At 44.9% G+C, this 72,089-nt stretch overlaps 1 protein-coding gene across 1 annotated transcript; it reads right to left on the bottom strand.

Moving 5' to 3' along the window:
- Positions 1 to 16,942: 16,942 nt before the first annotated feature.
- Positions 16,943 to 55,444, bottom strand: LOC310800852 (protein O-GlcNAcase-like; the record flags this gene model as incomplete). Its single annotated transcript, XM_083664749.1, has 22 exons — positions 16,943 to 17,079; positions 17,857 to 18,016; positions 18,124 to 18,316; positions 20,219 to 20,310; positions 20,584 to 20,758; positions 30,123 to 30,301; positions 32,043 to 32,246; positions 32,780 to 33,025; positions 41,156 to 41,346; positions 41,548 to 41,715; positions 42,019 to 42,303; positions 43,338 to 43,420; positions 45,192 to 45,337; positions 48,216 to 48,368; positions 48,892 to 48,969; positions 50,204 to 50,305; positions 50,966 to 51,268; positions 51,807 to 52,052; positions 52,845 to 52,943; positions 53,056 to 53,118; positions 54,651 to 54,764; positions 55,160 to 55,444. 22 exons carry the CDS (start codon positions 55,442 to 55,444, stop codon positions 16,943 to 16,945), a joined length of 3,702 nt encoding a protein of 1,233 aa, XP_083520875.1.
- Between the last annotated feature and the right edge of the window lie 16,645 nt (positions 55,445 to 72,089).

Below are 72,089 nucleotides of genomic sequence, written 5' to 3'. Positions count from 1 at the left end.
TGTCATAAAACAAAAATCTACCCTAACCCCTAAACTAAAATTAAAATGGGGGAAACAGAATTTGGGGGAAAATAGTGGAATATGGAAAAAAATAAACTGATTTCATATGGCCCTAGTTGCTTACTTTTGATGTCTGCACTTTACTTGTTGCACAAATGTAAAAAAAAAAAAAAAAAAAAAAAGGCACTTGTTAACAAGTTTGTATTTTTTTTTATTTCAAAATAAGCAATAAATCTGACGTTCTCTGACTTTCTGTGTTTCCTCTACAAATCTATCCAGAAACAGCACACATTGTCATCAAGTCTGGCCAGCAGGGATCTCTGTCCTTCTGCTGGTCAAATGATCCTGCTAAAAATGTCATTTCTTGTGTTCTTTGTACAATATATTATATATTTGTCTGTTTGTTAGCAGGATTACAGAAAACCTATGAGGGGAGGGAGAGGGCGGGGCTAAGCAAAAGGGCCCTTAACTAGCGATGAGAAGGTTGTAGAGAGTTGGGATTCGCGGTGTGGGTGGTGAGGGAAGGAGGCAGGGTTAAGGAAAAGGGGCCATAGCTAGGGATAGGAGGGATGTAGCGTCGGGGTTTGAGGGCTGGGTAGGGGGAATGCCTAGGTGTATTTAAAGGTGGGAGTGGGTGTGGTCAGGAAAGGGGGCGGAGCTATGGATCAATTATGCTACCGTCTCATATATAGCTTCATTTGGACATTTAAGAGAAATAAATGAGACAAGGAGGAGACATTGGACATACAATGATGAGATCTCCTATAGGGATCATACTTCTCAGGTTTGTCTCATGAAAGTCTCAGACTCATCTCACATTCTTTCTCAAATATTGCTCAATTGAACACCATTTGTCTCAAATCAGTCTACTAGTAGTACATCTCATTTTACTCTCGATTATTGCTCCTAAGGGACCCTTAGGAGCAAGAAATAAGACACAAATGAGCACAGAATGATTCTTAAATGAGAAGGCTCTAGTTAGTCTCAAGAGATCAGAATAAGCAACAGGTGAGCAACAGATTTTTTGCTATGGGCGCAGGAAATAGGCCACGTCCATCACTGGGGAAAGCTCTCCATTCACCTCCATACACACCAGCGTCATTTTCCTTGAATTAAACATGGCTAAAAGCAGTTGTGTGGTGGGCTGCGCAGACAACAAATGTAAAAAATCACCAATTAAAGTTTTTTTTTTACACTCCTGAGCAAAACAGGAAAGCCATTGAGAAGAAACATGTGGATCTAGGCTGCAAGGAGAGAGGACTGAGCCAGTTCCTCTATAAAACAGATGAGTTGTGTTCATGTGTGATGAGTTTCAGGATATTTTGCTCTGTATTGACTGCCAGTAGGCTACAAGGTGCAAAAGTCACGTGAAATCTCACTGAATTGTTATCTAACATATCAGAGTTAATTTAGCATCAATCCATACAATCAGTCAGTCACACTAGTCTGAAAAGCATATTGCATTTCAGATGTTTAAATATGAAGTCAAATTAATATCAGGATATTATCTTGCTGGTGAAAATGTCAAAGTATTTCACGTCAGGCCACTGTGTGGGATCATTTATATCCAGCTTTATTGGAGTAACAATAATGAAATTGGACAGTTTGTTTTGTCAATGTACCTTCTCCTCTCTGTGGGAGGCAGTGTGCTGAAATCATTCTTTGACACATTTGTCTGCTTGAAAACAGGATAAACCTCGTCAGACTACTGTCCATATCTGTTCATATTTCCACGGCAGCTTTTACCTTTGACAAGCCATCCAGGTTTCCCCAATGGTGGGCGTGGCTTTCAAACTGACGTGCTCTGCAGTGTCTCTATATACAGTAGTGTGTGTGTGTGTGTGTGTGTGTGTGTGTGTGTGTGTGTGTGTGTGTGTGTGTGTGTGTGTGTGTGTGTGTGTGTGTGTGTGTGTGTGTCATATACCATAACATGGTATGTGTGGAGAACAGCTGCCAGATCCTCCTTACAGTGTTTTTGATTGCTTTGTTTTGAATTGTTCTTCCTAACAGTCTAGGGGTGCGGATCCTGTACATAGGGGGAAAGCTACAGCAGCTGGTCACAGCAAAGCTGTCCTTGGAGAGCTGACCAACTGCCCACGCAGAGCAGTTAAGGCAAAGGTAAAGCTATGAAGCAACATGCTTTGTGTTGAACTAGCTGACAATAGACCCTTCTCACGGGGGCCATTTTGTGTCGAGAAGCCAGGGTAAACACAGGTGCAAGCAAAACACTAATGAGGGTTTCCAACTTCCATGATTGTGAGAAGGGTCTATATGCCTGACTTGCTGGTCGCTGCACGAGCAGCACCTCCTCTGGTCGATCGGGGGCGCCTGTTCAGGGCGGAGGGGAACTGGTGGGAATAGCGTGATCCTCCCACGTGCCATGTCCTGCCAGTGAAGCTCCCCGCTGTCAGGTGAAAAGAAGCGGCTGCTAACTGCTTCCCCTCGTCTCGGAGGAAGCATGTGTGTGTCTATGGCTCTCCCCAGATCGGCAGAGGGTGTGGGGCAGCAACCGGGGCAGCAGGGGGAATTGGCCAAGTACAATTGGGGAGAAAATAGGGGAGAAATCAGAAATAATAATATATAAAAAAACAAACAGTATGCCTGACTCTGAGTGAACTTTGTTCCTTCAGAAGACTGGACCAGTCAAAGAAGACCCGCTCCCCGCTGTGACAGATGTGTCCATGACAGAGGAGGAGGAAATGATGTGCCAGGCTTTCTCAGAGACGCGCCCCATTGAGGACATTGACGAGTGCGATGCCGACTTTCCAGAGCTCTGCTCGGAGTATGTCAAAGACATCTATGCCTATTTGCACCTCATTGAGGTAATACTCTGCTTTTGATTGATTGATTGCTTGATTAATATAATAATTAACTAAAATTATTTAAAAAAAAATATATATAATCTAATACCACCCTGATTAGTCTATTTTGAGCTGCCATGCTCGAGTGTGTATTTTCTATGACAAGTGGTTCTGTCTCACTCTCCACAGGCTCAGCAGGCTGTGCGAGCAGAGTACATGAAGGGCTACAAAATCACTCCACACATGCGAGCTCGTACAGTTGATTGGATGGTCCGTGTCCACTCCCGCTCCCCACTCGTTCAGGAGACGTTGTATCTCTCAATCGCCATTTTTGATCGTTTTCTACAGGTACAAACTTGTTTTAAAATGTTTTCTTTTTTTCATCTTCTGTGAACTAGCAGTAGCAGCTAGCTAACGCTCTTCTTATTATGTGCTGCAGGTCCAGGAGGTGCCTCGTAGCGAGCTGCAGCTTGTCGGGGTGACGGCCTTGTGGCTCGCCTCAAAGTACGAGGAGAACTGGAGTCCGGAGCTTGCAGAATTTGCCAGCAGCACGGGCAATAGATTCACAACGGCCCAGATTCTCAAGATGGAGCAGGGGATTTTGAGGAAACTCAATTTTGACCTGGGACGCCCTCTGCCACTGGACTTTCTTAGGCGGGCTTCAAAGGTTGCAAGCGTGAGTACATATATATATATGCCAACCACCATAAATATATATTTCGTCTCCTGTCTTCATGTAGTTGATGTCATCAAGGCAATTAAAGTGACTGTCTTCTGTATGTCTAGTCCTTTTTAGAGACAGAGAGGGTGGCAGAGTACCTCATGGAGTTAACTCTGATGGACTACAACATGGTGCAGTACCATCCCTCTGAGGTCGCTGCAGCTTCCCTCTGCCTCTCCCAGCTGCTCCTTGATGGCCTTTCATGGGTGAGAAGTCTATATAGGCCTACAGATGGATTCAAAGGTTGAGTTATGAGTTCAGAAGGTAAATGACAGGACTGATCTCTCCTCTCTTGTTGTGTTGCAGACTCCTCTACAGCAGCACTTCTCCAACTATGACGAGGCCCACCTCAAGCCAGTCATGCAGCTCATTGCAAAAAATGTGGTGACTGTGAACGAGGGAAAAACAAAGTTCCTGGTGAGTTGGTTTCCAACAGTGCAACAGTCTCAATAAGATGACGTGTTGTTTTTAGCATGAGCTAATAATGTCTCAATACTATTATTATTATGAATTTCCCCAAGGGGATAAATAAAGGATAACTTAACTTAACTTAACTTATAAGATGACGTGTTGTTTTTAGCATGAGCTAATAACACCTTGTGTTTCCCTCCAGTCTGTCAAGAACAAATATGCCAGCAGCAAGCTGATGAACATCAGCCTCCATCCTGAGCTCAACAGTAAAGTCATCAAGAAGATGGCTGCTCCTCTGATGGACAATCCCTTGAGTTCAGCTCAGGACAGAGCCAATCAGATGACGGCAGACGCGGAGAGATTCACAGCGGCTGAGTGGATTCCGAGAGAGGAGACACGACCTCTGAGGGTGACGCTGAAGAAAGGAGAGACACAACCTGTGAGGGTGACGCTGAAGAAAGGAGAGACACAACCTCTGAGGGTGACGCTGAAGAAAGGAGAGACACAACCTCTGAGGGTGACGCTGAAGAAAGAGGAGACCCAACCTGTGAGGGTGACGCTGAAGAAAGAGGAGACCCAACCTGTGAGGGTGACGCTGAAGGAGTCTGCAGAGAACCAGGAGACGGCTCGGCCATTTCACTTTGCCAATGACGGAGAGCGCGAGGCTTTCTTCCAGAGAATCAGAGCCAGAAAAGCCAAACGCAGCAGTTTTTCAAGATCCTCACATCCTCACAAAATCCTCACATTTCCTCGCAGAGCTGGTAGGCAGACCCAGCTGGATGTGTGCATGTCATGTGAGCTGGTAGGCAGACCCAGCTGGATGTGTGCATGTCATGTGAAGCACGAAGGTGTACACTTCATATGTATATTACACTAAAATGTAGACATATATATATATACATGTATGTATATATATATATACACATGTATGTATATATATATAGACAAACCTTTTTGTTAAACTTTTTTTTTATTGAAGGAAATGTATACTACACCCATATATGTACTGTGAAGTAGGAAGCAAAAAGGAAGAAGATATGCTCTTGCCATGTTGTTAGAGTGACTTCACCTGTGTACTTTAATGTGCTGCTAAAAACTGCTGTATAACAGTAAGAGTTACAGGTTAGAGTGACTTCACCTGTGTACTTTAATGTCCCATTTAAAACTGCTGTATAACAGTAAGAGTTACAGGTTAGAGTGACTTCACCTGTGTACTTTAATGTCCCATTTAAAACTGCTGTATAACAGTAAGAGTTACAGGTTAGAGTGACTTCACCTGTGTACTTTAATGTGCTGATAAAAACCGCTGTATAATAGTAAGAGTTACAGGTTAGAGTGACTTCACCTGTGTACTTTAATGTGCTGATAAAAACCGCTGTATAATAGTAAGAGTTACAGGTTAGAGTGACTTCACCTGTGTACTTTAATGTCCCATTTAAAACTGCTGTATAACAGTAAGAGTTACAGGTTAGAGTGACTTCACCTGTGTACTTTAATGTGCTGATAAAAACTGCTGTATAACAGTAAGAGTTACAGGTTAGAGTGACTTCACCTGTGTACTTTAATGTGCTGATAAAAACTGATGTATAACAGTAAGAGGTACAGCTTAGAGTGACTTCACCTGTGTACTTTAATGTGCTGATAAAAACTGCTGTATAACAGTAAGAGTTACAGGTTAGAGTGACTTCACCTGTGTACTTTAATGTGATGATAAAAACTGCTGTATAACAGTAAGAGGTACAGCTTAGAGTGACTTCACCTGTGTACTTTAATGTGCTGATAAAAACTGCTGTATAACAGTAAGAGGAACAGGTTAGAGTGACTTCACCTGTGTACTTTAATGTCCCATTTAAAACTGCTGTATAACAGTAAGAGTTACAGGTTAGAGTGACTTCACCTGTGTACTTTAATGTGCTGATAAAAACTGCTGTATAACAGTAAGAGTTACAGGTTAGAGTGACTTCACCTGTGTACTTTAATGTGCTGATAAAAACTGCAGTATAACAGTAAGAGGTACAGGTTAGAGTGACTTCACCTGTGTACTTTAATGTGATGATAAAAACTGCTGTATAACAGTAAGAGGTACAGGTTAGAGTGACTTCACCTGTGTACTTTAATGTGCTGATAAAAACTGCTGTATAACAGTAAGAGTTACAGGTTAGAGTGACTTCACCTGTGTACTTTAATGTGATGATAAAAACTGCAGTATAACAGTAAGAGGTACAGGTTAGAGTGACTTCACCTGTGTACTTTAATGTGCTGATAAAAACCGCTGTATAATAGTAAGAGTTACAGCTTAGAGTGACTTCCCCTGTGTACTTTAATGTGCTGATAAAAACTGCTGTATAACAGTAAGAGGTACAGGTTAGAGTGACTTCACCTGTGTACTTTAATGTGCTGATAAAAACTGCTGTATAACAGTAAGAGGTACAGGTTAGAGTGACTTCACCTGTGTACTTGAATGTGATGATAAAAACTGCAGTATAACAGTAAGAGGTACAGGTTAGAGTGACTTCACCTGTGTACTTTAATGTGATGATAAAAACTGCTGTATAACAGTAAGAGTTACAGGTTAGAGTGACTTCACCTGTGTACTTTAATGTGATGATAAAAACTGCTGTATAACAGTAAGAGGTACAGGTTAGAGTGACTTCACCTGTGTACTTTAATGTGCTGATAAAAACTGCTGTATAACAGTAAGAGTTACAGGTTAGAGTGACTTCACCTGTGTACTTTAATGTGCTGATAAAAACTGCTGTATAACAGTAAGAGGTACAGGTTAGAGATACTTCACCTGTGTACTTTAATGTCCCATTTAAAACTGCTGTATAACAGTAAGAGGTACAGGTTAGAGTGACTTCACCTGTGTACTTGAATGTGATGATAAAAACTGCTGTATAACAGTAAGAGTTACAGGTTAGAGTGACTTCACCTGTGTACTTTAATGTGCTGATAAAAACTGCTGTATAACAGTAAGAGTTACAGGTTAGAGTGACTTCACCTGTGTACTTTAATGTCCCATTTAAAAACTGCTGTATAACAGTAAGAGTTACAGGTTAGAGTGACTTCACCTGTGTACTTTAATGTGCTGATAAAAACTGCTGTATAACAGTAAGAGTTACAGCTTAGAGTGACTTCACCTGTGTACTTTAATGTGCTGATAAAAACTGCTGTATAACAGTAAGAGTTACAGGTTAGAGTGACTTCACCTGTGTACTTGAATGTGCTGATAAAAACTGCTGTATAACAGTAAGAGGTACAGGTTAGAGTGACTTCACCTGTGTACTTTAATGTCCCATTTAAAACTGCTGTATAACAGTAAGAGGTACAGGTTAGAGTGACTTCACCTGTGTACTTTCATGTGCTGATAAAAACTGCTGTATAACAGTAAGAGTTACAGGTTAGAGAGACTTCACCTGTGTACTTTAATGTGCTGATAAAAACCGCTGTATAATAGTAAGAGTTACAGGTTAGAGTGACTTCACCTGTGTACTTTAATGTCCCATTTAAAACTGCTGTATAACAGTAAGAGTTACAGGTTAGAGATACTTCACCTGTGTACTTTAATGTCCCATTTAAAACTGCTGTATAACAGTAAGAGTTACAGGTTAGAGATACTTCACCTGTGTACTTTAATGTGCTGATAAAAACTGCTGTATAACAGTAAGAGGTACAGGTTAGAGTGACTTCACCTGTGTACTTTAATGTGCTGATAAAAACTGCAGTATAACAGTAAGAGTTACAGGTTAGAGTGACTTCACCTGTGTACTTTAATGTGCTGATAAAAACTGCAGTATAACAGTAAGAGGTACAGGTTAGAGTGACTTCACCTGTGTACTTTAATGTGATGATAAAAACTGCAGTATAACAGTAAGAGTTACAGGTTAGAGTGACTTCACCTGTGTACTTTAATGTGCTGATAAAAACTGCTGTATAACAGTAAGAGTTACAGGTTAGAGTGACTTCACCTGTGTACTTTAATGTCCCATTTAAAAACTGCTGTATAACAGTAAGAGTTACAGGTTAGAGTGACTTCACCTGTGTACTTTAATGTGCTGATAAAAACTGCTGTATAACAGTAAGAGTTACAGCTTAGAGTGACTTCACCTGTGTACTTTAATGTGCTGATAAAAACTGCTGTATAACAGTAAGAGTTACAGGTTAGAGTGACTTCACCTGTGTACTTGAATGTGCTGATAAAAACTGCTGTATAACAGTAAGAGGTACAGGTTAGAGTGACTTCACCTGTGTACTTTAATGTCCCATTTAAAACTGCTGTATAACAGTAAGAGGTACAGGTTAGAGTGACTTCACCTGTGTACTTTCATGTGCTGATAAAAACTGCTGTATAACAGTAAGAGTTACAGGTTAGAGAGACTTCACCTGTGTACTTTAATGTGCTGATAAAAACCGCTGTATAATAGTAAGAGTTACAGGTTAGAGTGACTTCACCTGTGTACTTTAATGTCCCATTTAAAACTGCTGTATAACAGTAAGAGTTACAGGTTAGAGATACTTCACCTGTGTACTTTAATGTCCCATTTAAAACTGCTGTATAACAGTAAGAGTTACAGGTTAGAGATACTTCACCTGTGTACTTTAATGTGCTGATAAAAACTGCTGTATAACAGTAAGAGGTACAGGTTAGAGTGACTTCACCTGTGTACTTTAATGTGCTGATAAAAACTGCAGTATAACAGTAAGAGTTACAGGTTAGAGTGACTTCACCTGTGTACTTTAATGTGCTGATAAAAACTGCAGTATAACAGTAAGAGGTACAGGTTAGAGTGACTTCACCTGTGTACTTTAATGTGATGATAAAAACTGCAGTATAACAGTAAGAGTTACAGGTTAGAGTGACTTCACCTGTGTACTTTAATGTGCTGATAAAAACTGCAGTATAACAGTAAGAGGTACAGGTTAGAGTGACTTCACCTGTGTACTTTAATGTGATGATAAAAACTGCAGTATAACAGTAAGAGTTACAGGTTAGAGTGACTTCACCTGTGTACTTTAATGTGCTGATAAAAACTGCAGTATAACAGTAAGAGTTACAGGTTAGAGTGACTTCACCTGTGTACTTTAATGTCCCATTTAAAACTGCTGTATAACAGTAAGAGTTACAGGTTAGAGATACTTCACCTGTGTACTTTAATGTGATGATAAAAACTGCTGTATAACAGTAAGAGTTACAGGTTAGAGTGACTTCACCTGTGTACTTTAATGTCCCATTTAAAACTGCTGTATAACAGTAAGAGTTACAGGTTAGAGTGACTTCACCTGTGTACTTTAATGTCCCATTTAAAACTGCTGTATAACAGTAAGAGTTACAGGTTAGAGTGACTTCACCTGTGTACTTTAATGTCCCATTTAAAACTGCTGTATAACAGTAAGAGTTACAGGTTAGAGTGACTTCACCTGTGTACTTTAATGTCCCATTTAAAACTGCTGTATAACAGTAAGAGTTACAGGTTAGAGTGACTTCACCTGTGTACTTTAATGTCCCATTTAAAACTGCTGTATAACAGTAAGAGTTACAGGTTAGAGTGACTTCACCTGTGTACTTTAATGTGATGATAAAAACTGCTGTATAACAGTAAGAGGTACAGGTTAGAGTGACTTCACCTGTGTACTTGAATGTGCTGATAAAAACTGCTGTATAACAGTAAGAGGTACAGGTTAGAGTGACTTCACCTGTGTACTTGAATGTGCTGATAAAAACCGCTGTATAACAGTAAGAGGTACAGGTTAGAGATACTTCACCTGTGTACTTTAATGTGCTGATAAAAACTGCTGTATAACAGTAAGAGTTACAGGTTAGAGAGACTTCACCTGTGTACTTGAATGTGCTGATAAAAACTGCTGTATAACAGAGGTACAGGTTAGAGTGACTTCACCTGTGTACTTTAATGTGCTGATAAAAACTGCTGTATAACAGTAAGAGTTACAGGTTAGAGTGACTTCACCTGTGTACTTTAATGTCCCATTTAAAACTGCTGTATAACAGTAAGAGTTACAGCTTAGAGTGACTTCACCTGTGTACTTTAATGTGCTGATAAAAACTGCTGTATAATAGTAAGAGTTACAGGTTAGAGATACGTCACCTGTGTACTTTAATGTGCTGATAAAAACTGATGTATAATAGTAAGAGGTACAGGTTAGAGTGACTTCACCTGTGTACTTTAATGTGCTGATAAAAACTGCTGTATAATAGTAAGAGTTACAGGTTAGAGATACGTCACCTGTGTACTTTAATGTGCTGATAAAAACTGATGTATAACAGTAAGAGGTACAGGTTAGAGTGACTTCACCTGTGTACTTTAATGTGCTGATAAAAACTGCTGTATAACAGTAAGAGTTACAGGTTAGAGTGACTTCACCTGTGTACTTTAATGTCCCATTTAAAACTGCTGTATAATAGTAAGAGTTACAGGTTAGAGATACTTCACCTGTGTACTTTAATGTGCTGATAAAAACTGCTGTATAACAGTAAGAGGTACAGGTTAGAGTGACTTCACCTGTGTACTTTAATGTGCTGATAAAAACTGCTGTATAACAGTAAGAGCTACAGGTGTTAGAAAAGAACAGACTTGAATCATATGCAGCTCTAGTGAGGCAGCACCTTATAGAATATATTTTAGTTCATAGATTTGATTTCTTCAAAACAATAAACTTTGACTTTATCAATTCTAACTGCGATCCAGTGTGAGATTTTTGACATTTCCCCCAGTATCTTCTATCATTTTTCAATAAAAAGAAAAATACAGTCTTTGGTTCCATTCTGTTCTTGTGAGTCATCAAGAACTTGTGATAACGTAAAAATACAGTTTATGTAACATTGCCCCCCCACCCTCCACAGGCCCAGCTTCTGTTGGAGTGCTGTGTTGGTCGGCCTCAGGTGGTGGAGACGAAGCAGAAATTGGGCTTAATACAGCAGCATACAGCCTTTCTCTTTCTTGTGTGTAACAGTTACATTCCATGAGTACGTGTTTCACAGTTTGTTGATTTTTGCATGTCGCACGCAATCCATCTTCATGTTTTCCCATCTTTGCCAAGTCCCATGCCAGTCCACAGTGCCCCAGTCTCAATCTAGTCATCACAACTGTGTGTCTTCTCTCACTCCCTAAATAACAATGCTCTTTTCTTACACTATTTTGTATATCAAAGTAGTGCCGCCCCTTCTTTTCATTTTCCCACTCTTTCTGCCACACAGCTGTTATTCTTCTTTTGATAATGGAGCTACACTCATACGTCCCAATGGGCACTCTCAGATCGACAGCTTTCTTCAGGGACTTTTTAGCTGCCATGTCAGCTACCTCATTCCCTTCCACTCCCACATGGGCTGGCACCCACAGAAACCCCACTGAACCTCCAGCATGCTCAATCCTATACAACAGAACCAACAGCTCCACTACAAGATCTGAGCGGGCTCCCAGGCTTCCTCCCCTCAAAGTCATCAGAACTGAGGCCGAATCCTGGCTCGGCCTCACCTCCTCCACCCACTGCAATGCCCATATTATAGCAATTAGTTCTGTTGTATACACTGAAACCCCCTCAGACAGTCGTCTAGATCAGAGGTTCTCAAATGTTTTTCAGCCAAGGACCCCTTACAAGATAGAAAATATACCGGGGACCCCCTCATTCTGATTTGTGATTTTGGGCTAAGCTTAATTGTTTCCACGGTAACGTGCTTGACTTTTAATTTGATAGGTTTGTTATTAGAATGTAATCCATGAACCATTTTAGATTTAAAGCATAAGCTATTTTCGTTGAACTATGAAGATTTTGCACACACACATTCTTTTTTATTTTTTTTATTACATTACGTCATTTAGCAGACGCTTTTGTTTTGTCCAAAGCGACTTACAATATCACAATTTGTCAACAGTACAGAAAACCACTATGCAACAAAATCAATTACAGCCAAGATATTTTGATAGACTAGCACCATGTAGGAAGTAGTTTGAGAAGGAATAAGTAAAAAAAAAAAAAAAAGGGGGGGGGGGGGGGGGGGGGGTTTACCTGAAAACTTTTCGCGGACCCCCTGGCAAAGTGCCACGGACCCCCATTTGAGAACCACTGGTCTAGATTTCACAATTTCCAAATCTGGAATGTAAAATGCAAATCCAGATTTTCCAGTTTTGGGATCTTGGGCCCCATCTGTATAAATTTGGAGATAATGTTCCCAGTTGTTTTTTAGCCTTCCCCCCACTACTTTACTATAATCTGTATTCTCATGTTTTCTTATCGTTTCTAAAACAGTGAAATCTATTTCTGGTGTAGGCAAAAGCCACGGTGGTACCAGTGAATTATAGGGGCCACCCCTACCTGTCCCGACTCCAGCTCTTCCATCTCTTTATTAACTTTGAAGTTCTCCCCTTGGTGTCCCCTTAGTTTACTTATATATTGCATTGCTAGTTTTGTTCGTCGTATTCCCAATGGAGTTTCCCCCATTTCTACAAGTAGAGCTGGAATTGGAGAGGTACGGAAGGCCCCACAGCAAACTCTCAGTGCCTTTGCCTGCCCTGCACGACCTCCACTTTCTTTTTCTTTTTTTCAAGATTTGTTTTATTTTTTGTACAGTTGCTCATTCGTTGACAATATTACATAAACATCTCTGCTTGAGCACACGCACATTGCGTAAAATAAAACAAGACAAACCAAACAAAATAAACAAATAAATCCCAACCCCATCCCTCCCCCCACCCATCTCCCTTGTATGGATCTCTACATACATACATACATACATACATACATATATACATATATACATACACACATACATACATACATACATACATACAAACATTTTCTAGCATTCATTAAAATTAGGTTTGGTCCAGGTAGAGATGCTAATTAGCTATGGTCACCTGTTCTTAGAGACGGTAGCATATCGATAAAGGGCCCCCAAATTTTCTGGAAGGTTGCAGGTTTCTTTCTTACATTATACAATATCTTCTCTGGAGTACAGTAAGACACGAGCTCGTTAATCCAGTGTCTCTGTGATGGAGATACTTGTGATTTCCAGTTGATCAGTATGCATTTTTTAACTGCAGTACTACCAAGTAGGATAAAGTATTTATTGTACTGGTTCACTTCAGCAGAGCTCATGTCCCCCAATATCCATAATTTTGGGTCCTGTCCAATTTGAGAGCCTACTATCTCTGAAGTTAATGTAATAACGTACTTCCAAAACTCTTCAATCACGGGGCAGCTCCAAAGCATGTGTAGGAGGTCCTACCTCCAATTTCTTGAGAGATGATTTGGCTGCTGTTCCATAACATAAACACCCATAGTCTATTCTTGATCTTATCATTGCTCTGTAAATCATTAATTGTGCGTCCTGACCTGCACCCCATGTACTTCCTGAGAGGGACCGCATTACATTGACTACCTTTTCACACTTTGTGACTATGCTGTCTATATGCTTTTTCCATGTTAACCTTTCATCAAGGTGCACTCCCAAACATTTGAATTCTTTTACCCTCTCAATTGTCTGCCCATACATAAACAAACCCTGACACTCAGTTTTCTTATTACCAAATACAACATACTTTGTTTTTTCCACTGATATCTTAAATCCCCACCTGCTTCCCCAATCAACTATTTGATTCAGTGCTTCCTGCATTCTCTGTTGTGTGTTTAATATTTCTGCCTCTTTTCCAGACTGCCCCATCATCTGCAAATACGGAGAGTCCAAAACCAGCCCCAATGTCGTGAAAGAAAATCAGCTGTCTTCTTCTGTTTTCTCGTTTTATGGCGGTTGGCAGAGCTTTTCGTGCATTACGGCCACCTTCTGAAATTTTGCAGTAATGATTACATGGAAACTAATGAATCCTGAATTTCCCATAAAATACAAGCGCTAAAACACAATAAAAAAAAGAGGTGTGTCCTATGTGTCATTACACACAACACAATTCAATTACTTTTCCAAAACTTTGTATGTAACTACTTCGATTACTTTTCCAGGTCTGGAAAATATGATTTTGAAATTCTACGACTTCCAGGTTTTCCATGACTGTGGGAACCCTTGTAAGGAGGTTTAAATAGATCATGTGAACGGGACAAATATCTTAACCTCTTCAATCCAAACAGAACATTCTGTGCAGCACCGATAAGAAGAGCAAGGCAGTAACACTTATCATTTATTCGTTTTGAATCTTATCTTACATACAAATGTTACATAAATTGTTACTTTTATGACCCCCCCCTCCCCTCCCCCATCCCCGAACTCAAATTCCAACAATGTATAATCAAAAATATACAACCGAATCGAATATTTCTCTCAGTTACAGCCTATATGTCTATGAAATCAAGTTGTCAGAGGAGAAAGCTCTACACCAACTGCAAAAAGAACCATTTCAAAACGAGCCAGGATGAACAGCAGGTGTGATGTTGAGTTTAACACCTCACAGCTGGGAAGGGAAGGGGGGCGGGGCTGGACAGAACAGGGCAGTGGGGCATCCTTTTAAGAAAAACAGAACGGTGGATATAACTTCAACAGACAGATATACAAAAGAATAACACTATGATCAACAGTGTTTACAGACTGTCTACAGTATGTACTGTATGAGAGTATTATGCACAGAGGTGCGTGGCATGCTTCCTCCCCCTATGCGGGATACGATGAGGTTATTCTAATGGCTGCCCACAGCAAACCCCAATACACCTCATCATGCCCATCAGAAATGTACACAGTATCAAAGCATCACATTGGCAGGCAGCTACTGAAAAGCATGAGCAACAGATGATCCGTTTTTTTCTTCTTTTTCTTTTTTAAACTCTCTAGATTTACAAAAAGAAATGGGAAAATGCGTCCGAGTATAAAACATTCAACAGAGATAAGAAAAGGCCCGGGAATATTGATTCCAGAACCCCCACAATTAGTACAACGGTGTGGGAGTCAGTGCCACTTTGGTGACAGGACTCAATAAGCTCAGCGGTCCAAAGTGCGCTGGCCAAGGCTTCACTGAGAGAACATACATTCAAGAGTGTGCAGCAATGTTGTAAACGGCGCAGGAAGGAACGCAGCCAAATGCAACCCAGAGATGTGACATGACTGACTTACTACCGTGCCAAGAAAAATATATAGTTTAGCACAGCAACACCTGAACATGTGCTAACACTGCAATCTCTTGAATATACCCCCAGATGACCACCTGCTTTGTGGTTCAGGTCTTGGGTTAGTGGGAGGGTTGAACGCTTACTCATTATTGTCGACGGGATTCCTACACATTTTTTTACTAAGAATGTGAATATTTACCAGCCTCCCATTTCAAATGTTACATTTTTCTGCTAAATAGCTGGTCGGAATGTCTCGATGCACTTTTCCACTGGGCACTGCTATCACGTTGGGTTTTGTAATAAGGACATTTTTCGTTGACTTCAAAAGGTAACGAGCTATACCAATGAGCAAGTTTCACATGAACTACTTTACCAATCAAAAACCCATTTATGAAACAAAAAAAACAATGTTTCCAGAACCTTTAGAAAATGTCAAAATTTCTATTAATTTTCCACCATCTGAGTTTTTCAGTCTGTGCTGGAGTGTGAGATCAGGTAGGTTACTGATAAGATCAGGTAGGTTACTGATAAGATCAGGTAGGTTACTGATAAGATCAGGTAGGTTACTGATAAGATCAGGTAGGTTACTGATAAGATCAGGTGGGTTACTGATAAGATCAGGTAGGTTACTGATAAAGACATTTGACAGCTGATGCCAGGGAGTTGCAGGCTGCACGGCCAGAATTTGAGCCACAAATCTTTTCGCTGTAACTGATTGACACAGATAAGAACGCCTTGAAGCAGAAACAAGCCCCTGAACACTGGACTCTGCAACATCAACTAAAATTCAAAGGCAATTAACCAAAAGGCAAGAGCTAAGAGCAAATATAAATGGAAAAAACTGCCGATTAAAAGAAAAGGGAAAAAGTATGGCCAAAAGCAAAGTGCTGGAAAGGGATTGGCTGAGAACTATGCTCATTAACCAATAGAAGAAGCTTCTCTCACTTCCCAAAATCTGAGGATTTCTATTGGAGTCTTCAAAAGTCTCAACAGATGCTGCACTTTGCTGGTCTGTCACTACCAACTATTTAGGGCTGTAGCAAACCACAAAAGCCATATATGTCACCCTCCATATGCATGCACCTGGTGTCTTATGGCATATACATGCCAGATTTTTCTGTCAGAGTGATGCCTCTTCACATCATTCTGTCAGAGACATACCTCTTCAAATCATTCTGTCATTCTATCAGACATGCCTCTTCAAATCATTCTGTCAGAGACACGCCTCTTCAAAAATCAGGAGAATATGGTGATGGTATACTTAAGGCCTCGTCTTTCCCCAAATCTGTTGAAGAGCCAATGGACATACCATAAGGTGTGATGATGAAAGACAACATCTCACATAACACCTTACAACCCGTATAGTAGTAGTGTCCTGGTTTTGTCCCAGCTTGGTAACAGCAGGACCTAAGAGGGTAGTAAGGCACTACGTGAGACACAGCTCTGCTCTCTCCGTGTCACATTCAGACACTTGACCTTATGGCACGCGGGGGCCAGAATCCGTGTGGCGACTAAATCAGAAAAGTGGAGTTGTTGTTTATGGACTTGTCACCTCCTGCCTCCTGGAGGTATAACGAGGGAAGAAGCCCAGAGGAGCCTAGAACTCAATGCTGGAGGACGACTCTTCCATGTCGGCTCAAATCAACGCACTTATCGAGACTACAGATCACGTCTTGGCCCTTTAAAGCTTTTGGATTCTCTGAATCCAACAGCACTGGGGGAAACTGTGCAACTGCTGTGCTTCTGTACACAATCTTAAAAACAGGTTCTCTCGGGGCTAGCCCAGATGCTAACGTAGTATAAAATCATCGTGGACGTTTGTCTCATGACGGTAGCAAACATGTTCATCAGCCTCGACGTCGACTGCTGACTGCTGCTTGCTCTCTCTCTCTCTCTCTCTCTCGGGTCTGTTTGGAGCGGGTTGTTGTTATCAGTGCACACTTCCTCATAGGCTGCGTCCCATAAGGATGACATCTTTGGGAAAGCCCTCCATCTTGGCGACCTCAAAGCAGCCCAGCTTACTGTAGAAGTCCAACATCCTCTTATCGCTTTGACGCACCTCGCAGAACGCGCCGTGCGACCCTGGAAGTGAAAGACAAAAAAAACTGACGGAAACAAACGCCAGTCAGCAAAAGAGGGTGGGCAGAGGGATTTTAACACTGGCATCAATTCCAGTTACTGACTCAGTGGCCATTTTCAAAAAGAAAAATATGTAATAAAACATATCTATCTAATTGATTCCGGTTGATCTCTCTCTTCGTCTTGCTCACACACGCTTCCTGTAGTTGTAGTAATAAGTAGTAGCAACAATGGTACATTGCCTTTACATATTGAAACAGGCAGATACAGAGGGACGGCGGAGGAGGATAGGATTTGTGAATATTGTGAGTTGAAGGAAGTGGAGAATGAATTTCATTTTATTTTGTATTGCCCATTGTATCATGACTTACGAGAGATACTATTTAAAAAAGTTCACTCCCCTGAGCTAAACTTGTTAGATTTTGAAGAAGGTGCCATACTTGAATTTCTCTTTGACAACATCTTTGCTTTTTCCGAATACATTTCTCATGCGTGGGATAGGAGGAAAAAGATGACATATGATAGATAATTCATATATTTTACTTACTACACATTGTAGTTAAATCGGTGTTTTGCTGTTCATGCCGCGTGTGCTGTGTGTGTGTTTGTATGGTTTTGTATTGTTTATGCACCGGAATCGATATGGTAATTACTTTATGTTGATGTGTCTGATAATCCCATGTGGGATGGGTCATGTAATTTGTCCTGACACGTAAATAAAACTTTCATTCATTCATTCATTCAACAATGGTAAAAAGCAGCAGCAGTAGTGCTCATTACCGTTGGCCTTGATGGAAGACAGCAGACAGCCCATCATGCTTTTAGCCACACTGGGGTCAGTGACCTGGGCGTGGATGTCGACCTTGATGAGAGAGGGGAAGTTGGAGAGGAACGACTCTGGAAGACAATCGTCCTCTTCGTGGAAACTCAGCATCATCTTCTACAAGGAGGACAGATAAGACAAGAGATCGTCATGTCCAACTGAATAATGGCGTGAATTCAAGAGTATGAAGACGATGAGGTAAGAGAGGTGCATTTGGAGTCTACCTCAGCGTCTGAGAGGTCCTTCTCACAGTCCGGTTTGAGGTATTTCTCTTGCATGAAGGGGATCCAGTTCAACTTGCACTTCTTGAGGAAGGGCCGGACGTCCACGGTACCGAGAGCGTAACCGCAGATCCCTTCCTCGTCTTCGAGCACAAAGCCGTAGTTTGGACTCAAAGTCAGGAAACCTCCTACTAACCTGTCGACACATAGTGAACATTTAGTCAGCCATATTGATTTGCACTGCAGAGAAAAGCTGCAGGCGAGGCTCTGGTGAGCAGCTACTGTGGACCAGTGTTGTAGTGCTCGAGTCCAGGACTCGGACTCGGGACTGATTTGACTCGACTTGTACTTGAGCAGTGAGCACTGATGACTCGGACTTGGGGTCGAGCATTCATGCATTTGAACTCGGGAGTTGGTGACTCGGATGTGTTGATAGAGCCTTTTTTTATATATACTGTAAATACCTCCGCCACAGAGTTGGTGGAGGTATGTACCCTACCGAGTGCCCTCTAGTTGTTTTTGCTATTGTTTTGTAATAGGCCCTAATAATTTGACTCAAACTCGACTGTCTCTTTTTTGGTGATCAGGACTTGAGCACTGGGGACTCAAGACTCGATTTGGCCTTGAGATATAGTGACGTGACAACAACACTGCTGTGAACATTTTAGGGCTGCAACTAACGATTATTTTGATAATCGATTAATCGGTAGGGTTAGTTGTCGATTAATCGATTAATCGGATTAAAAAATGCACTGATATTGTTTCCATCCGTTTATTGAAAAACAACTTTTTTTTTGTTAAACAAAAACTCACTGGGCTTTGCTACATCAAATAGCTTTGACAGGGCATGAACGAATACAAAATACATACAAATGTATGGTGTAAGTGCAAAAGATATCTTCATATCTTCTTAAATAAAGTGCTTTAACGCAGTGGTTCTCAACTGGTGTAGCCTCAGGACCCACTATTTTCCTTGTCATGAAGTCGCGACCCAAATTTCGGATTTTTTTTGAACCACTCAAATTAATTGCACAAAAAATAGCGCATTAATTTAATACACAATGCCTTCATGCACTGTTATAAACTTCAAATGAACAAAAAAGTGCAACAGAAGTGCAACTAGGGCTAAAAACCAATTGAAATAAGGCAGACTTGAATTACAGGCCTATATGTTTTTAAATTTAAACAAGTCAAACTGGTCATGCTCAGAAAGTCTTATTTGAACTGTACGAAATATGAAATAAAATGCAGACTTATCTTGAATTACATGCCTATATGTTTTTAAACAAGTTAATAATAATAATAATAATAATAATAATAATAAAACAAGTTAACCTGGTCATGCTAATCCAGTTTCAATAGTCTGAATTTAACTAATATGAAATAAAAAGGAATCACAGGCAGGCTATATAATAATATATAAACCTACCTGTTCTCCCAAGCCTACAACCTCCCCTACCCCTGACCACCTCCTCCAAACCATAGCTCCAAACCATCACCCTCCCCCCCCCATCCTCCCCCCTCTTCCTCCCTCCTGTTATCTTCCTCCCCTCTGCTTCTCCATACTACCTTGCCCTGAACCGCCACTGTCATCTGTATCTGTTCCCTGTAACTGTTGCCTGTTACTTGTATCTGTTGCCTGTTTTGTTCCCTGTTGCTTGTCTCTTGTTCTCTGTTAAGCGTCTTTGGGTCTGGAAAAGCGCTATATAAAATAAATTAATTATTATTATTATATGATTTTTAGTTAAACTGGTCATAACTTTTAATTAAACTGGGGCCATGCTAATCCAGTTTCAATCATCTGAATTGAACTAAAATTAAATATGAAATTAAAAGGCAGACTTCTCTTGAATTACAGGCAGAGCATATGCTTCAGCTTGTTAAACAAGTAGAACTGGTCAGGCTAATCCAGTTTCAATAATCTGAATTTAACTCAAATGAAATATGGAAAAAAAAAAAAAAAAATTGCCAAAAGGGCAACGAATCGATAATCAAATTCGTTGCCAACGAATTTAATAATCGATTTTAATCGATTTAATCGATTAGTTGTTGCAGCCCTAGAACATTTACTAGTCTAGAATATAACTGCATATCTTACCGGTCTCCTATGAGGTCAGGATCCTGCTCAGGGAAAGGAAGTTCTTCGATTCCTTCAGAGTACATCTCTTTGCAGATTTTATAGACAGATGTCTGCAAAAAGACAGACACAACGTATATATAATAATTGAACCCATTATGGCCTCCAACAGTGCATCTAACGTCAGATTAGCCAAGCCCAGAAAATGCTACATCAAGAAGCTAGCTAAAGCTCTCTTTATTCAGCACATACATCTGACGACATACTTTCAGCAATCATACATGTAAATCATGCAGTGCTTCTAAGCATTTCTGCTTTGTGATACTCAAAAACAAAGGAACCCCCCCCCCCACACACACACACACACAAACACCCGCATATCTCACCTGATCTCTGGGGAAGTATGGCCTTATGGAATAGATTTTGGAGGTTGGCGTTGAGGGTGGAGGTTGGTAGAAAAGATCATTTGCCCCATCTATTGGTAACAATCGCTGTGGGGAATCAAAACAGAGCGGTTCAGTTTCCAGGTGAGCAGGTGTTGTGCTGGCCTTGGCTGACTGCCTCACAGCCTATTTGCTGCAGTTGAGCTACTATCAGACCAAGGGGAAACTGGGGAAAACGGTCGCTCTGGACTGAGAAATATTGTAAAAAAAAAAAAAAAAAAAAAAATCATCATATACAGATGTAACATAAAATGACCCATGTCCCTTGTTGATCTGACAGTGGACCACAGCAGCAAACATCACACAACACCTTTCTGACTTTTGCTAAAAGAACAGAGGACAACAGGCAATCCACATTTCTTTGTCAAATCAAATGAATGAAAATGAGGGTAGCGCTTTGGTCTGAGTAAGGCTTTTCCTGGCTGAAGGAGATGCTCCTTTCCCTTTTGTTAAAGCATCACAATAGATTTCGCTGCGCAGGTGGCAGGACCCCCCTGTTGAGAAAAGTCATGATGCGTGCGCAGAGAAGACAGAGAGAACTCCAGGAACAAAGCCAAAGAGGTCAATGGAATAAGACTTATCAGAGATCATTCCCTCATAGCGGATCGATCGATCGATCGATCGATCGCCACTAATGAGTCTTGCTACTCTCCAAAGTTGGAGATATTAATTTTTAGTGCTGGTACAATTAGTGTGTTTGTTTGTTCATAGAGTTTTCCACTTGTGAACACGCTTGCGTTCTCGCTGGCGCGGTGCGATGCGCGTGCTTGCGCGTGCAAAGGGTTGGGGGGGGAGGGGGGTTTGTGTGTGTGTGCTGTGCTTTCCTGCAAAGAAATGAGATGTCATGCTAGCTTGCGCTGTTGTGTGTGCTACGGAAAAGCAGCATCTCCTTTTGGGCAGCCGCTGAAAGAAATCCAAATAGAAAAGTCCGTTAGAAAATGCGGCGCCAAAAACATTGGCTGTAACCTCTCTTTTTGTGTGGATGGATTTAAGCAACTAAAGCTTACGTGTGCAACTCAGGGGAAATCTAATCTAATTTAGGCTTAATGCATTTTTTTGTAATACTTTTTCGTATTGTAGCATTGCGGTGTGGCTAACAAGCTAGCAGAAAGTAGGCAGGAGACAGACATTCACTTTAGCTCAGCCGAGCGTATTTAATACCTGCCGCAGCGTACAGTCTAACCCCGGAGTTGGAGGTGTGCCGGGCGAACGTGACAGCTGGCCGGTAGCTGTCGTTAGCGTCAGACCCGCTTCTATCAGCTCACTTCCAGTTCAGCAGCTAACGTAGTGACATGCTCTACTGTCAGACCGGTCACAACATCCTGGAGTCCCACTCTAACTCTTCCCCGTATTTCCAACCCCGTTCCTATCCGGCCAATACCCATACGGACACACCTCCCTCCAAACAGAACCTCCGAACACAGTAACGTCCTTCCCACTCCTCCCCAATTCCCCAAGTCCATCTCCCCGCGTTACACAGCCCCCCCCTTTTAATACTCCTCGCCCCCGAGGAGATCCACCTCATAGTCCCCTAAACGCGGGGGAGGCCTCCTCCTTCTCCTGGGCTTGGCCCTCCTTGAAGTTCCCTCCCCCCCAGTGTCCACTTCCCCCGTCCCCGCTCCCAGACCCGTACTCGGACTGTCCACTTGCAACGGCTCCGGGGCCGCTTGCAGACCCCCCGGGGACTGTTGAGGCGCCAGTTGACCCCCCTCCCCCGGTGATTGTGGCGGCGTCCTGTTTGGCCTCCCATCAGCAGCCTGGCCCGTCCCTCGGTACGGTGCCAGACGATCGCGGTGCAGCACCACCACCCGCCCCCGCGGAGCCATCTTCGTCCTGTAGGTCACCTCCCCCATCCGTTCCAACACACAGCACGGCCCGACCCAGTGGCTTTGCAACTTGGGTGATTTCCCCTTCGTCCTCTTCGGCCCATATACCCACACTAAGTCCCCTGCCCGGAAATGCGTTCCCTTAGTGTGCAGGTCATATCCTCTCTTCTGCCGCACTCCAGCCATCTCTGCTTGCTTCCTAGCAAACTCGTGCGCCACTTCCAATCTCCCCTTCAGCTGAGACGCATACTCCACGCCTGCGGGCACCTGAGGCGCGTCCGGCGGCTGTCCATATGCCAACGCTGGCGGCGTTCTGAGTTCTCTCCCCAGCATCAGCAGGGCGGGGGTACATCCTGTAGTCTCCTGGGTTACCGAGCGACATGCCAGAAGGACCAGCGGCAGCTGTAAGTCCCAGTCTTTCTGATCTTTAGACACCACCAGGGCCAGCTGTACCCCCAGGGTGCGATTGAACCTTTCCACCAACCCGTCGCTCTGAGGGTGGAGTGGTGTCGTACGGGTCTTGTGTATGGACAACTGTCTGCACATCTCTGCAAACAGTTTCGCCTCAAAATTCCTCCCTTGATCCGAGTGTAGCTCAGTGGGGACCCCGAACCGGCTGAACATCCCTTCAATCAGCACTTCACATACTGTAGCTGCCTCCTGATCAGGAACAGCATAGGCTTCGGGCCATTTTGTGAAATAGTCCATTGCCACTACAACGAACCGGCTACCCCGCGGGGTGCGAGGGAAAGGCCCGAGCACATCCACGGCCACTCTGTCCATAGGGGCCCCCACCTGATACTGCTGTAATGGAGCTCTGCTTCGTCCCGTGGGACCTTTGCGGGCCACACAGGGGTCACATTTCTGGCAGTATGCCTGCACATCCCTCCTGCAAGTGCTCCAATAGAATGTCTCTCTGACCTTATTGAGCGTTTTGTTCTCCCCGAAGTGTCCCACCCCCGGACGGCCGTGACTGAACTGCAGCACTTCTTCCTGCCGGCCCTTAGGCACCACCACCTGCCATTTCTCCCGGCCCGAACTCGGCTCCTTCCACCGCCTGCAGAGCACACCATCCTTCAGCGCCAACCCCTCCCATTGTGACCACAGCCCCCGTAATGAAGGACCTGCGGCTGCAATGTCGGGCCACTCTGGTCTCCGATTCTCCGCCAACCACCCCAGCACCACCCTCAGTTCCGGATCAGCGTCCTGTTCCCCGGCCCAGTGTATCGGGTCGTCGAGCCGCAGAGCCATACAGAGTTCTGCTCTCCCCTCCCTTGCATCCGCACGATTGCAGTGAGAGCAGTCGGTCCCGCACGGCCGTCTCGAGAGCCCATCTGCGTTGGTATGGACGGTTCCTCTTCTGTGCTCAATAGAGAAGTTGTACTCCTGCAGCTTCTCTATCCACCTCGCCACTTGTCCCTCCGGCTCCTTGAAGGACATGAGCCACTTGAGCGATGCGTGGTCTGTCCGAACCGTGAAGTGGATCCCACACAAGTAGTACTTGAAATGCTTCACTGCGTCCACCACTGCCAGCAGCTCTCTCCGGGTCACACAGTAGTTCCTCTCTGCCTTATTGAATGCCCTGCTGTAATAAGCGATCACTCGTTCCCCCTCAGGGGTGACCTGGGCGAGCACCGCTCCCAGGGCATCTCTGCTCGCATCTGTATCCAACAGATACTCTCCATCAGGATCCGGAGTCGTCAGCACTGGGGATTGACACAGAGCGGCCTTGAGTGCGTCGAATGCCTGCTGTTGCTCGGGGCCCCAAGTGAAGCGTACATGATCCTTGGTCAGGAAATTTAGGGGCGCCGCCACCGTCGAGAACCCCGGAATAAATCGTCTGTAGTAGGCCGCCAGACCCACAAACGACTTAACCTCTGATACACTTGTTGGCATTGGCCAGTCCCGAACCGCAGAAGTCTTCTTCTCCACTGTACTCACTCCCTCCCCGCTCAGCTTGTGGCCGAGGAAGATGAGCTCTCTGCGCAGGAACTTGCATTTCCCCGGGTTCAATTTTAACCCCGCCTGCTGTATCTTGGAGAAGGCCAGGCGAAGCGCCCCCAGAGCGGTGTGGAAGTCCGGTCCGTGTATCAGGACATCATCAAGGTAGATCTCTCTGTTCTGTGCGGGCACCTCAGCCAAAACTCTGTCCATAAGTCTTTCAAAGGTCGCTGGCGCGTTGCACAGCCCGAAAGGCATCACTGTGAATTGCCATAATCCCGAGCCTGTGGTGAAAGCTGTCTTGGGCCGGGCAGCAGCTGACAGTGGCACCTGCCAGTATCCGCTCTTTAGGTCCAACGACGAGAACCAAGCGGAGCCCCTGATTCCATCCAGTGCATCGTCGACTCGGGGTGGGGGGTAGGAGTCTTTGACGGTCACGTCATTCACTGGCCGGAAATCCACACAGAAACGCAAATCATCCACATCTTTCTTTGGCACCATGACTACCGGTGAGACCCATGCGCTGTTTGAGGGCTCAATCACTCCAGCCGCCCGCATTTCCTCCAAACACTTTTGTGCTGCTGCTTGTCTTTTCAGCGGGATACGTCGCGGCCGCTGTCTGATGGGGTGAGCCTTGTCCGTGTCTATGTCGTGCTCAATCAATTGCGTCCGGCCCAAGTCTGTGGGGGAGGTGGAGAAAACGGACCGATACTCCCAGAGCACATCGTGCAACTGCCGCTGCTCCATCTCCGAGAGTCCCTCTCTGTTCTGTTCCCACATTGTCTTTACGGCTTCCTCCCGGGGGTCGGGAGTGGGGGAAACCACCGCTCCGCACACGGCCACTGTCTCAGCCGCAGGAACTCCAATCGGTCGGTGCCTCCGCTGGGGTAGGGCCTCCCATGAGGGCTCTGCAGGGGTCTCCTCTTCTGGAGGGGACATATTGAGCCCCCCCTCATGTGTTTGGTCCCTCATCAGAGCATCGTGCTTCCCCACCGGCTGCAACGGCCTTTCCTTTATATCCGCTACGTGCTCTGTCTGTGCTTCCCCCGGACACGCCCCCATTGAGGCTGACTCTCTTAAATCCCCGTCATCCCCCGTTTCTGCGTCCCGGGCCCCCCCCCACAACATAGGCAGTGGTGTGCCGCCTTTAAATGTCACTGTCCCCCGTGGCCAATCTACCACCCCCCCATTAACCTTCATGAAATCAAACCCCAGAATGCACTGTTCACGGATATCGGCCACCCACATGCGACATGGAAAACTCTGTTCCCCTACCTGCACCACCACTGCATGCTGACCCAGTGTGAGAGCCCTGTCCCCCGTCGCTGTGAGGAAGGGGCGGACATTAGGATTCACTTGCAGCTCCTCCCCTAAAAGATCTGTGCGAATGAATGTTCCCGAAGACCCGGAGTCCACTAAGGCCATAACATGCCTCCCGTTGATTGAAGCCTTCACCCTTGCTACTTCAGGCCCTTGAGGGGCCCCTGTGCACTCTTCAGCCAGACAGTTGTTAAGGCCCGGCGACGGCAGAGAATGTGTCAGGTCCGGGGCGGAGTAACCTCTTCCTACTCCGCCCCCCTCTCGTTTCCCAGCGGGTGCTCCCGCTGGAGTCTGGAGTCCATGGCTAAGGGGCAGCTGTATTGGATGTGCCCCTTCTCACCACATCTATAACAGACACGGTCCTGTGCCTCTGTCCAGCCACGCTGCGATTCTCCGTCCGTTCTGGGGTTTTGAGGGAACTGTGCCTGTGCAGAGGGTCTAGCTGGGGGAAACAGTGATTCTCCGTCCGTCCTGAGGGCTTGAGGGAACCGTGCCTGTGCAGGGGGTCTAGCAGGGAAAAACTGTGATTCTCCGTCCGTCCTGAGGCTTTTAGGGAACCGTGCCTGTGCAGGGGGTCTAGGTGGGGGCAACTGCTGGGGTCTCCTAACCCGTCCTTCAGTGAGTACCTGCTCCACTTCCTGTGCGCGCTCCAATGCGCTATCCCACGAGAGAGGGTTGCTGAGGCGAACCTGCTCCCGCAGTCTGTCAGGGGTCAGTCCACTGATAAAAGCCTCTTTGGCTAGGATGAAACGGTGTTCCTCGCTGAACTCTGGGAATGCCTTACGGGCCAGGTGGCGTAGATCAGCTGCATACACGCCCAGCCTCTCTCCATCCCCGCGTCTCCTCTCGTTGAACTGTTGGCGGGCAGCAGATTTGGATGTAGGCTCCCCAAACTGTCGCTCTATTGCCTTCGCTATTGCCTGGGGGTTGGCCAACTCCGTCTCAGAGAGATCCAACAGGACCCGTCTCCCCTCCCCCTCCAGGGCTGCAGCCAACTGAACCGCGCTCTCAGCCTCGCTCCACCGGTTAGCCCTGGCTATGAGCCGGAATTGTGTCCAGTATGTCTCCCACCCCGGACCACCATCATAACGACCCACTCTCACTGTGTCCCCCCCCCGATAGGGCGCTGCGGCGGTGGCCGGAATTATCCCGGCCAGAGCCCCCGCCAGCGCACTGGTGAATGCACTAGTCAACATCGTAGTGTTGTCTGTCTGCCCGTTGTGGGAACAGGCAGGCTGGTTAGGCGGAGGAACGGTGTAGCTCATATTGACAGTCTCAGGGCCCCCAGCTCGGCTAACAACCGGGCTATAAAACACAGGCTGCACGGGTGTGCTGTGAATATTAAAGCCGCCAGGCCTCCCCCCCGCACCATATCTCACCCCCCCCGAATGTCCAAACATACCCCCCTCATGTCCATTCTCTGCATCCCCGTTATCATTCGCTCGAGAAGCTCCTCTCCGCTCCCCTACCTCCACACTCCACCCCTCTGCACGTAGCTCCTCCGTCCATTCCTCCTCTTCACCCCGCTCCAGGCCAGCCGGCCGTGATGCATCCAGCAGCTTCACTCTGGGTTCTGGTTGAACAGATGACGGTACTCCATATCCCGCCATGCTTTCTTCTCTCCTCTTCTATCTCCTCTTCTTCTCTTTGCTTATATTTATTATCTTCGTTTTTATTTTTATTTTATTTTATTATTTTTTCTTTCCTTCTTCCTCTTTCACCCTCTCTCAGCCACTGGTTGCGTGGCCAGGGAAGAGAAAAAAAAATCACGCCTCGTTCTTTCTCCTCCAATTTACTGATACTTTCTTTTTCTTCCTCTCTTTTCTTTCTTTCTTCTTAAATGTTCGTTATTCTTTAACACTCCCTCCTCCTTATCTGCTTTCTGTTAGCCACAGGCGACGTGTGTAAAAAAATCCACACTTCTGGCACCAATGTAGCATTGCGGTGTGGCTAACAAGCTAGCAGAAAGTAGGCAGGAGACAGACATTCACTTTAGCTCAGCCGAGCGTATTTAATACCTGCCGCAGCGTACAGTCTAACCCCGGAGTTGGAGGTGTGCCGGGCGAACGTGACAGCTGGCCGGTAGCTGTCGTTAGCGTCAGACCCGCTTCTATCAGCTCACTTCCAGTTCAGCAGCTAACGTAGTGACATGCTCTACTGTCAGACCGGTCACAACATCCTGGAGTCCCACTCTAACTCTTCCCCGTATTTCCAACCCCGTTCCTATCCGGCCAATACCCATACGGACACACCTCCCTCCAAACAGAACCTCCGAACACAGTAACGTCCTTCCCACTCCTCCCCAATTCCCCAAGTCCATCTCCCCGCGTTACAGTATGTTTAAAATAATCACTTAAAAACAAATGACTTTTTACCCTGTGCTTTAGTTTACTAATATGTCAATGAAAAAGTGTCAGGACAAAAAAGCTTCATAATTATGTTATGATGGTCTTGCAAGAATCTAGCTCATTCATGCAGAGGGACAATGACCAAAGAGAGGGCGCCATTTTAACACCATATAAGGACATAATGGGTGTGCCTTGATGTTTCAGTAAGTGCAAGTTGCTTCAGTTGAAGAGCATCAATATTGAGCAGGATGGTGGATATCGGAAGCCAAAAGCACACAACTCAAAGTCTAAAGCTGTAAGCTTCAGCTGCCATCACCCCACTTATCTCACCCACTCGTGTGAAGTCACATTGTCATGGTGTCTGCCTCGTCACATGACCAGGGAGCATGCGTCATCCAACCAGGAAGACAGAATGAGAGGTTAGTATGATGATCACCCCTTGTATCAGGAGGCCTCTCTCGTCTTCTCATGCAAAGCCACGACCAGGACAGCCCAGAGATGGGTTGTTACGCTGCAGGGGACCCAGCCTGGGTAGGAGGATATCTAAAACACTTGGGTTCATTGTGACTACGTATAGTAGTGCTGCTGCTAGCAAAGTTACAGCAGCTGCTTGTCACAAATTCTCTACAGCTACAAAGGTGGAATGGCTGTGTAACAGTGGTGACGGGGACGCCCTGTCATGTGACCAGACAAATGCAGCGCGCGCGGGTATGACACCTAGCACTGTTGCTTTCAAGTATCAACCTCACCCTAATGCCTTAAGACACTTCCTCTGATGAGAGCTGGCACAGCACAGCACACAAGATGCACCCACAGGGGGGAGGAACTCAGAACTGGCTTCCCTCAGCATTCCCAAGTGAAATAAGGGACTAACAATTAATTGCTTCTCAGTGGATACTTCCAAATGAATGATCTACCAAGCCTGCTTAGTCTTCTCGATGCAGTCACCGTTAGGCAGCAGACTTACAACTCTTGGTCTTGCTTGGTCCAACCAAACATCTGTGCTAGGCTTAGCACACTGACCATAACTATTCACCTTATGTAGCCACGCCCATTGTGTGACCGGTTGTGTGGTCGTGTGATGACTTCCGGCAAAGAAAGAGAAAAAGAAAAATGACGGCTGCTCCAATATCATCTAACTCTGAATTAACTAATAATTTAGCCAATTGTATGTAATATACAAAATAAAAGCAAACGGCAATGTCTAAGAAAGCAAAGCCATGTAACTGGCTCGTTAATTCTCGCATTCCAGGGAATTACGTTAACGTCTGCGGGTCTTATTGACGTTAGTGGCTCGAGCTGCGCTCGGAGGAGAGAAAACTATCTGAAGCTTTCTTTGTTGGAGTCCAGGTATGTTTTACAAGAAAGTGCTCGTCATTGTCGACGATAACGTTATCTGACCTGGTTAACAGTGGATACTCCGCTTGCTTGCTGTGGACCGAGCTCAAGGTAGTAGGCTACGTTCTTTGTTTTACCCCCTGCACTGTCCGCTACAAACACAACTCTCTTCTTCTGACGTTCTTTTGGAAGTGTTAACACGACCCGGAAGAATTTGGCCCGCCCCCCGCGCCTGAACATAAGGTGAATAGAGTTAAAGCTATCTGTGAGAAGAATGACGATCATGTGTCACGGTCAAATGTCAAAAGCCAGGTGTGAGTTCTCCTGAGTAGGTGCATCGGGGCTGGTCTGAGCCATCTCTACTGTATGAGCCTACTGATAGAAACAAATGACAAGTTAGAGAGAAGCTGTCAGAGAGAAACATTTGGGAGTTAAGACTTATCACTCAAAGCTAAATCGCTGCGCAGAATGTGACTTCATCCGGAGGGGAGCCGTGTTCTTTAGATATTTTGAATATCATAAATATCCATAATAATAACAAGAAATAGCGATATGGTGATGTTGTGTGTGACTGTCTCTGAGACTGACTATGGTCAGTATTCCCAGATCCAATCACACTATTGCTATACTTCTAATGTGTAGGGGGTAAATAAGGGCCCTGTGTTCTCATGTGTAGGGGGGGGTAAGGGCCCTGTGTTCCTGCTCATACATACCAAGCCACTGGACAAAAGACTTGACCAGAGAAATGATGCTCTTGATGCCCCAGATGTACGTGTACAGGTCGTACAGGATGCTCCGGTTGGGCGAGTTGGTCAGACTTGTGAACATGTGGATGACGGAGCAGCAGATCTCCTCAAACTGCTCGGCCCTAGATTGCCACTCTGCCACCTGCGGCACAAAACAGTGATTGGAAATGAGGGGAAAAGTTGTGGAAAAAAACAGTTGGAATACGAGTACATGTAAATAACGGGCGACAGAGGGACAACGGTCTAATCCGGTGATTCCCAAAGTGTGGCCCGTGGAGGTACTGCCTGGAAAGCCATCCTGGATCCTATGAAACTAGAAGACATCCATTGGCACCGACCATGTCCTGCTAGCTTGTCGGGAAGAGGGATAAATAACGCTGCAAATGTAGGCTAAATCTTGGTGAGGGAAAAACTATTTCAAAGGGGTCCCTTGACCTCTCACCTCCAAGATATCCGAATGAAAATGGGTTCCAATGAGTCTCCTGTTTACAGATAAGGTAGCATTTTTCACAGCATTCATAGCTTGTGGACTGATTTTTTTTTCCCCTGTACAGTTTTCTCAACAAATGTGTTCTGATGAGTAAGCGAGGAGAAAATGTTGGCAATCTGGCTTTTGGGTATTTTGTCAAATGTTTTATGTGGATGGATTATTAATTTCAAGTTCACATGTCATGCTCGTTTTTTTAGATTTTTTTTTTTTGCCTTTTTGCCTTTATTAGATAGGACAGTGGGCAGACATAAAAGGTAGGGAGAGAGAGAGGGGATGACATGCGGCAAAGGACCTCGGGTCGGATTCGAACGCGCGTCGGTCGCGCGAAAGACCGAACCTCCGTGGTACACGTGCTACCAGGTGAGCCTCAAAAGCACGTTCACATGCTCTGTTAACAGAATAAAAAAATATCGGGATATAGTTCATCTGAAGTCTCGTGTGTTGATCAGAGTTGTGATTAAAAGGGTTGGGTGGGCCCCGGAAGATTTTCACATTTCAAAGTGGGCCGTGGCATTCTTACGTGGCTGGGCTTAATGGCTGGGCTAATCTATTTACCCAATACACAGTTACTACAACATGAAGCTCGTTATGTTTCATCTCCCGCCACAAGCACACCACCCAATGGGCAGTATATTGTAGTGCCTAGCACCATCCCCAGGCCTGAATAAGTTCCTTGTCAATAATGGAACAGTTCTAGCAATTCGCTTGGGAAGTTCTTGGTTATCTGGGACCCGTTTCTGGCCTATTTGGTCGAGGTTAATAGCGATACGTGACTCGCCTAACTGACCTCTCATGGACCCTTTACGTGGGATCCCACGGATCTTGCAGGCACATAGGCACCTTACGCGGCTGGTAGTGCCAAGCTGTAGTATTGGAATGTGAATTATATGTTTGTTTTTCTTTCTTTCTGTGTCTGAGCCTTTTGTTCTTCACGTTTTGAAAATTGCAAAATAAAATATTAAAAAAATATATATGTAAGGGATAATGTATATTGAGGCGGTGATTACGGGGGAAATAATGACCGACAGGTGATGATTGAGCCCGACGCGCAGCGGAGGGCTTAATATTCACCTGAAGGTCATTATTTCTGACAAAAATAATTATTCAAATAGATTTTTTAATAGCGTTTTCAACGACAAAGCGGTTTCATTCGTAATTGGCACACAAGACACCACAGCTGCAACTGGTTGGCCTAATTAGTAGTGTTTGCTGACAAAAAGCTCTTATCAACTGATTAATCCAGGTGTGGCAGAGCAGCGGTCGTTTGTTGAGAAATAATGACCGGTGAATCTTGTTGATTGTCTGATTGACCAATCAGAATCGAGTATTCAAGAGAGCCGTGTTCTAAAATAATGTAACAGTTCTCTCAGGGAGGGATGAGGCTCAAACCCACCTTCTCTGGCTCCTCGCCCTCACAGTTGACACTGACGATGCTGCTGTTGGCCCTCAGCCAGTTGAACTCCTTCAACATGTGCACGGCCTTGGGTCCGTGCTCGTAGGGCAGGTAGAAGAGCTCCGCCAGCAGACCCAGGTCCTCCAGCGTGAGGGGCTCTGCTGTGAACAGGGGCTTCTCATCGGGCCCAGGAACAAACAGATCCTGAGGAAACTAAAAAAACAAGCCATCGTGGGACTTTCTAGCAGAAAGGCGTTTTTGTATTCAACTGCAGTGGATGCACACATGGGTGGGGAATCACCAGGTGTCCAACAACACGATATTATCACGATACTGAGTACTGCAATATTGTGATATATTGTGATTTATTATCTTTTGTCGACTGCAAATTATGTCACGAAAGGAAAACCTTGTGTCAACATCTCTTTTATCTAAGATAAAGTTTCCAGTCTGTTCATCTCACTTCAATCATTGTTATTGCAACAAAATTGCCATGCAGACAGACTGACCAACACGTCATAAATGTTGCATGCACCTGATAATTTAAATGATAAAATATTGCAATACTTGGCATTCGTGCGATACAATATATTGCAGCACAAAATATCACGATACTATGCTGTATCGATGGGTTGGACCTGGGGCCCAAGTGCAGCATTGGGCAGGAGAAAGGAAGCATTGGCGTTCTGTGCTATCATGCACGAAGAGGATGAAGTCACTAAGTATGCTGTTTGAGGCTGTTTGAGCAGCTCATCTGTTTGCATGGGAGCGATATCACTTCCACAGTCTTCCTGGATGCACTCCTCAGGAGACTTGAACTCTGCCAGGCTCTCCTTGTCTGTATCCATGGGCTTGAGGTCCTCAGCCATCTTGTCGGCCAGGATGACAACGTGTTTGCCCTCTGCGTCAGCCTCGGCTTCTGTCTCGTCCAGCTTCTCCACCACCATCTCCATGGGTTCCTCATCGGAATCTTTCTTCTCCACCTCCACAACAGACGGGAACAATGTCAAAAATAATTCTCATAACCTTTTCCACAGATGCACACAGAAAAGATTTTGTCGAGACCCACAGCGCATGTGGGGTGGGGAGGGGATCCAGAAATTGGGGGGAGAAAGTCTCTTTTATTTATTTCCTATTATTAATTACATACTACCCAATAAAGAACAGACATTATTTGTAGCCATATGTTTTCTCAAGTGTAATATCACACAGGGACAGAGTGAACAATGTCACACCTGTCTGAGTAAGCAGAAGTTGCCTCTTGGTGAGCACAGTGCAGTGACTCTCTATGGGGTGTAGGGCTGCAACTAACGATTATTTTCATAATCGATTAATCTGACGATTATTTTCCCGATTAATCGATTAGTTGTTTGGTCTATAAAATGTCAGAAAATGGTAGCAAATGACGATCAGTGTTTCCCAAAGTCCAAGATGACATCCTCAAATGTCTTGTTTTGTCCACAACTCAAAGATAATATCAGTTTACTGTCATACAGGAGTAAAGAAATCAGAAAATATTCACATTTAACTCATTCTCTGCCAAGGACGTACCCGGACGTACTTTTAACAATGGCGTTCTGTGCCAAGGACGTACTCGGACGTACTTTCATATTTTGGTTGTTTACATTACATCAGACACTTTCCCAGCCTGTGACATTGTTTCAAGTCAAACTGATAAAAGGAACCCGCTAGTTTAGTATTTATAGTATAGTCACCCATTTAGCAGTAATCTATTTAGCAGTAGCTAGATGAAGAGAGGCGGTCGCCGGCGTGGCCGCAGCCGCAGCACTGCTGGGCGTCCTCAAGGCCCACACTTGGATTCCCCTGGGCCCAGTTCCAGCACGCACCGCGGTCCACGCCAGCGGACAATCGAAGAGACCATGGGGCTTCGTCGTCCCGTGCCCCTGCCCAGGGTCCAGATGGAGCCTGTGGTCGAAACAGAGTCCGACCCAGAGTTCTCGGATGGCGACGATGGTGAGGAAGACGCCGGTGTTTATTTTGTTGTTGCTCCACGACGGAGCGTCAGGGCGACGAAGGCTCCCCTTCACAGCGTTCTGATCCGTCTGACACAGATGAATCGGAGGAGGAGGGAATGGGTGCCACTTCGAGAGAGCGATGACGATGGTAAGAAATAGCCTATTTTTTGTATCGCGTTTGAGATGAAATGATCACACACAGCCGTCTGTGTCACATAAACATTTCAAAGTTTACAGCACTAACGTAGCTATTGTGTGATCTTCTGTGCTAAGTAACGTTAGTTATGAGAGGTAACGTGACAGCAGGTAACGTTACAGCACTCGTTATTCCTGTGTGTGTGTGTGTGTGTGTGTGTGTGAGAGAGAGAGAGAGAGAGAGTGTGTGAGTGTGACCACATAAGGGTTCATTGGTTCCATTTGTTTATGCTTTTATCAAGCTAAGCTAAAAATCCACATGGCAACTGTAAAAGTAAATTATTTATTTGATTTTGTGCACATATTTATCATACTTTGATATTTTGTGTTTTCAGACTCTGAGTCGATGGAGGCGCAGTCCAGTCCTAGTCCCAGTCCTGTGTGTAGTCCTACACCACCTATTTCGGAAAGACCATGTCTCGAAATAGGTTCCAACTTATTCTGAGGTTCTTCCATTTTACTGACAATACTGTAGCAAGGAGGCTGCGGCCAAGCCTCATTTGTCAAGAAACCCCAGGGGCCAGACTCTCTCTCTCTCTCTCTCTCTCTAGGCTCTTTCACACCGGCCTTGAAAGCCGAAAAATGCACGGAAAATAGGATTCGCGCCTCCGATGTGAAAGTCGTGAATGCGCTTTGGTGGACAATTGTTTTACGCCTTTTGTCCCGCGACGGGAGGTAGTAACAGTGCCGGGTTACCTGGCAACCCGCCTCCACTTGAAAGGTCGTCGCAGCGAGCCGGAAAAGGTGGGAATGGTCAGCTCATTCATAAAAAAATTACAGGGGAAATCACCTCATGTGATCAAGAAAAGTGCAGGAGTGAAAGTAAAAAAAGTAGCCTATACAATCATGACTGCAGGGACGCCAGGAGGAATGCTCCGTGCGGTTAGGCTTTATGCTCAAACGATGTTGACATTAGTAGGTAGGCTACAATTAACGGATATAATAATAAGCTTCAGAGGGCTATAGCTGTCTGTGGCGAGTTGGTCTGACTCAGACCAGGTTATTCCCTCTCGAAATCAGCTCTGTGCATTCCCTTACAAAAACTACTAACGTTATTAGTCATGTGCATTTATAGCCCATACTATTCCCCCGACGAACGTTATGCAGACTGCAGCTGTTTGATATGCGGGCGGTCGTGTATCGTTTCAATTTTAGTAGGACACCATATCGATCTGCCCGCCCACCTTGCGAGTGCGGCGGCGGAGCCCGTTTTGGCGAGTCCGCCCACCATGCGAGTGCACCTATCCTCTCCCAGCTCAGCGGACTAGGAGAAGGGAGGGAAGTATTGTTGTTGAATTAATTCGTTCATCATACAGTAGCCTAGGCTACACTAACCTATGAAAATATTTATTTGGGCTAGGAGGAGCTGGAAATCCCTCCGCTCGCCTTTCAATCCGGGAGCAGGGGATTTCACCTGAAAGTACACCACAGCACGGGAAAGTGGCCGTGCTGCTTGGCGCTGTGTGAAAGCAATTTCTGTGGCGAGGGTGCGAGCTTTGCGGGACTCCTAAACGGCAATTTTTGCGCGATCTGTGTGTGAAAGAGCCTTCTCTCTGTAGCCGCTCACTGGGCGGGATGGACCGACACAGCTCCCTCAAATACATTCTCTTATTTTTTATTTTTTTATTTGGGAAAACAAATACTGTATATGTCTGATGTGTCACTGAGGCAAAAAATAAAAGGCTCAAAAGAGAATTCTGCTTGAAACGGTGTCCTTCACTAAAAACCTCTTTTTCTCCTATTTCTCTTCCGAGGAGGGCATTTTTAGTGAAAACAAGCTAACTTCCACTGCTTGTAACTAAACAAGGAAACATGGTAGAGTTTCAGTTTTTTACAAGGGGTAAGAAGAGAGTCTCTGCTTTATTGTGAGATATGTTGTGTAATTTTATTCCTAGCACAGAATATTCTGTGGGTCCTGGAAGATCAGGAAATATGCTCAAAATCCTGGCACTGGGAGCACACAGACCGAAATGACCCTGGCAGAGAATGAGTTAAGAACCTGGAATCAGAGAATTTAGACCTTTTCTCTTAACACATTCACTGCCAGCCATTTTTTTTTTACTGTAGGTAGCTTCTGCCAAAGGTTTTTTTTGAGGATTCTGGCTCATCTTACAAGAGCCGAGGATTATTTTCTGCTTGGACTTTGTGAACACAAAATATCTAAAAAGTACTAATAGAATGTGTGCTTTCTCTGTCTAAAAGAGTTAGTTTGTAGAGTTAGTAGTTATGTAGATATTAGCCGTTGAGTACAGCATGGTTTCAGCGTCTGAGACAGAAAGCTGAGATAATCGCAGTTTTGTGAAATTCAATCAAACAGTCACTTTAACCATTTATTTTTGGCATCAGTAACACATAAGACATCTAAACAATATAGTTCTGAACAGTAATTTCCTCCATATCAGCACCCGCACCCCCTCTCCTTCAAACTCCTCCCTCCGTGGGCGTGTCTCTGGTGGCTTTCAGCAGCGTTTGTCACAAGCGAGTTTCTGCTGCCTGTCTGAGCAGTGAGCAGCCTCCCTCCCTGGCGAGTCTGGATGGGGCTTGCTCGTTTCTTGGGTTTTCGGTTGAGAGCTTTGATGAAGCTTTGTGCGATTCTAGGCTTTATGCTGCGTGTTTCAAAGTGTGTTTTGCACCGAGTCTATTTTTGGAACCCCCCACCGTTGTGCGCCACCGTTGTGCACCAGCGTGAAAGCGTTTTCGCCTACAGTATGAGAATGAGGCTCGTTCGTTTCTGGGTTTTCGGTTGAGCTCAGCTGGAATGAAGCTGCGTGCGATTGTGGGCTTTCTGCCGGTGTTTCAAAGTGTGTTGCACCCATAATCTATTATGCAAATTTGCAATCCCCCACCGCCAGCTCTCAGCGTGAAAGCGAAAGCGTTTCCGCCAATCCATTTTACAGTATGAGAATGGTTTCCTCGCGCGTTCCCCTGCAGTTTTGGCTCTGCTTTTTCTAGTCTGGAGAGCACTGTCGCCCCTTAGTGGGTCGGTGGAATGGGTTGTACACGTTCGGTGGCTCCCATATTTTTATAGGAGACGTGGGGGGCGTTGATCCACGTCCCACCGTCAATTTTTTTTTTTTTTTTTTTTTGACGACTTGACTCGTCAATGGCAGTCAACCGTTGGATTTTTTTGACGAGTCAACTCGCCATTGGCAGTGAACGTGTTAAAATTGTACTCAAAACGATTATCAAAATAGTTGTCGATTAATTTTCTGTCGATCGACTAATCAATGAATGGTGGCAGCTCTAATGGGGTGTGTAAAGCTCACCTCCTCCTCCTCCTCCTGCTGCTGCTGTTAGGATGACGTCATCATTCCTACCTTGACGTCGTCATTCCTACTATGATGTCATCGATCACTGATGATGTCATGATTCATAAGCTTCTTTCATGCCTTTCGCTGGTGATGTCATAACACAGGTGATGTCATATTCACAGTCGTCATTCCTACTATGATGTCATCGATCACTGATGATGTCATGATTCATAAGCTTCTTTCATGCCTTTCGCTGGTGATGTCATAACACAGGTGATGTCATATTCACATCTATAAGGGCCTGTTCCGGCAGGCTCTCGCGAGTGATTCATAAATTCACATCAAGGATCATACCAATCTCTGCAACGTCTGCAACCTGCAACTTCTGCAACCAGCAACTTCTGCAATCTCTGCGACCGTTCCCAAAACCTCGAACAGTGCAGCTCCAGCTATCAAGCTATCAAGTTCCACAACTCCCCTACTCTTGGAGAGTGTCTTGCCCCTCAACTACCCGCGAATAGATCCACATGTCTGACACCGATCCTGACAGTATGAATCACTCCAAAGTGGATTTAGCGGGCAAATTTAGCCGTTTAGCGATCAAGGAGGACCCACTAGGCGACCAGTCGAAGCAGCGCCGGAGTGAATGGCTGTTGCCCCCCTCGTTTGCTTTCCCCCCCGGCGTTTCCGCCTCGACCTCTTGGGGGGTTCCTCGTCAGACGCCAGTTCCCCCGCCGCCCGCTCCAGGTGGCCTACCAGGCGACTCAACGAAGGGTCTTGTCATCGAGGAGATCTTACAAGCCGTGGTTACCATGATGTCAGACCTGCTTGACACCCAGAAAGTTCAGGCTTCCAAGGCCGAGGATCGGTACGCCCTCCTGGTAAAACGGCTAGATCGTCTCGACGGACTAAACCCCCCTGAGGGTGTCATTCTGCAGACTTCCGCTCCTCCTGCCCCAGCTTCCGAGGGCACTGTCGTCCCGGAGGTTTCCAGACCTGCTACCCCCCCCCTCGCTACTGCGGCCGTTGCTTCTAGCTCTGCCTCTCGGCCGCCTCCAGCTGCTAAGGGCATATTCTGGGGGGGAGTTCGCGTCATCCCAGAGCAGGGGCAGCCACATTTGAGTCCCAGCAGCCATCTGTACCGTGATCTGACCGGCAGGGTTCGCATCACACCAGAGGAGAGGCAGCGCCGTTTGGACACCCGGAGCTGCCTGTACTGTGGTCGAGCCGGGCATTACCTCTCCGCCTGCCCCCGGCGTCCAGTAAGTGGTCCCACCGCTCGCCGGCCCGTGGTACTCTCAGTGGATCAAGACTCTACGTGTCCAGCCAAGAAATCTGTACGGTTGGGTAGCGTTCCCTGCAGGACCCAGGAGTGGCAGTGTGTCTCCAAGAGGGTTAGGGAGTTGGAGAGGACTGTCGATCGTCTCATGGGGAAGTTCAATCGCTGCCTGCAGATCGGCTCCGTCCCCCCGCAGGGGGCCTCCGAGTCTGCTGGCCCTGAGGCACAACCTATGGACCTGCCCCTCGCCGAGTCTGAACCCGTACCTGAGGCACAACCTGTGGACCTTCCCCTCGCCAAGTCTGAACCCGTACCCCAGCAGCAGCCAATTCCTGTCCCTGACCAACACGTAGGTTCCAGCCTCATGCTGGGAGGCTCCCGTAGTGTCGCCAGCCCTCGGTCAAGAGCAAGAAGAAATAAGAGGCGTTTAAAGGAGGAGACGGTGGGTGACCCCCCCAAACTACAGGTCGGGAGGGCAGGCCTCGCTGTGTCAGATCCCCCTGCGGCTCTGCCTTCGGTGACGGCGGCATTTGACCCTTTTGATGGTCTCCAGCCTCCCGTGTTTGGATCGTGCCCCGGGGGATGGCCGGCCCCAGAGGATCCACCGGACCCGGTGGAAGTTCTGGCTACGTATCGGTCCATCTATGGCTTCGATATCCTGTATTAGGGAGGAGCACCTCCACTGTCCTACACCCCCTTTGGGGTCTGACCACCTGCATCTAACCACCTGCTGAAGAGCACCTCACTCTCTTACACCCCCTTTGGGGCCTAACCACCTGCGTTTAACCACCTGCGGAAGAGCACCTCCACCAGAACCTACGGATTTTTTGTCTCCCAGATGCCATCCTTGATGGCCTCATTGGACGCCAGGTGACGTCCGTTGAGGGGAGGGTACTGTTAGGATGACGTCATCATTCCTACCTTGACGTCGTCATTCCTACTATGATGTCATCGATCACTGATGATGTCATGATTCATAAGCTTCTTTCATGCCTTTCGCTGGTGATGTCATAACACAGGTGATGTCATATTCACAGTCGTCATTCCTACTATGATGTCATCGATCACTGATGATGTCATGATTCATAAGCTTCTTTCATGCCTTTCGCTGGTGATGTCATAACACAGGTGATGTCATATTCACATCTATAAGGGCCTGTTCCGGCAGGCTCTCGCGAGTGATTCATAAATTCACATCAAGGATCATACCAATCTCTGCAACGTCTGCAACCTGCAACTTCTGCAACCAGCAACTTCTGCAATCTCTGCGACCGTTCCCAAAACCTCGAACAGTGCAGCTCCAGCTATCAAGCTATCAAGTTCCACAACTCCCCTACTCTTGGAGAGTGTCTTGCCCCTCAACTACCCGCGAATAGATCCACATGTCTGACACCGATCCTGACAGTATGAATCACTCCAAAGTGGATTTAGCAGGCAAATTTAGCCGTTTAGCGATCAAGGAGGACCCACTAGGCGACCAGTCGAAGCAGCGCCGGAGTGAATGGCTGTTGCCCCCCTCGTTTGCTTTCCCCCCCGGCGTTTCCGCCTCGACCTCTTGGGGGGTTCCTCGTCAGACGCCAGTTCCCCCGCCGCCCGCTCCAGGTGGCCTACCAGGCGACTCAACGAAGGGTCTTGTCATCGAGGAGATCTTACAAGCCGTGGTTACCATGATGTCAGACCTGCTTGACACCCAGAAAGTTCAGGCTTCCAAGGCCGAGGATCGGTACGCCCTCCTGGTAAAACGGCTAGATCGTCTCGACGGACTAAACCCCCCTGAGGGTGTCATTCTGCAGACTTCCGCTCCTCCTGCCCCAGCTTCCGAGGGCACTGTCGTCCCGGAGGTTTCCAGACCTGCTACCCCCCCCCTCGCTACTGCGGCCGTTGCTTCTAGCTCTGCCTCTCGGCCGCCTCCAGCTGCTAAGGGCATATTCTGGGGGGGAGTTCGCGTCATCATTCCTACTATGATGTCATCGATCACTGATGATGTCATGATTCATAAGCTTCTTTCATGCCTTTCGCTGGTGATGTCATAACACAGGTGATGTCATATTCACAGTCGTCATTCCTACTATGATGTCATCGATCACTGATGATGTCATGATTCATAAGCTTCTTTCATGCCTTTCGCTGGTGATGTCATAACACAGGTGATGTCATATTCACATCTATAAGGGCCTGTTCCGGCAGGCTCTCGCGAGTGATTCATAAATTCACATCAAGGATCATACCAATCTCTGCAACGTCTGCAACCTGCAACTTCTGCAACCAGCAACTTCTGCAATCTCTGCGACCGTTCCCAAAACCTCGAACAGTGCAGCTCCAGCTATCAAGCTATCAAGTTCCACAACTCCCCTACTCTTGGAGAGTGTCTTGCCCCTCAACTACCCGCGAATAGATCCACATGTCTGACACCGATCCTGACAGCTGCCCTCTTTTGGCCATGGGGTGTGCGTCTGGGTCGGGGCAGAGGGAGGGCAGGGCTGGAGACATGACGGGCTGCTGGAACACAGTGGTGACTGTCGTAGGGGAGCAGAGAGGGGGGGCACTCAGGGACAACACGTCTATGGTTGAGTTTTGGGCACCGCTGTGAGGCACCTGTCGACCTGGAAGACAAGAGCAGAGCCTCATGGCACGGTGTTCCCTCACCTAACGTAAAAAATAGCATTTTAAGACGATCCATGAAATATTATGAGCCTGTTTTCAAGATGCCAGAAAAGCCATAAGCATGGAGCTGTGACACTCACTGCACAACACACAGACACAACACAGGCCGTATGGGAGGTAACAATGGGGGCTACTCTTACTGTTGTATTGGTGAGGCACGCCAAACTCCACGAGCCACTCTGTGAGGGCCAGTTTAAGGGCGAGCTGAGGACTGTACAGCAGGTCTGTCTCCAGTTCCTCATCGCTGCCCTCGTTCTCCAACTTATGTATCCCAATCTGGATGGACACTGTGCTGTCCTCACCATCCGCTGGGAAGAGGACAGAGGAGGAGGAGAGAGAGAAAAAATGACAGCATTAATATACAGTCCTATTACTATACCAGATGATGTGTGGCACAACCTCATACTGTTTGAACAAACCACTATTTATTATATATATATATATATATATATATATATATATATATATATATATATATATATATATATATATATATATATATATATACACACACACACACACACACATATATATATATTATATTATATATATATATACACACACACATATTAATTATAATATGGGTTTGTAAACGTTCCCATCATACTTACTCATGACCACATCCTTGCGCACCCCGTTCATGTTGGACTTGTACCAGGTGGCCAGGGTGTGGATGGGAACAAAGTTGGACTCAAACTCGCAGTTGGGGTTGGTGAGGACTCCCTTCAACCTAGGGATGAGCTCGGTGGTGCGGCCCTTGTACGGACCCAGGAAGAGCCTCTTCTGGTCATAATCGTTGGCGTGGATGTTGTCCCAGATCACCGGGGATCTTCTCAGGATCTTAGTCACCTCCTCAATAGACTCCACTGTGATATCTTTGGACACCACCTTGGGCCCTGGAGAAAGGACACCACACACAGGGATTTATCATGTGAATCTTTGAGGCCATTTACACCTGGCGTTAACATGCGTTTTCTGTGATCAGATTGCAATCAGATTGTGTTTTATGACTTGAAATGCCAGGTGTAAACACCCCCAAAACGCATTGAAGAAGGATTCCAATCTGATCGGCCAAACCACCTCCGGAGGTGGTCAGGGATGCATTGTGTACACATTGAACTCAAGTGTAAATGCAATGTGTCCTCTCAATCTGGATACAGCATCTTTATGCAGATTGAGAGGACAACCATTTCTGCAATCAGATTGCAGAAAACGCATGTTAACGCCAGGTGTAAATGGCCTCTTTGACTCCAAGTCATGAACACTAATGTGCATATGGTTAGTAATAATAATGCTGTTGGCCAACTGCCAATAGATTGCGTCTAGGGCTGGGAAATCTGGGAATCCATCATTTAATTAATATATATATATATATATATATATATATATATATATATATATATATATATATATATATATATATAATTTCACAGTAGCAAGTAGTATCAAAACTTCTTCAGTCAAATACCTGCATTCAATCATTTTGTACACGGATCTAGAAAAAAAAACTCTTTATTTGGTTTTGCTCACAGCCAATCACCACAAGTCTTCTTAGATGTAATGCAACGTGTGATTGGCCCACTCCCACAGCAGCTACAACTCATAAGGTCTGTGGTGGTGAAGTCGAGTGTGTCACATGTGACAGAGAGTTGGTAGTTTGGCGCCGAAAAAGGTATCGAATCGAGTTCTCTATTGGTATCGGTATCAGTGTAAGGGGACCGGTCCGGTAGGTGCTGGTATCGTAATTTTTTAACGTAAACACACAGCTGCTCATGTTCTACACCGGATATTGCTCCCAGAATTATTTTACAGCGGAGGTGGATAAATAAAGTTGATTTGATTTGACTTGACAGAAATATTAAGACAGACTTATTGTGAGGTAGGAAAGTTAGCCACCAAATGTATGGTTTATCATACATTTTCCACTGGCCCTGGAGGTCAGCAACCTCGGCCGCCTCTATATTCCTCCACTGGACCAATGCATTAGCCAGGTCAGCCTCCTTCTTCTGGCTCCTAGTGAGGGGGGAAACCACCATCAACAAATAGGATTCACTACAGCAGGAGACTTGACCCGCCCCCCCAATATAAGCTGTTCTCTCTTGCATCGCACCAAACTCCATTCAAAAATCTGGCAGTTTAAAGCTGCACTTGCTCAGCAACAAGGTAACATACATGGTGATGAACATCACTTCAGACCTTTATTATGATCTGTTAGGAACCACTCCTCAATTCAGCACACATGGAATCCACTAATTAGCACTTATTTCATTGTCATTTAAACTTTAAATCTTTTCCCACCCAAATACTAAGTGATGAGCAGGCAGCATAGTGGCTCACTTTCATGCCAACAATTTAGATTGTAGTACTAGGTATGTAGGTACAGTATGTATGTATTTATGTATGTATGTATGTATGTATGTATGTATGTATGTATGTATGTATGTATGTATGTATGTATGCATGTATGTACAGTATGTATGTATGTATGTATGTATGTATGTATGTATGTATGTATGCATGTATGTATGCATGTATGTATATGTTTATTGTTTCGATTAAACAAGGCGTTGTTAAATTGCCAGAATGTGTTGTATGAAATTTGGCATGTATGCTTCTTCTCTCAAGATAACAGTTTTTCTACTTTACATCCATGTATTGGTGCTTAACAATGATTTGGAATTGCCAATTGCAGAGTGATGAAATAGTTTCTTAACCTGACTCCGCCAGATGGGGGCGGTATTGTTCACAAATTCACAATGATGTACGTTGTGAAACAAATGTGAACCAACCTACATCCATCTGGCAGCGTCAGGTTAAAGACTACTAGGCCAACATGCCATGAAACAAAACCTCGCTCTGAGCTAGACAGGAATGCCTCCTTAATGTATTCGCCATGAGTGAACGGTTTGCCATGTTTTGCAATGCAATGAGCAGTGGTGTTTTTTTTTAGCAGTGACAAAGGTTTTGAGGGTGTTTGTTTCCCGTACCTGGACACGGAGCGTTTTACAGATTCAGCCTTGTCTGTCTCATCCTTGAAGACGTTCTCGTGTTTCGTGTCAAAATGGCGTTTAACACTTGTCGTTCGGCACACAACACTTTCCAGACATAAGGTGCACACAGCACGGTCATTCATATGCAATAACCCCCAGTCCTCTGTCGGCTGGAAAGGCCTGGATCTTTTAAAGGGCTGCCCTGTTTGTCTTTAGCGCGTAGCACTTATCTGAGTTCTGCTGCTGGTCAGCTGCGTATCTGGAATGTATGGAATGCAGGAGGCAACCAATCAGAGGCAGCTAAGTACACTGTGGCGCTACCGTAAAGACCCTAAATAACAGGCCGCGCAACTGCAAATGGTTGTGAAATAGGTAATTTGGCAAGGCGCGTCAACATTTCTACAAAAACACTCAAATGCTGCTGTGCACTGGCGTGCCGACCCATGAGAGCAACTTATGATTGATTGTGATTCTTCAATGATCAGGTGTCAGAGAAAAGCGGAGTATGATGGGGAGACAGACAGATTGGCCTAGTGGTTAGTGTGTGTGTCTAACCGTAAGACAGACCATCCATCAAGGTGAGCCTGGAGGGAGGGAGGTGAGGGGGTCTGGTGGTGCCTTCACGTGCCGCTCGGATATATAATGAACACTCCATTAAGTGAATGAACAAACAACTATCACTAATTATTTAAATAGAATGCCAAACAATAACATATTACACATACATAGGCCTACATAGCCTACTACGTAATTACATTAGATACATACATACATACACACACAGACACACATACAAGTGCGCACGCAGGAGCCCATCAATTTCGGCCAATTCTGAAGCCCGCCGGCTGCGGTTGAAGGGAAAGAAGAAAATGTTCATGACCTCGGTGAACCTGGAGGCCCTGGCCTGCTGGAGGAAAGACTCCAGCTGCAGGGTCTCGATCTGACAATGGAACCCTTTTCTGACACGGTATTGGCTTCAAATTAGAGTACGCTGTCACTTCACAGATCAGTGCTGCTGTTGGATTCATACATTTTCCAGGGATTTTTCCATTTGAAAAAAAAAAATCAAAATGATTTACAAAATTTTTCCATTAATTATCAGAGGGTTTCATGGTCCCAAAAGTCATAAAACTTCTACCAATGAAGGATCCTTCAGCTGCAGTGAAAACATGAATGATGAGGTTACTTTGTAGGTGTAATGGATATCAAATGTATTTACACCTACCACATATTTACACTGTAAATGCATATGATGTAAATTACTTGGAACATTGCTATTACTATTTAGTATTTGGCCAAGTTCATACACGGCCCAAGAAACATCATACCGGAATGAAATGTTGGGAGCGGGGGAGTCTGGTGCAACGCACAGGTCCTGGACCTGGTGAGACGTAGGAGGAGCCCGGACAGGAGTCAACCCACAGAGCCCAGTCCCTCCAAGTGCCAGAGCCTCCCGGTCCCGGCACGGCAGAGTAGTTCTGTCTTTCCCTAGAGGGCTGACCGTGGGTAGCTACTGGGACGTAAGTCGGGGCTTGATCACCCCCGGCTGGGTCACCTGGGTGAGGGTGTCTGATGTCGCAGTACCCGAAACATCCTATGACCCCAGGGTACATCACTGATGATACGTCCCAGTTGCATCCATGTGATGTTTTTTCTATTAAAAGGTTCCTTCCATTGGAAATCTCAACTTTAGGAAACATCTAAGACGATCATTTAATAATACTGACCGATCCATTTAGATTGTGATTTACACATAGCCTTTATAATACTGACCGATCCATTTAGATTGTGATTTACACATAGCCTTTATAATACTGACCGATACATTTAGATTGTGATTTACACATAGCCTTTATAATACTGACCGATCCATTTAGATTGTGATTTACACATAGCCTTTTGCAGTACGGTCGATATGGAATCCCTCAGTCTGTGGTTCAGATGTTCTCCGCTCAGCTGAACTGGTCTGCACGGGAGACTGCCTCTGCCATGGACCTGCTCAGACTGTCTCTGCCATGGACCTGCTCAGACTGCCTCTGCCATGGACCTGCTCAGACTCCAGCAGCTCCGCAAGCAGCAGCGCTTGGCAGTGAGTAGCCACTCATGGAAGGAACTCTTCAATCTGTCTTTAAAGGGACAGCTCACCCTAAAATCCAAAATACATATTTTCCCCCTCACCTGTAGTGCTATTTATCCATCTAGATTGTTTTGTGTTAGTTGTCTAGGTTTTGGAGATATCAGCCGTAGAGATGTCTGCCTTCTCTCCAACACAATGGAACTGGATGGCACTCGGCTTGTGGTGCTCAAAGTGCAAAAAGAATACATTTGAAAAACTCAACAGCCATGTCTCTTTCCAGAAATCATGACCCAGTTACTCAAGATAATCCACAGACTTGTTGTGAGCAGTTTTATGTGGGAACAATTTTGGACTAAACTACACCTGATAGCTAGCTGCTGCTCTGCTGCTGCTAGTTTCATGTGGGAACTAGTTAGCAGCTAATGGGTGTAGTTCGGTCGAGAGAAAATAGATGACAAATAAAAACAACATAGAGAAGAGAGACTATAGGCCAAACTGGCTTTGTTTTCTTATTTCCTTCTTGTTTCTGTTGCATTGTGTGCTTTGTACAGATTGTCATTTGGTTTTCTGAGGTAGAATAAGTCCTTCTAGGCTTTCCTGTCTCTACCTGCATATTATTTTCTTGTTTGTATTTTGTTTTTAATCCATTTCCGTTTTTATTGTGTGCAAATAAATAAAACAAAATAAAACTGTTACTGGCTTTTCTAGAATAATGGTTACTGCAATTGACAGCAAGCTTTCATGTCACAAAAATCAATACTGCCAGACAAAGTATTACAACCCTAGAACGGGTTGTCCATCCAATGTGGCTCAGAATAAAGGAGAGCAGTGGGGAGATGGTTTGATTGCCGTTTTAAAATGAAGGTGCACATTCAAACCCACATGCTCCAGCAACTGTTGGTGCCTGCTGCACAGGAAGTGTGTTTTTTAGTTTTAAAGGGGAGCTAAGCCCCCAGAATTCAATACAACAACTGGAAGAAGCAGTGTGAAATACAATTCAAATAATAAAGGGAACTGATACAAATATATTTAATTCATATTTACAGATTTATTACGTTATAAAGAGACATATTACAAAGATACCATAAGACACCATAAAAAATGGTGGAACTTTTTTTTTTTTTTTTCATACTCCAATCTGCAAAGCATGAAGATAGGGGGAGATGATACCATTTGCAGAGAATAGCGAGAAATAATGGTGGAACATGACAAATAAAATAAAATAAAATAAATAAAATGTGTCAGAAGCACACACAAAAAAAACAATTCCACGAATACAATAAGATTATTAATAACAGTTGCTTGATGACAACAAGTATAGAGAGAACATATTAACAGTTACAGTAGCCTATGCACCGTTGCCAGAGCCATTGGTTGTTGCAATGCATACAACAGCTGTCCTCATTGGTTGTACGTAGCCTCCTCCTTGCTTATCTATCACCCTTTATTTTCCCAGCCAGCTACGAAACTTGCGTTACCCCTCGATAACAACAAAGACGATGGGATTTCAAACCCTGCTGGCTGCATGTAGTCATTACAAAGATCACATCGCTCTAATTGTTGAATTGAAATATACCAGACAAGCATTCATTTCGCACTTGATGATATAAATGAAAAGGGGGGTGTGTGATTATAGACGGACGTATCGTCGTCTGGCAGTGACCTGCCTCCTTGAGGCAGCTGGCTCGGGGTGTTTCAGGGGGGGAGGCAGTGTGTTTCGGGGGCAGGCAGTGTGGTTTACTGGTAGCTTCTTCTTGCGTGGTCTCTTGGCCCGGGCTGGAGTGTTTTCATCCCCAGGGCTGAGAGGACGCTTGGCTGAGGGACGGGACACAGGGCTTGGCGTTGGCGTGGACGGGGAGAAGCACAGGCCCCGGGGAGGACAGCAGATCACCGGCTGTTGAAGAGGGGGAAATACAATTCAGATTAGATTAGATTTCACTTTATTTTCGGACAAAGTCCGAAATTTGTCCCAAGACACTTTCCCATAAATACAACTAGAACGACCGCACCACGGATTTATGCCTCTGCCATTAGTTCATTCTTGAGTCCAAATCGCCATTTGAGGCAAATTGGAAGAAATTCCATCAAGGCGCTCCTGAGATGTTGCGTTAACAAACTTGGAAATGGCGTTCGTGAGGTCAGTGACCTTGAACTTTGACCACCAAAATGTAATCAGTTCATCCTTGAGGCCAAGTTAATTGTTGAGGCAAATTTTATGAAATTCCGTCAAGGCATTCCTGAGATATGGCGTTAACAAGCTTGAAAATGGCGTTCGAGAGGTCACAGTGACCTTGACCTTTGACCACCAAAATCTAATCAGATCATCCTTGAGTCTAAGTCGATGTTTGAGGCAAATTTGATAAAAAATCCTATTTCCCCCGGTGGCAAATGTTCACCATAGAGGCCTCGTTACTTACAGAATCTTGTCCTGTGTTGTTAGACACCAGTGGGGAGCTGAGCAAGCTGGCCATTCCCGGAGTCATCCCAGAGTGCTTCTGTGGGTGAAGATGGGACGTTGTCAGACAAACATTAAGCAAGGGTATTTTGTGAGCAAAATAATACAATATGACCATATATATACAATATATATTATATATATATATTAGGGGTGCACCGATCGATCGGCACGCAATCTGTATCGGCCGATTTTGACCTCAAATATGTGATCTGCTGCTGCAGATATTTCTTTATTGTCGCCGATCGCATAGCTGATCATGCTGCACGTGAGAAACATGAGGCAGCCCATTTTCATGTCTTCAATGTCCATCGTTTAACTTTCATATTGTGCTCTAACGTTTATATCATTGTGTTGCAAAGCACACGCTTTGCTTTCGTCAGCCGTACTTTCCGTACTATAAGGCGCACCTGAATATAAGCCGCAGCAGCTAAATTGAATGATTGTTACATATATAAGCCGCACTGGACTATAAGCCGCAGGTGTTTTAATGTTTAAAACTGGTCAGGAGGCGTAGCGCCTGCCTGTAACAGAGATCTCCGTGTCTTATCAGCGGAGACCGTTTTGAGTCCGATGAACAAATCAATCAAAAACACTTCACTACGTCCAACATAGGCTACAAGATTCGTTTCATTCCATTGAATTTGGCAGCGCGGACGAAACATGGGTGGAACAAAACATGCAAATTACATGTTTTGCATCCTCATCGTCGTAACACAGCCAGTTCTCCATCTTTTGAAGCATGATGTTAGATTACAACGAGCTAGTTGTGTGGCTTAGCCTTCCAAAATGTTGCCGTTAAGTTTTTAGAATGTAATACATAGAATTGGGAACGTTACATTCAATTTCATTCAGACTGTGTTTCTGGCTCAATCGACATTTTCCCCCCGGAGCGAGGGAGGGTGAGAGGAGGGAGGGTGTTTTACAGTAGTGGCTGATAGAGCGTAGTGGCACAGTGCTCCAATCAGGTCGCGAGGCACATTTTTTGCAACATCATCCAATCAGGGTCTCGCTCTCGTAATGTCTGTCTTGCTCTCGTTCTGTCTCTCGTACCAAAATCCATAGATTTAGGAGGTCCCCTAGTGGCCGTTAGCTGTAAAAATCCATAGATAAGCCGCACCGTTATATAAGTCGCATTTTATATGTAAAATGGAAACTGTTCTATAATAGACTGCTATAGCTGCTTACAAAATAAATAAATAAAAACGTGATCGGTGCACCCCTAATATATATATACTATAGACTATAAATATACAACTAGGGTCACTAAGCACCTCAATGTCGTCATCCGGCACGTCCAGGAAGCAGTCGTCCTCATCGTGGTCCAGAGGGCTGGTGAGGCAGAAGCCTCTCAGATACATGGGAAGAGGGGAGAGCTGGACAGGAAGAAACAGAAGAGGGTTAGACTCCCGGGAAAATATATTTGAGAGAGATCTGCTGGCTATTGTAAGTCTGACTGTTTCCAGGTCCATGTGTGGCTTGATCATTTGCAAGAAAATGTCTTATACATTCACATTTTACATTTTACTTTCATAGTTCTTTTCTGGATTTTCGCCCATTTTCTCCATAATTGTACTTGGCCAATTCTCCCCCTGCTGTCCCACATATTAATGCAATGATCCACCTCCTCTGCCGATCTGGGGAGAGGCATAGACTAGCACATGCTTCCTCCGATACATGTGCAGTTGCCAGCCGCTTCCGTTCACCTGACAGAGAGGAGCTTCACCGGCAGGACATAGCGTGCGGGAGGATCACGCTATTCCCCCTAGCTCCGCTCCTCCCCCGAACAGGTGGCCCGACTGACCAGAGGAGGCGCTGTTGCAGGGACCAGGACTTTATACCCCACCGGCTTCCCACCTGCAGACACGGCCAATTGTGTCTGTAGGAACGTCTGACCAAGCAGGAAGCACCACTGCCGGGAACTGAAGCCACATCTCTTGCATCTACACTAACCCAGATATGGTCTTGTACATGTATTGTGCTTGGTGATCAAATGTGATTCTTATTCGTGTGTGTGAAGGCAGGAGTTGACGTACCGTGAGAACCGCTGCTGTGAAAGCAGTGTCTCCACTGTTGAAGGAGGGCATACGGCGCCGCGACACCGTCTTGGTTGGTTTCTTGAAAGCAAAGCTCTCCTGTAAACTGGTGTGTTTCAGGGGGGACGGAAGTGCGTTTCGGGTGAAAGCAGTGCTGTTTAGTGGTCGCTTCTGGAGGCGTCTGTACTGCTCCGTCTTGCTGCGCTCGCCGGCCCAGGTGCGACTCTTGAGACGAAACGTCCTCAGGTCCTCTTTGAAATCTTCGTGATGCATGGGACGATATGACTCAGGTTCACATCGAGACTGCAGGCGAGAAGGAGACAGATATTCAGACGACCAAACAACAAGATGTGTTCAAACTACAATAAGGTCAAAACAAATGTGAATTTTTGGGGCGCAAGATTCCTATGAAAATACCCCCCACCCCCAAAATAAATAAATAAATAAAATGAAATTCTAATGCACGTGCTCCATAAATCATGTTATCTGCCCAGCCATCTGGGCAGATAACACTTATGACATCACTCACCCAGCTGCTGTACAGCACTGCTGTTCTGAATGAATGAGCCCAGCTTGAGACCAGATCATAACAGCAGTGCTGTACAGCAGCCAGGCTGGCAGTGATGTCATAAGTGTTATATGCCCAGATGGCTTCATGTGTCAGCTGCTTTTTACAAAAACCAGTCTAGATGCAGCCATGTGTGAAAAAAGAGAGAGAATCCTATTGCTACATACCAGTCCCGCACATTAATGCAACGTGGTCTCCAACCTGCACAATGCTCTTTAAAGTATGCAACTGAAGTCCTTTGACAAAATGAGAAACAGATTTGGAAACACAAACCTGAAAATGAGGGAAGAATTCTTTGTATCCTCCCTTGAGGATGTAGAGTTCGGGGTAGTGGAGATTGGGGTAATCGTTCATGTTGCGGTCGCTCTCTCTGACAAAGCGGCACATGCGCGGGCCGCGCTCCGAGGAGAACTCGCAGTGGAAGACGATGAGGACGCGTCTGTCCGGGGAGGACGCCGTGATGGGTACTCTGAGGAGGTAGTCTTCCACCTGCTGCTCCTGGTGTAGGTTCACAGCTCCCTGAGACAACAACAACAACAGCTACTTTACTCACAATGTACAGGAAGTTATCTGATGACATTGGTGCACAGGCGTCAAAACAGAGTCAACACTCAGTAACAAATAACAGGGGGAACAGGACCTCAGACCCAGTAGACTAGAATAATATAGAGATGGTCATACATTTCAATGTACAGCCACTACATGAAGTGGTTAAATACAATGCCAATCTGGGCACAGTCTGACGCCTCATAAGACAGACGGCTGATCATATTTGGGGAGTTCTGGTGTAGGGCGGTCGCCCCCGGCAACACTTCCACTTCCATGGGCCGGGTATGGGTATTGGCAAGGACCTCACGATACGATGCGTATCAAGATACATGGGTCGCGATACGATTGTATCACGATACATTGCGATACAATACATATTGCGATATATTGCAACACTCTACACAATTTACTCAACAACAAAACAAGAAAACAAAAAAAGAGCTAAAAATACAACACACTGTGTACCACCCAGGTAGTGTAATAATATATACATCACTTTATATTGATAACTTAGTGGACAAATTGAGTGCAAACTATTGAGTGTTGAGTGTGTTACTGTCACTGAACACACTGTTCAGATATCGATATGGGAAATATCGATACAGTATCGCATAAAAAATGTCTAAATGCCTTTTCAGAAGCCTTTCCATCCTACCAAGACATTCCTGCACGAGACGAGACAGTCAAAACAAAGTGGATTTTCACACCAGTCCTTTACTATAGTCTTATAGTATAGAGGCGGACATGTTGGCAGACGCTCACCTTGATGTGTCCGCCCTCAAACTCGTAGGGGTAGCGACAGTCGATGACGATCACGCGTTCCACGAGCTGACTGAACTGTCCACTCAGAGCTGCCACCATCTGAGGACCACAGAGGGGAAACTTTAATGTCACGTTTGAAATACTGCAATTCATTCAATACAGAATAAAAGACCGATCAAACAAAACAGAAATAGACAAATACTCTACTCACCGTCTCTGGGGTAATGTACTTGAGGTCCACATGTTTACCGCCCACTGTGGGAAGTACAAAAGGCTGGAAGAAGAGGGGAATAGGGTTAGGAAAGTAATTATTTGATGCAATTTAGTTATTAGGGCAGGAAACACAGCTGAAACAATAGAAGGATCTTATAAGCACACATGCGGCCCGCGATGGAATTGCATTCTTTTTTTTGCTGAATAAGTGTCCAAATGTTCATGTCATTCTGGCCAATACTCCACTTCTGTTATAACATTTCAGTCTGGAATATGGAATATCTTTCAATAATCTTTAAGACTAAAAGGCTCAAAGTAATCTCATGTGTAAGAAATGACTGTTCTACAGTCATTTCTTGCGGCCCTGGGGCCTAGAGTCTAGAGCACACATGAGCAAAATGCAGCCCCAGGGCCGGACTCAAAGAAAAACAAAACACCCCCAAAAACTCAATAAAAGGCAGAATTATGTTAACACATTCACTGCCAGCCATTTTTTTTTTACTGTAGGTAGCTACTAGCTTCTGCCAGAGGGTTTTTTTGAGGATTCTGGCTCATCTTTCAAGACCTGAGGATTCTTTTCTGCTAAGATTTTGTGAACACAAAATATCTCAAAAGAACTAATAGAATGTGTGCTTTCTCTGTCTAAAAGAGTTAGTTTGTAGAGTTAGTAGTTATGTAGGCATTAGCACTTGAATACAGCATGGTTTCAGCGTCTGAAAATTTAAGCTGAGATAAATAGCTTTTTGTGAAATTCGATAGAACAGTCACTTTAACCATTCATTTTTGGCATCAGTAAGACGTCAGACATCTAAACAATAGTTTTGAACAGTAATTTCCTCCATAACAGCAGGAAACACCCCTCTACTTCAAACTCCTCCCTCCGTGTGTGTTCTTCTTGGCTGCAGCGGGCGTGTCACAAGCGAGTTGCTGCTGCTGCTGCTCCTGTCTGTTGGCGGCCGCTGGGCAAGTCTGGATGGGCTCGCTCGTTTCTTTTGCGATTCTGGTCTTATTTATGCTGCGTGTTTCAAAGTGTGTTGCACCCATAATCTATTATGCAAATTTGCAATTCCCCACCGCCAGCAATCAGCGCGAAAGCGAAAGCGTTTTCGCCAATCCATTTTACTGTATGAGAATGGTTTCATCGCGCGTTCCCCTGCAGTTTTGGCTCGGCTTTTTCTAGAATGGAGAGCACTGTCGCCACTTAGTGGGTCGGTGGAATGGGTTGTACACGTTCGGTGGCTCCAATAATTTTATAGGAGACGTGGGGGGCGTTGATCCACGTCCCACCGTCAAATTTTTTTTTTTTTTTTTTTAAGCCGAGATATCTCGTCATTGGCAGTCAACCGTTGGATTTTGTAAGCCGAGATATCTCGTCAATGGCAGTGAACGTGTTAATAAATCTGATCTGCTACAGCCGTTGGATTTGTATCACTATTATATCAGGAGATTAACAAGAAATGACCAATCACAACGGGAGAGAGGGTTAAAAATAGGGAGACTCCCGTGAAAATCAGGAGTGTTGGCAGGTATAATCTCCAATGTGTGGCCCTTCGCTTACTTGATGTAAGCCCACCCCTGCCTTATAAGCCTTACCTTGGTGAAATCTCCTATCAGGTCTTCATCGCTGTCATCACCGTCCAGCACCGTGTCAATCTCCATCTGACAGGACTGAAGGTCTGACGTGGACTTCTGGAGCGGAGAGCAGCCCTGGATAAAGAAGAGAAATTACTTTTTAAAAGAGACTAGAAAGCTTGAATAATGCACTAACAAACTAGGTTTTGCAGTGGCTCTGGGGGGGTTGCAGGGTGATTGTCAAAAGAGAGAGAAAAAAATCTCTCCCATCATTATTAAAGCTCCCATACCAAATGGCTTAATGTATTATAAAGCTATATCAAGTATAAAAACTATTCCAGTGAGTGAGTGAAATCAGTGTGTGAATGCATGCCATGCGCACTGTCATTGGGTTGGGTTGTGGTGGGAGAGAGAGAGGGGGGGGGGGTCGCTAAACCCAGCCTAACAAAACAAAAGGTGACACAGTAACAAGGTGTTTTCAGCAGGGATACTGTGAATTGTCTGTGTGTGGACGTGTGTTACAGATCTACCTGCTTGCGTGACTGTCCTTCCTCTATGAAGCCGCTTTGCGTCTCAGTTTTCTCCAGCTCTCTCTCTGCATTCTCAGGCAGGACCATCTCAAAGTGGTTCTTGGGAAGAGGGCGTGACATCAGGCCCTGCTTCAGCATATTTACCATGCTTTTGGCGTATGCAGGGTCAGTCAGCTGCTCTTCACTGTTGATATTCAGTTTGTCTCTCAGTGGCGTGCGGCCGCGGATCAACCTCGGGGTCGTGGCCCCGCGTAGGGTCATCGCTCCTCTGGCCTGGGGGGTCATGTCCTCAGACCCCTGACCCTGCCCGGACGTTCTACAGAAGATGAAATGACACAAAATTAAAAAATAATTAAAAAATAATCCTGAATAAAGAATTCAGAGGAAGCCACCTCCGTCAAATCTCATGCCATGCAGTGATGTCACTGGTCCACACTTTAACACTCAATAACTGTCAAATTAAATGACAGACTTCAAAACCGTTTAGTTTTCTGATATACTACTGATGTTCTAATGATACAAAGCTGGTTGAAAATGGGCGGAGTGTTCCTTTAAGTGTCTTATTTTGGTATGAAATAGGTGACTGTCACCTAAAGGTGACTAGTTTGCATTCCTGTAAAATGTAATTTTGGTCCCTTAAATGGATAGTTTGGATTATTGTTTTTTGCTCCCGTGGACAACATTTAATTTAATTTAGACAGAGACAAACAGTTTCGACCCAATCTGGATCTTCGTCAGTGTCATGTGAAGCACATACATTTTAGGAAGTGTTTTTATAGGGACAGGTACATGGTGTATTCTAGGCCTGCACGATATGAGGAAAATCTGTGATGTGCGATAACATTGTTCAATATAGCGATGACGATACGACTGACGAAGGGTACGCCCACCGACAACGACGCGGAAATAAACAGCAAGCCGATATGCTGCAGATTTGACGCAGAATATTATGAAACATGGAGGAGGAAAGGGAGGAAACTGCGACTACAGAAAAAGAAAAGGAAATGCAGCTACAACAAGGACTGGGAAACTATTTATCCGTGGGTGAAGCCAGTGCAAGGCCATTCTCAGAGAGTTTTTTGCGACGTCAGTTTTCAGTTTCACATGGAGGTGAATACGATGTGAAATGACACAAACAATGCGAGACTCACAAGAAACGTGTTGCTCAAAAGGAGGCTTTCCTGTCTATGGATACGTTCCTACTGAAACCCAAACCAGATTCCAACACAGATAAGGTAACAGCAGCTGAAGTAACTACTGTTTACCACACTGTGCAACACTGCCAATCATACAGGTCAGAAGACTGTGGCAGTAAGCTAACGTCGGTCATTTTCCCAGACTCTGAGATCGCAAAAAATGTTCATGTGGTCGTACAAAAGCAGCGTCCATATTTACAGATGTACTTGCCCCTGCCTCTGTGGAGAGTTGCTTGAAAGAATTAAAAACGCCAGTGGTTCAACTCCCAGGTGACAAAAAAGCCCACACGCCATTGTTTTCAGTGGCTTCAGATGCTTCTAATCATGGTACTACAAAACTCTTCCCACTGTCTCTGAGATATTGGACACCAGAGTTGGGTTTGAAAAACAAGATCATTGACTTTTTACGAGGATAGCGATGAGTCATCTGCTACCATACACCGCCAGATTACAAGCAAGTTAGAAGAAAAGGGCCTGCAACTGGACATGATTTCAGCATACACTGCCGATAATGCAAGTGTAAACTATGGAAAAAACAACTGTGTTTTCCAGAAGCTAAAGGCAGACAACAGTGGCATCATTAAGGCAAACTGTACGGCCCACATAGTACAGAACTGTGCAAAACATGCTGGAGACAGGTTGAACATTGACATTGAGTCTGTCGTGAACAAAAGATTCAGTCACTTTTCATCATCTGCAAAACGTACAGAAGAATTGAAAGCAGTGTTCGCCTTTGTGGAAGAAGATGATCAGGTTGTACGGAGACACGTACCCACAAGATGGTTGAGCCTGTGGCCTGCTGTCAAGAGGCTACATGACAGCTGGGCAGCTATCAAGAGCTACTTCTTGTCACTGGGAGAGGATCAATGCCCAAAGGCACTGTGGCAGCGGTTTAAAAAGCATCAGGATGGTGATGGGCAACCCCTTGAGCTACAGGTCTACCTGGCCTTCCTCAATAATGTGCTGAAGATCTTCTGTGATGTTGTGCTGCAGTTGGAGAAAGAGGATGGGACCGTCTGTGAGCTATATGACATGACGTTCACTCTCAAGACAAAGCTCCAACAACGCCAGATGGATTCCTTCTTTGGAATGGAGACTAGTGCTATCCTCCAACAGTTTCCAGACCAAAAGGCAGCAACAATCAAAGATGATATTTCTAACTTCTACAAGGCTGCACTCAACTACGTTGAAAAGTGATATGACTTCACAGACAACAACTAGCAGAAGAATGTTGCAAGCTTGGCAGTGGAGAGCAGGTTCACATTCTCCCAGCTCAGTGAAGCGGTGGAGGGCCAACAGATAAGGGGGAAAGTGGACATGGATGAACTGTATGATGAGTACTGTGTCTAGAGATGCTGCGATCCGATCATGTGATCGGATATCGGCGCGATATCAGCCAAAAAACATGGATCGGATCGGATCGGATTCCAGCGAAAATGACCGATCCAAGGCTCCGATATAAGCACTCCATTCCATGAATCCGCTCCAGGATTTCTATCCAGCATGCAGCAGCAGCAGCACAGAGGCCGCGTTGAGCCTAGGATGGCCAGGGCCAAAACGTCAGACACACCCGTCCTTAACCTATGTGCGATTCGAAATCACGCGTCCGCACCAGTTTGACAGTTTCAAATTATAACAAAACAACCACTATTGCAATTTGCAATACATGTCCCGCAAGGTTTCTGAGATTAGGGGAAAGTCTGAGCTGGCGTTACGCTAAACCAAACGTGGGGATGAGGCAGTGGATTTGTTTTGGCGTTAACGTTAGCTGTTGTGATGATGGCTAACGGGGCTAACGTTAGCTAGCTGGTTAGGCTAGTTGCAGGGCAGCGCTCCACAAGCTTGTTGTGACCAAAACCCCCGCATTTAAAGCATTTCATACTCCCAGAGCTGGCGTAAACCATAGAGAACCTCATGCATTAGCCTACTCAAAATGAAACGTCCAGTGTTTGTGTCTCCAAAATCAACTAACGCTAAACGTTACATGCAAGCTAACGTAGCTAGCTGCAGAGCACTCATGATCTATAAGGAAAACGAATGCGCACATAGCCTACATAATTGTCAACATCACATACATGTATTTTCTTTAATCTAGACTACAGGCATCATTTTTCAGTCAAAAGTGAAACGACACAGATATGATGGCGTATAGTGAGGCTTTCCATGCCTCACTATAGAACTGGCCCCATGCAAAATTCAGACCGCTTATATGTTGCCGTCATGCCAATAAGAGTCTAAATGTAATTTTTTATGTTTTATCTGCAGACTAAGCAGCTAGGCTTTCGGTTCTATAAAAGCCATTATTTTTTGTATTGACTATTGAGTGATACACTTTACTAAAAAAAATATTATATCACAATAGTGATGTCAGATTTGCTTAGGTCAGAGCTATGGAATATTAAATCATCCATCCCGCCCAGCCCTAATTTGATTGTTATGTTTTAGTTTTACATCAAATGAATTAGATGAACTAAATCGTTTACATACTATATTACCAAAGCACACACATACATACCTAACCCTAAAAATGTTTGTTGCCTGCTAGCTATCAGACAGCATATGAGACTTAAATATGTGCTGTATCGGTATCGGATCGAAATCGGTATCGAATCGGGTATCGAAATTTGATCGGAATCGGATCGGTTTTGAGCTAAAATATCGAAATCGGATCGGAATTGAAAAATCTCGATCGCAGCATCTCTAACTGTGTCACTCTGTCATGCCAGCAGGTAATTGTGGAGAACAGCTCCTGTTGTGAAGAAGTGGTCAACCTTGCTTAAAAGGCACAAAGACACCAAATCTGTCTGCTGTTGCATCCTTTCTCTTCAGCATTCCCATTACCAATGCTTCTGTAGAAAGTGTTTTCCCTTATGACTGCAGTGTGGAGCGACCAGAGGAACCACAGAGTGACTCTGTATAAGTAAGGGCCTGTGTCCACCTAGCGTCTTTTCATCAGCTCTGCTGACGCTAATGTTGAATCATATTGTGTAGTGTTACTTATACAGTCACACAGCATCATAGCACTCTGTCTGTTGTCTGTCTTGCTTTAGCTAATGTTGAATCATATTGTGTAGTGTTACTTATACAGTAGGGGTGGGGGAAAAAAACGATTAACTTAAAGGAACACTCCGCCCATTTTCAACCAGCTTTGTATCATTAGAACATCAGTAGTATATCGGAAAACTGTAAACTGTTTTGAAGTCTGTCATTTAATTTGACAGTTATTGAGTGTTAAAGTGTGGACCAGTGACATCACTGGTCCACACTAACTCAAATTAATAACTCATTAACTCAAATCAACTCTCAATAACTGTCAAACATTCTGTCATTCATCTAGTTTGACAGTTATTGAGAGTTGATTTGAGTTATTAATTTGAGTTAGTGTGGACCAGTGATGTCACTGGTCCACACTTTAACACTCAATAACTGTCAAATTAAATGAGACTTCAAAACAGTTTACTGATATAATCAATCAACTTTTATTATCAGACACAAGGTCCATAGAAAAACACATACATGAACAACACTTTAGAAAAAAAAACACACAAGAAAGAATTAAGATCTATAATAGAATGCACCTATACCAATAGGACCACATTCGTGAGTTGTATCTCACAGCACTAAACACAGGGTTGGTTAGCAGTACTATGATGGCATTCTGGGACACATTTAGTCTGCCGATAAATTTATACATTAGGTTTCTAAGGAGGGCCTGAAAAGTGTAGACTCCTGCCTTACAAAACAGGTCACTTGCACTACTCCACCTAGGTTTTTTTCATCAAAATCCGCATACAATCGTTATATGCAACCTGAAGCTTATGTTGGTGGCTCGCTTTTTTGAAGCTCACCCACAGGGGGGGCAGTATAAATGGGGGTTCAGTAGGCTCTGAAAAGGTTCATCTTTACATCATCAGAGCCTGAATGAAATTTCCTGACCAGCATGTTAGCCTGCCCATATAGCACACGCCGCTGTCTATACATGTCCTCATCATCAGACATTTGGTCAGTGATGAAGTGACCCAGATATTTTGTTTTATCACAAACAGACAGAACATTATCTGACAAATAAAGGCAGGAAAAGTGAGGTCCATGCATGGACAGTACAATATATGGACCAACTGAGCTATATGTTTTTGACACGGCAAAATGAAGCTCACTTCCCGATATTGTTTGATTTCGTTTGATTGGATGAATGGATTTTCCTGTTGCATTGTGGGAAATCTGTTCAAACCTGGAGCCGGGAAAACAGGAAAGGGCGTGAGCGTGGACGGGACTCGGGGGAGGGTTTCCTCCGCCACGGCATCCATCTTGTTCATGTTATTTTCCCTGCTAGCCGTTAGCTTGGCTAACAAATGTTGCTAACGTTAGTTGCTATTGCTAGCCTTGCTCCATTGCTGTCACAGTGAATACAATAGCCCGAAGAAAAACCAGAGTATTATTTCCTCCAGACCTCGCGCGGCGTCACCAGCCTGCCGCTTGCATCTTCCACAAAATCGAGGTAATCTTATTTTCTAACGTAACGCTAATTGCATAGCATGACATTAACGCTAGCTACATGTCCATTTGTCATTACAGGAGGACGTTAGACTAGAGTAGCATAAGTTAACGTTATACAACGTTAAACAGTATTGCATGCTGCACAGATTCGGACGTAGACAGAAAACAAACGCAGTTCTGTTTACCTAGGTTACCTCTTTGAGATGAGGCAGACTCAAAGCATACTCATATGATCTACCAGATATAGCGTTATATATCTAGCTAACGTTAGATGAGGGGGAACAAGCTGGGGGTTCAACTCCTCTGGATAGTTTATCCACCTCTGCATTTACAGTATTTACCAATCGCACGTAGTGTTGGGTAAGCAAACGTTAACGTTATACAGTGATTAACAGTGTCTAATTCGTTTCTTCCAGGGGTAGCTGCTGTCCAGTACCAGATGGGACACACAACAGAGGATCATGATTTGTGAAGATCAAAGCTATAATATTCTGTTCTCCTGAGATTAACGCTAAACTATACACGTTACTGCTGATCAGTTGTTTCAACATAGGAAATTGCAATAACATAGGAAATTGCAATAACACACAAGCCAAATGCTGACATGAGAGATTTGCTTTGAACAATTGTAGCTAGTATCTGCCAGTGACCGGAGAATATTGTTATATTTGCTTGTTTTAATGCTTTTGTCAATAAACATTGTCAACAAAGATAGCCTTGTTGTATATTATCATGTATAAGATTGTTGATGTCGAGTGAACACAAACCGAAGATTGGACCAGAGGACAGGACGACGGAGAAACTTAACCGACCAGCAGTCTGAGTGCTTCAATCAACGAATGCTTTATATTTATTGAAATGAAATATGGTGATATCTGGTGGTCTGAAATTACTCTCTCTAGCTAGGCTAACTGGCTCATATTATGTCATATTATTGTAACGTCTGAATCAGCGTTTCATAACAGCCTTACGTTTATAGCCTGGATGACGTTAGCTAATGCTACCCATCCTTCCATTGGTGTTAGACGTTATATTTTTAACTGAGCTTTGCGGAATTACCTCAACACAATTGTGTATCAGCTTTAAATGTCCAATATATACAGCGTTACACAAACGACCAGCAGCATTCAAATGTGCAAAAACGTTATATTTATTGAAATGTGGTGATCATGTCACAAGTCACATTACATAACAACTGGCTCATATTATGTCATATTATTGTAACGTCTGAATCAGCGTTTCATAACAGCCTTACGTTTATAGCCTGGATGACGTTAGCTAATGCTACCCATCCTTCCATTGGTGTTACACGTTATATTTTTAACTGAGCTTTGCGGAATTACCTCAACACAATTGTGTATCAGCTTTAAATGTCCAATATATATGTAACGTGGCTAAAACCACATAAAAAACCTGGTTAATATTTTAAAAGTGTTGCCGACAACGCCACCTAGTTTTAAGAGACTAGGAACTCATTAAGAATAAAAGAGGTGGTCACACAGGTTCTTTAAAATCAGGAGTAAGCAGAGTTAAAAACCACTAAAAACCCAAGGTAAAAGGTTAACAATGTTTATTACAAAAATATATTAAAATGATTTCCCCGGCCCGGCCCCAAGTCCAGTACTATGCTAAAAAGTCCAATCGTCGCTGCTTCCGGCTCTGGTCTCCCGTCCTGGTCCTCCGGTTCCCTTGATGGGGTCAAAGTATAGCGTCAGCTAACTGTCACTCAATGTACATCGTTCCACATCAAAAAATATATCCGTTTCAACAGCCACGGCACTCTTATAAAAACGAACCCGTAGGTATTAAACTCAAAACAACATGCATATAAACACGGCACTCCGATTGAGGTTAAGGAGTTAGTGAGCTGTTCTAACGGCCAAAAAGAGTCCCGGTGGGCTTGACAGGGGGGAGTTAAAATGGGACAGTGGACGATTAAAAACTGGCTGGAGATAAAAAGGCCCGATCAAAACAAGGGGGAAGTGACAAATATTAAAAGGCTAAAATGGTATTAAAATCCGGCCATCGCCGTATTGAATAAAGTGCAAGCAGGGAGGACGGAGCCAGGGGTAAAACAGGTACTTAACTCGACAGAGGGGCTCGTCGAAACGTTTACCCCTCTGCTGCGGGTCCTTGGCTTCCCCCTGGCTTTCACCGGCGATCAGCGCTGGTCACCGCTACACCGCTCGGCTCCGGTCTGTGTTGACTCTGTGTCGCTCTTCTGTGGGATGACTAGATCTGCGTCACCTGGCTCACACACCACGTCTCGTCTCTCGGTGGCGGCTTCTCCTCCCTCTCTCTGGCTCTCGACTGTGTCCTCGTCTGGACGAGGAACGGCATCTGTAAGAGACTGGGGAGCCCCACCCCGCCTGCGGCTCCCAGTTCCAGGTGGAGCGGCTTCCGGGCCTTCCCCCTCTCTCCTTCTCCCCCGTGAATCCACCACGGTGCGCCCATAGGTACGCCTGGAGAGAGGGGTACTCAGCGGCCAAGCCGCTCACACCTGCATCTCACCCAAGCCGCAGGCAGGGCTGAACGCTGCTCCCCATCTCCGCCGCTCCTCCGTCTGGACTCCTGTCAGTCAGCCAGTTCTCCTCTCTGCTCTCCCGTCTCGTCCTGTACGTCTCTCCTGCTTTTTCGCTTCTCTCTGTGAAAACAAGCGTTATATTCCCCTGCCCACCCAGGCTGGCAGGTGAAGCCAATTCCGCTGATTTGGAGTGTGGCCCTCAAGTGCAGTCGGGGAATCTGAGTCCCACCAAGAAGTCACTAACATACACAAAGTGTCCCGGCCACATCTCCCCATGGTTGAAGGTTAGCAGTCCCTGTAACCTTACTGTCTCTTAGCTTCCCCAGCCAATGCTCCCATCACAAAACCCACTTTTTGTAGTTCAGTTTGCCCAGCATATTGCACCAGCACCTGTAGCTGTTCCTTCCAGTCCTCATAGCGGAGTCTACAGAGTCTGCCCCGCCGAACTTAGGCACCCAGGGTGCCCCTGGGAAGACGGGAGTCATCATCATGGTTAAGCAATAACAATAAGAAAATTAGAAAATTAAATTAAAACAAAACCCTTGGGTTATAACTCTGCTCAAGTCCTGATCCTGCCGACGGACGCCAAATGTAACGTGGCTAAAACCACATAAAAAACCTGGTTAATATTTTAAAAGTGTTGCCGACAACGCCACCTAGTTTTAAGAGACTAGGAACTCATTAAGAATAAAAGAGGTGGTCACACAGGTTCTTTAAAATCAGGAGTAAGCAGAGTTAAAAACCACTAAAAACCCAAGGTAAAAGGTTAACAATGTTTATTACAAAAATATATTAAAATGATTTCCCCGGCCCGGCCCCAAGTCCAGTACTATGCTAAAAAGTCCAATCGTCGCTGCTTCCGGCTCTGGTCTCCCGTCCTGGTCCTCCGGTTCCCTTGATGGGGTCAAAGTATAGCGTCAGCTAACTGTCACTCAATGTACATCGTTCCACATCAAAAAATATATCCGTTTCAACAGCCACGGCACTCTTATAAAAACGAACCCGTAGGTATTAAACTCAAAACAACATGCATATAAACACGGCACTCCGATTGAGGTTAAGGAGTTAGTGAGCTGTTCTAACGGCCAAAAAGAGTCCCGGTGGGCTTGACAGGGGGGAGTTAAAATGGGACAGTGGACGATTAAAAACTGGCTGGAGATAAAAAGGCCCGATCAAAACAAGGGGGAAGTGACAAATATTAAAAGGCTAAAATGGTATTAAAATCCGGCCATCGCCGTATTGAATAAAGTGCAAGCAGGGAGGACGGAGCCAGGGGTAAAACAGGTACTTAACTCGACAGAGGGGCTCGTCGAAACGTTTACCCCTCTGCTGCGGGTCCTTGGCTTCCCCCTGGCTTTCACCGGCGATCAGCGCTGGTCACCGCTACACCGCTCGGCTCCGGTCTGTGTTGACTCTGTGTCGCTCTTCTGTGGGATGACTAGATCTGCGTCACCTGGCTCACACACCACGTCTCGTCTCTCGGTGGCGGCTTCTCCTCCCTCTCTCTGGCTCTCGACTGTGTCCTCGTCTGGACGAGGAACGGCATCTGTAAGAGACTGGGGAGCCCCACCCCGCCTGCGGCTCCCAGTTCCAGGTGGAGCGGCTTCCGGGCCTTCCCCCTCTCTCCTTCTCCCCCGTGAATCCACCACGGTGCGCCCATAGGTACGCCTGGAGAGAGGGGTACTCAGCGGCCAAGCCGCTCACACCTGCATCTCACCCAAGCCGCAGGCAGGGCTGAACGCTGCTCCCCATCTCCGCCGCTCCTCCGTCTGGACTCCTGTCAGTCAGCCAGTTCTCCTCTCTGCTCTCCCGTCTCGTCCTGTACGTCTCTCCTGCTTTTTCGCTTCTCTCTGTGAAAACAAGCGTTATATTCCCCTGCCCACCCAGGCTGGCAGGTGAAGCCAATTCCGCTGATTTGGAGTGTGGCCCTCAAGTGCAGTCGGGGAATCTGAGTCCCACCAAGAAGTCACTAACATACACAAAGTGTCCCGGCCACATATACAGCGTTACACAAACGACCAGCAGCATTCAAATGTGCAAAAACGTTATATTTATTGAAATGTGGTGATCATGTCACAAGTCACATTACATAACGATATAGCGTTAGGTGTTCTTTTGATCAACAGATTTCGGGGGCTCTATACTGTTGCTACGTTGCTAGCTAGCTAGCCGCAGATCAGCTCTGAAGCCCCAACTTCAGAGCTGCCCGTCCACTAAAACCCGATTTTGATATAGCGTTTTAGGTGTTCTTTTGATCAACATACCTCATCACGGGGATCTATACTGTTACGTGTGTCTACTAACATCATTAAAATATCATAAGGGTAACGCTGTTTCTGTTATTTTACTTTTAATATCTGGCTACGTTGCTAGCTAGCTAGCTAGCCTGCCTTGGCAACTGGTTGGAATCATCTGGTTTCCTGTGGCTGGTGTAAATCAAAGAAAATCCCGCCCCCAAAGTTATAATTTTTATCGGCTCTTTTACTCGAAATGGGACCATAATTTAGAAAACGGAGCCCAGGAGAGCATGAAAAAGACTTGAAATTGTTTATTCAGACCATAAGCTCATTCGGAAAATGTTTATTTAAGACACAGAACGAGAGAGAAGTCGGCTCATTTTTACATTGGAGCCAATGTACGTGTCGTCACTTCCGGACCTGACGTGCGCCCCCCTGCGGACTTTTCGAATTAATGGAATTCCAGAACTGGCTTCATACATTCCCTAGTTCACTTGCCCACTGGGTCCATGTCTCCCATTGTTCTACAGATCATGACAACACTCTTTTTAGCATTGTATTTAACGTCAAATTTGACACCATAAGCAGAACATATATTCAATAACTGTTGGAACCCAGCACTGCTGGGGGGAAAGATTGCCAGATCGTCCACATACATAAGATGGTTAACCAGGGTGTCACCAATCATACACCCAGTCCTACACAGTCTTAGCTGGACAGATAATTCATCCATGTACAAATTAAAGAGAGCAGGGGAGAGTAACCCCCCCTGCTGGACCCCATTACCAACACCAAAGGGGGTGGAGACTCTATTTCCCCACTTCACCTGCATGCTCTGATTGTCATACCAGTAAGACAATATATGTATTATACTGCCAGGCACACCCCTTTCACTCAGTTTTAAGAACAGTTTCTGATGATTGACTCGATCAAAAGCCTTGGAGGCATCAATAAAACCAATTAACACAGAAGAATTCTGCCTTCTATACAGTTCAACAGTTTCTTTCAGGGTGTATATACACAGATCAGTACTAAGCTTAGCCTTGAAGCCAAACTGATTGTCTGTAGTAGAGATAAAAAGGCTCAACCGATCAAGTAAAATTATTTCCAGTACTTTGGAAAGCACACTGGCTAGTAGGGGTGGGAGAAAAAATCGATTCACTTAAGTATCGCGATTTTTAATGTCACGATTTTTTGGATCGATATTTTATTCAAGAATCGATAATCGCAAAAGCAAAAAAAAAAAAAAAAAAAAATTTTTTTTTTTTTTTTTGGTGCTGCAGTCAGGCCACTCACTGAACAGCAGGTCAGGTGCCGCCTACTGGTTTACTAGTGGTTGTATTACTTTATTAGTTAGTCTGAAGTAATAATTACACTTCAGGGTTAAAGTGGGTGCATCTCATTGTAAAATTGGACTTGGCCCAAATTAGGCTTCAAACGGCCCAAATTGGGCTTCAAACGACCGACATTGAGCTTCAAACGGCCCAAATTTCACGCGCGTCGGCCCATATCGGCCTGGCCTGCTTGGTATCTAATGCCCAGCCTGAATTATGATCCCAGTCCGCCCCTGTTTTTAACTATATCGCCCAGCCCTACTCATGATATACAGTCTCTAGTGTATGATTCAACTTTTCCCATGTTCTAATCTAGTGTAAAAAAGCAAACAAACTGAAAAAAGAAAAGAAAAAAAGAAACAAAAATCGCAATAAATCGTAATATCGAATCGCAATAATCGTAGAATCGCAATACTTAAGAATCGCAATATAAATCGAATCGGCACCCAAGTATCGTGATAGTATCGAATCGGGAGATAAGTGAATCGGCACAGCCCTACTGGCTAGTGCAATGGGCCTATAGTTATCAAGGCTCCCAACCTCACCTGCTTTGTCCTTGATAACAGGCACAAGAGTAACAGACAACAGGGAATCTGGCAATCGGCCATGAGACCTAAGGCCCGTGAAACAAATGGCAAGCAGAGCTGCAACCTTAGGGCTAGCTAGTTTAAGGTGCTCCGCAGTGATTTGATCTACGCCACTGGCTTTGTTCTCAGCTAGCTGTGTAATAGCTTGGTAGACATCCTTTGCTGTACAGGACCCCGCATCACCACCCAGCGAGCATTTTTCGGTTGAAAAGACGTTTAAAAAACGTTTAGGGTCAACGTTGAAAAAACGTGCAAGGAAGGTTTGAAAGTGAAAGTTTTTTCACCCACTATTTGCAGACGTTTATTGAACGTTCAGATTTAGACCATATTTCACCAGGATCTTAAAGTAAAAGTTCAGCAGCGCACACGAGATTCGAACCCCGCTTTCCCACATTCAAGCCAGTCCTGAGCTATACATTTTCTTATACTCTATAGAGAGCTGGGCACATATATACTCTATCTCGCACACAACTTGTAGACTACATGATTGTCCACGATCGGGAGTTAAGTTATTTTATGTGATGTGTACCAGACTATTATATTAATGTAACAGACTAAAATTATGTTGTGTGTGTGTGTTGTCTATAGGCTGTAGCCTATGGCTTCAGAGGTTACTTCATTTAACACCAGAGACTGAGGAGGTACACAGAGCCTCGTACAGTCTGTTACAATAACATAGTGCCCAGAGCACCTCGTTCCGCACTTGGTGCAGACCGGTGCAGACTTGCTTTGGTCGTCAGTCACGGTTAGTATAGCTAGCAAGTAAGTACTTGCGCATGCACGTTGCGGCAGGAACTGAATTCATTATTTTATAGTATTGCGCTAAACTATTAACCATAGTTGTGTCCTGGAAGCTTTTTGCTGGCACCACATAGCCTATATAGTCCCATATTTATGATATTTCATGTGACATAAAATGCGTTGAAATGTAGTTTTCGTATAGACCAGATTTCAACTCTCAGTTACACAATAAAATGGACAAATGCCAATCCACACACTATCAATATTGCCTCTATTCCAAGCTACAACAAATGTTTAACAATATGATGAACCAAATTGTGTTTTTTTACACGTTGACGTTGTAACCGCATTTTAGCCGGTTGAAAAGAGGGTGAAATTAGGTCTTAGACGTTCAAACCCAATATCACCCAGATTTAAACTAAAAATCAACGTTGAAAAAACGTTTTGTGCTCGCTGGGCATTAGCAATGTTGCCCACATTGTAAGGAGGGGGAGCGGTCAAGTTGGCCACCACAGGACCCTTCTTGCGAGGTTCATAGTAGCGCCTGACCACAGAGCCTTCAGGCCAAAGATCAGGCTTGTACATCTCAGAGACATCATTGCACTCTGCACTTACTTTAAAGGAGCTGTATCGGTTGCTCACAGTTAGCAACGCGGCCAAGTTTGTCCCCAATATACTTAGCCAGCAGCTCTGCTTCAAGGTCAGGGGAGAACCTTGTGGCAAAGACCCGCCTCGTCTTGACCACTCCAATGTCTCCCTGATGCCTCTCCCGATAGCCCACAAGCAGAACCAGCTGAGCGAGGCGGCATGCAGCGTGTCGGTGGACCGGCTGGAGCTAAGCTCTCCCAGCCCCCACGCCTTTTAAACCTAACCTCCCAAAAGCTGGTGTCGGCGCACCATAACCGATGACAACTGTAACATTTGACAGGCAATACATTCTCGGTGACAGCGCACCTGTTGACAGCACACAGATTAAAACATAATCAACAGCAGCACATAGACAACGTTATGTGATCAGACGGGCGCTCGTCCTCCTCCACCTCTCTCAGTCTGTGTCACTGGGTGGAGGTGCTGCTAGCCGCGGCCAACACTGGCTCATGCTAACGTTAGCACGCATGCTAACTTGCTAGTTTAATTGGCTAGCAGTAGCTAACAGTCGGCGTTAACCAACTATCTTGTCGTCATATCGGCCTATTTGCCTTCGTTAACGTTGTATTCACTCTAGCTAGCTGTAGTTAGCATTAACGCTAGTTAGCCTACTTCTTGTGTCACGTAGCCAACATTCGTCGGCCCTACATTTTGACATGTTTGCATTGTATAAACGTATCATTAAGCTTGATTTCCGTCGAGTTAACACAATGTACTGATAAATAGCTTACCTGCACTGCGTTTTCTCATGCTGCGGCATCTCTCCTGCGTTTCTCGACTCTCTGTAGCTAGTCCTTCTTCCGTCTTCTTCTGCTTCTTCTCTCGACTGCGCAGCAGCACTCTCTCTCTCTCAGGTCAGGTCAACACTCTATGCAAATGAGCCGTTGCAGGCAGCATGCATCATCCAATCACTGCGCCCCATGGAATAATCGTTTGTTTTTTAAATATTGTTAGCATAAACCTCAGTACCGTAACTCCTATACCGTTTGTGCTATTGGAGAAATCTCGACAGTTCTAGAAAGAGAAGAAGCTGCGCTTTCTCCCCATATACATGACATTACGGTAATCCATTGGAACCACGTCGTCAGCAGGGCGACAAACAAACAGGGAAGTGAATCATAATCAGAAAGACTTTAATGATCCCCGGGGGGAAATTGGGACAAGTTGCAGTTGCTCGCACTCAGGCATGAAATATCCACATAACACAACATAGCATAACACAGTATCACACAGTATCTCCTAAACGTAAACAAAAACTTTCAACTTTACTCAAATAATACTTCTCAATATCATGAACTAGCAGGACTAATAACAATATGTATATGTAGCCTATAATACAGAGGTGGATATAGGCTATCCAAGGTGCGCATTTACGCATGCACTTTCCCTCTGCAGCTCTGAATTTACTTGGGGGTAACCGTAACCCCCACTATATTCTTGTGTGCAACATTACCTTTCTTATGATATGCAGTAATTATTTTCATTTCATCTAAAAGTTGTGAACGTTTTTTTATGACATCACTGATCAGTGGGACAAAAATAGCTGGTGTATTTTACTAGGGATGATTGATTTATGATGATGTCACAGTGGGATTTAGGACATCACAGATGATGTCACAGTGGGATTTATGACTTCACAGTGGGACAGAGAAACAGAGCCCCAGCTCCCATCACTGATCAGTGGGACAAAAATAGCTGGTGTGGGTAGGTGGATGTCATGCAGTCAATTACATTTATATTTTATCTTATCTTATGTCTATATTTTTAGGGTGCCTTGACTGCCTTCTGCTGACCAGGAGCCAGCCGATGAAGAACCAGGCCCTTCCTGGAAGTGTGACGTGTGCACTGTGGACCTGTGTCTGCGGCCAGACAGGAACTGTTTCAAGGAATACCACCAAGGAAAAGGCCAGAACACGTCTGGAAACACAGACTTTGTTGGACATTGTAAATAGTTTGTATAGTTCCAATTTTCAGTTTCCAAAAAAAAAAGTTTCAATTTCAGTGTACATGTACATGTGTACCTGTAAATGTGAAATCAGTTTGTGCAAAAGGCACAAAAGGGATTTTCCCTGATGAGGAAAAATAAGCAGAATAACCTCTTTCCAGAAGCCCCGGGGGCACAAACTTTACTGACAGTTGGATAACAAGTTCATTTTCAAATTCAAATTGTGTAAATGTTTACATCTGTGGAATTATATTAGAATTATATGGCTTTCTATACTAAAAACCTCTCAAATCAATCTTCATTTTTTGTTTCTCTTCCATTTAAACTGTTATTACACACTCAAGACATACTGTGAAATGTAAATAACTCCAGATAATGAAAGTTGAACTGATTCTGAAAATTGCATTATTAGATCTCATAGGTGTTTGTAGCTGCTATAGGTAAACATTACTGTTTGTAATGTGTCAATGCAGTGCATTGCAGAGGTAGCGCTACTCTCAACATCATTCAGTTCACTGGCCTTCCATGCCTTTAGTCCTGTCTCAAAATTTGATGCATGTTTTTTCTTCTGACATTTTTGACATGTTGAATTTTAGTTGGTTATATTTGTTCACCATATAGAGAGGCAAAGTGACCGCCTACTTCCTGCTTCAGCACTGTACCAGAGATTTTCATCCGCCATTTATTTTACCATACACATTTCGTAAAATGCTTATAAAAATCGTTTTACTGGTTCAAACCAAACAGAGAGCAGGTTTAAATAGGTTTAAATAAAAATGCTGCAGCTGCAAACTTACTGTTTAAACTTGAATTATAATTGTTGTTTTTCTTTGTTCTTTGATGTGAATTTATGGCTTTTTGGCACCTATATGTAACCTTTTAAGGTTGAGATAATTGTATTATCATTATATGGTCCAAATATTTCAGTAAAGCACTTGAAACACTTGAAATATTCTTGCTTGGGTGGTATCATTCTACTTGAAATGATGGTAAAATGTATTATTTTTAGTAAAATAACATGTCAAATTTCGGCCGGGCATCTGCACCCCTTCCTATCTAGGATGCATCCCTAGTCATCTTGTTCTGGAACCGGCCCTGAGCCTACATGTGTGTAATTGCAAGACAATCCAGTAACAGAACCCAGCTGCATGATGCTGCCCCCTGTGTTGAAAAAGAGATGCTATCCAAAATGGCTGCCACCCTGAGGCGCTTGGCATGCAA

This window comes from Poromitra crassiceps (assembly GCF_964638095.1).
Source record: "Poromitra crassiceps genome assembly, contig: HAP1_SCAFFOLD_123, whole genome shotgun sequence".
NCBI classification, from domain to species: domain Eukaryota; kingdom Metazoa; phylum Chordata; class Actinopteri; order Beryciformes; family Melamphaidae; genus Poromitra; species Poromitra crassiceps.
The sequence above is the reverse complement of the archived record's forward strand: the minus strand, read 5'-3'. Positions and strand labels throughout refer to the sequence as shown.